Raw genomic sequence first — 72,089 nt, 5'->3', positions numbered from 1 at the left:
AGAGTTAGAAGCATTGATGAGAGAGAAACATCGATCAGCTGCCTCCTGCACACCCCCTAATGGGGATGTGCCCACAACAAGGTACATGTCCTTGACCGGAATCGAACCTGGGACCCTTCAGTCCGCAGGCTGATGCTCTATCCACTGTAAACCAGTTAGGGCTTTATTTATTTATTTTATGATGCTAAAACCATCTTAACAAAGTTTTTAGTGCACAATACAGTATTGTTAATTATAGGCACTAAGTTGTAGAGTAGATCTCTAGAACGTATTGGTTCTTGCATAACTGAAAGTTTATAGCATGAACAAGTCCCTATTTCCCCCTTCCCTCAGCCCCTGGCAACCACCATTCTACTATCTGCTTCTATGAGTTTGATTATTTTAGATACCTCATGCAAGTCGGACCATGCAATATTTCTCCTTCTGTGTCTGGCTCTTTTCAGTTGGCATAATGATTTCCAGGTTCATCCATGTTGTTGCATATGGCAGGATCTTCTTTCTTTTCAATGCTGAGTAATGTTCTATTGTATATGTAACTTTGTTACCCATTTTCTTTACCCATTTATTCTGTGATGGTTGTTTCCATACTTGGCTATTGAGAATAGTGCTGCAATGAACATAGGGGTGCAGATATCTCTTTAAGACCCTGATTTCAATTTATTCTTTAGTTTGTACCATCTAGCATTCCTCTTGAAATTCTTCCTGTTGTGTGCTGTGTACACTCAGGTAAGCTTGCACCTGTTTTCAGCTTAGTTCTTAAGTACCCATGTCTCCTTTATTATAAATTTCTTTTCTTACAAAAATAGTAATAGCATGTCACTCTATTTTGTACTATATGTACTAAAACATTGGGGAATGGGACAAACAAATTTGGAACATAGGCCCAGAAAAATAATATATACGAAGTTATTTTCTTTTATAACTTTAAAAATATATACTTTTCATGAAATCTGTGATGTCTGGCCATATCTGCGTGAAGTTGAGCCACTTATATTAGCCACTAGCAGTCACAAGAATTTCACAAACAGCAGAAGACAGTGTTTTCAGGATATTCTCTGCCTCCATAGGATGTAAGTACTAAGAATTTGTTGTCGTACTGGAAAATAAAATGTGCTGGATTCTCAGGTGTGTTTACATATCTTGAGGATATCTGTCTCCACCTTTTATGTTTTCCTGTTGCAGCACCTTTTTTAACTTTGCAAGTCAATGGAAAAAAAAGTTTCAAGTTTATTGAAAACAAAACAAAATGTTACAACTTTATAGAAAGGTGCTTTTGTGTAACCATGGAAAAAGATTAACCAGGAAGTTTGGGATTCCAATTTTGACCTAATGGTGACAACATTTGAGGGTGCCATATATCTTATTTTATAATATTGTCATGGTGTTTATGTTTTATCTTTTTTGTTGTTGTTGTTTCAGGAGTTTGTCTATTTTTTTTTTAAATCCTTACCCGAAGAGAATTTTTCCATTGATTTTTAGAGAGAGTGGAAGAGAGGAAAGACAGAGAGAAATACCATTGTGAGAGAAACACATTGATTGGTTGCCTCCTACACATGTCCTGGCCAGAGCTCGGGCCAGGGAGGAATCTGCAACTGAGGTTCTTGCTTTTGACCAGGATCAAACCTGGGACCCTTTGGTCTGCAGGCCAATGCTCTATCCACTGAGCCAAACCGGCTGGGGCAAGCATGTCAAACTCATGGCCCGTGGGCTGCATACCTCGTTTATTTGGCCCGTGTTAGTCTTTGAGTTTGACATGCTTGGGTAGGGGGAGTTAGTCTGTTTTTTAAAGGCAGCTTTTTGGTTTAAGTTGAACTCAAAGATTTCCATTTCAATTGTATTTTCTTTCCACCTTCTTTCTCTTTTTTTCCTATTGTTCTTTTTGAAAATGTTTAGTTGATTGCTTACTTCACTCATCTTTGTTTTATCTCATTTGTAATGAAAGTGTTTAAAGCTGTGAATTTTTCTCTGAACACATACTTGACTATGTGCTTTATTTTCTATGTTCTATTCTCATTTTTGTTATATTTATAGCTTATGATTTTGATTTTACTTTAAACCAATGGTTATATAGAATGTTATACTTTTAAAGTGTTTCCAAAAGTTGTTTAACCTCTTACTTTCAAATGTAATACTAAAATATCTTCTTTACCTTGACTCCACCAGGAAGTAAAATATTGCAAAAGTTTTACTCCCCCCCCCCCCCGCCTCTGCCTTCAGTAATATATTCTGAGACTTTCAAAGCAAATTATTGTCATTAAATTATTATTTTTGGTCTTGCATATGTTTTCTTCTGCACTGCCAGTAGCCTACTTAAATTCATCCACCACATAATTACCTTATTTTCCACCCAATTAATGTGGCTTATAACTTGCCCTAGTGTGTATTTTAATTTAGCTCACTTAAAAAATGTATGTAATTTCCATTCATTTCATCCAGCATCTTTTTTCATGGAAGCCTTTCTCTTTGCACTTCTCTCCACTGTTTCTCAGGGGTGACATCTGGAGCTTCTTCTTTGCTTTGCCCCCCTCACTCCATTTCCTCAACTATGCTTCCGGTGCTGTCATAAATATTTGACTGAGGTAGGCCTCCTTGCTGCGTCTTCAAGATGCTGTTCCACTGCTCATTCTGAAGGGCTTTCTCATGCCCTGTTTAGGTGTGAGGGTCTTTCCTTCCTTTCTTCATCCTCAGGTGCAGTCATGGAGACCATGGTTTCCCTAAGTTTCAGTCTCTGGACTCCACATGCCCTTATTCGCCATCCCCTTGAATGCACTCACACAGCTTTTTAAATATTTAGAAGGAGGTTTCATTGACCTTCACAATTTCAATATCCAGCATCTATGCCAATCGTGCCCCCACCCTCCTTAGACTCCTTAGTTCATTCTGGGGACTATGAAAGGTCATCCAAACTTTCCTTTGGCCTGAATTTGTCTCAGTTGAGTTCTCTCTACCTTGGAGTTGGTGCAGACATTGTCCACATGCTGGAATCAGAAATGTAACTCTGTCAGACCTTGTTCTAGGTGGATTTTTTATTCGTATTCCCCTGTATCTTCAAAGTTGTTTTATTGAGAAGGGAAGTGGGGCTTTCTCAGTGCTATGCTGAGATGGCCACAGAAACAATAAAACAATAATAATATTACTACTGGTCCCAGTCACTCAACAATGGTGGCAGTAATTTTGTGACGAGCTTTCTGGCTACTAAGTGCTAGGCATGAATACTGACTTGCTTTATATTTAATGCACTCTGTGTGACAGATACTATCAGTCCCTCCTATTTAAGATGAGAAGGTGACGTGCCCCCCTAGGTCAGCCACACAGCAGGTAAACAGTGGGTTGGGATTTCACCCAGGCAGTTTAACTCTAGAATTAACTCTACTAACCAGGCACTGGAACTGGAAAGGATTTTACATATTTCCAAGTCTACTTCTGGAACATAAAAATAAAACTCTGAACAGTGTCATAGAATTAATAAAAATCCTTTAATTGTGAACTAGTGAAATAAAATGATGGAAAATTAAAATTCAGTGACTACTAGAGAAAGGTACTAAAAAGAGAGGCAAATTTTTGGAGTACTACCATGGGATATTAATGATGAAAATTAACCAAACTAATCAATATATGAGAAAGAGATAAGGATTTTTTTATTTTTATTTTTATTTTATTTTTTTACCAATTTTCAAGTTAACTTTCACAAACCATCCTCTTCAATGTTTTTGTTATAACTGACACAACTGTCTAGGAAAACATCATGACTTATAACTGAAATTAAAATGAGATAATAAAAAATCTTAAAATTAAGATTAGATAATAGAAAGCCATTAGAGAGAAATTGGCCCTTTAACCTTTTCCTTTCATAGATTTATGGGTGACAAAAGAAGATAATATACTCTAACACAAAATGACACCCATTAAAATGTTGGAAGCCAAAATTAGAAAAACAGTTTTATAAGTAGGGTAACACAATCCCATTTTCCTGTTCTTTTACCTTTATTTTGGAAGAAAGTGTTATTTTCAAGACCCTGGTTTGAAAAAAAAAAGACCTTAGTTTTGTGGCACTTAAGCTAAAGACATAAAGTCACTTTGGATTCATCTCTCGTTTGATTTGTCACTACTGAAATTTCCTTTGATCTCATCTTAATTTCTTCCATATTTTTGTGAATTAAAATCTTGTTTGGTTTTGTTTGTTCCAATGGTTACAATTCATCATCTGTGTTCTTGTTGTCAACAGCTGCAAACATCTTAGAGTCTGTACTTAAAAGGGTCAATTTTGCGATTCATTTATGTCTTAATTTTGGCAAAGGGAATCTAATTAGTTATAAATCTTTCCGTATGAATTACTAAGAAGCAGTTTCCCTTCTTCAGTAACTCCAGACCTGGAATAGCTTTGTTAAATTGAATGCCTCTCGGGGAAAGAAAAAAGCTAGTAATTTCTTTGGAGATAGACTCTGGTTGATTTTTGGAGGTGAGGGTTATTGAGTTGTAATAGCCAGTTTAATTCTATTGAAACATATTACATTCTAAATTGCTGTTGAGCATGGCAACAACTGACTGTATTATTTAAACTGCTATGTAACAGCCAATACTTTACACAAACAAATCTCCAAATGGACCCAAGCAACGGTTAGCTGCCTGGTGTGATAAAGCATTAAAAAAAGAAAAAGGCTATGTATCTGGTTTACTCAGCTGGGGAACAGAAAACATCATGACAGAGATCATGCTATAATCAGGCAAGGATATAAATAAGAGAAAATTTAAGAAATTTATTTGCCTCTTTATTGTTGCCTCTCTATTAAAAAAAGATTTGAGGAAGGATTTTAAAATGCCTATAAGGAACCAAGTGTTCTAAATCATTATTGTACAATCTGTCCACCTGTATTTCTATGTATATATGTTGAGTTTTCCTTTGGTGAGTTAAAGGCAGACAGCCATCTCTGCTTCACCATCAACTTTGTGAGAGTTTTGCTCATGTCCAGGGCTCCATCCACTGATAAGGAGCAGACTCACAAAGCTCTTCTTGTGGGAATAGTTGTGTGGGGTGTGCACAGAGGGAGGAGAACAGTGTGAGGATGTGGGGGAGGGAATGGCTCTGACTCAACAAGCCCAGACAGACAAGAGAAGTGCATCCTCTAATACTGGTCTGACGTGACTTCAGTGAAGGTCATCTTCCTTGGTAAAGACATATTTAAGTAACAAGGGAGAAAATCAGGGTAAAGGAAGAAAAAGATGGAGTCAGGATGAGGCTTGTAGTCAAAGAGGCGAACCGTAACCCAGCTCCATCTCATATGGAGAGAACATACTTTGTTATGTAATTCTTGGCATCTGTACAATATCAACACTTACTCCAGGGAGGCACAGCTCTTTGAGGTATGCAGACTTGAGAGCAGGTCTTCTCATAGTTTCATGAAGATGGTGCCCAGGATGTCATGAGCGATGGTATCCATGGTAGTTCAATGGCATTTAAATGGTATCCATTTAAATACATACATACATACACACACACACACACACACACACACACACATATATTTACATATATATATATATATATATATATATATAATAACAAACTATTTTTTAACATTTGGGAAAATTTATCTTATTCTTTTTACTCCTTGGGCTCTTCTCCCATAGATTTTTATCATAACAAAATAAATTTTTAAGGCTTGAGAGTCTTTTATTGGTTACTCTACACACTTCTCTAGAACAAAGAAAATATACATATAAGTTAGCATTTAAAAAATGTATCCACAAGGTTCGAAATGTTAAACATTTATTCTAGGTGAGTTATAATTTCACATTATAATAAGTAATTGATATATACATTATGCAAATTTTTGTTATTCAACAAAATATTACTACAAATCCATCTCTTAATAAGATGAATGAAGGTCTTTTTATTCTCACATATCCTTTGATACAATAATCATCTTGCTTACTGCAAGAATGAGCTAGGAGTCAGCATCAGTTTCATTCTTATTTAATGTCAAACATTGAAAAACTATGTTCTCATAAATAATAGATGGTAATAAAATGAATTTTGTTAAAACTTCTTCACTCAATTCACTGAAATTTATATGATCAAAATCATATAGTAATATTCCATCAAAAATTATTTTGAATAACCTTAAAATATGATCAGGACCTTCTAAACATCATTGAAAGCAAAAAATTAGGATATATCTAACTGGTAAAAGAATTTGTTATCCTGTTATCAAAAGCTTTTTTGTATTTTCTGAAATATATATTCAAAAATAATATTTACCAAGATTTGTCAAGTGAATTTTCCCCAAAAGTACCTTGTTTAATTTGATATATTCATAAACATTTGGGAAAATCAAATTTTGTGAATTGTAGTGTAACAATTTTTAAATAAAATGTCCAGGTCTATGAGTACAACTGCACAGGTTGTGTCCTGCACAACTTAACAGGATACTATTTGCATAGACTCTAATACAAATGGCAGCCCTTGGATGTACACAATGTGCCAGCCCCAAAATGCTTCGTCTTATTTGTACTTTAAATACATTTTCATTAAAATTACAAACATGACTCAGTTTGTGGAAAATAGCCTTCATCTTATCTAATTAACCAAATGAGTCATTGTCAACCTAATCAAGTCAGCCTCATTTCTGTCAGGGGAAAAAAAAGTCTGACTTCATTTTCAATTAAGCATCCAGGCGGTGTGACTCAAAGGTTGAGTATCAACTTATGAGCCAGGAGGTCAAGGTTTGATTCCCAGTGGGCTCAATCCCCAGTGTGGGGTGTGCGACAGGCAGTTAGCTGATCAATGATTCTCTCTCATCATTAATGTTTCTATCTCCCCCTCTCCCTTCCTCTCTGAAATCAATAAAAATATATATGTTTAAGTGATATGCATTCCTTGACCAACCATCTTACTCCTGAATTCCAACCTGGACGCCGAGAGATAATTGGGGCAGAGGTGCCTGCTGCAGGCTGCCTAGTGCATGAAATAAACTGCCTTCAGTTCCAGTACCTTTGCCTCCATTGTCCTATGCTCTTTCTCCTGAGCAGTAGGAAAGAGTGCACCATGGGCCGGATCTCCCATCTGGTGGCCAAGTCTCTGGGAACTGCCTGGGGATGACATCCTTACTGCTGGATCAACATTTTCTTTTCCTTTCTCAAGAATAATTGCTGTTGTTGTTTTTAAGTTAGATTTTCACAGTGGCAATAGCTTTGGCTTGTTGGGATTCCAACATTCAATATAGTTGTCTGTTTTTCAGGTGCTGATAAATCTAGGGGTTGAAGATATTAAAAACAGATTCATTCAATTGCAGTTCAAAGTGGCATTCTGTCTAAAGAGTTTACCTTCATTAGTAAACAATATTTAATTCTCAATGCAGGACAATGCACTATGTGTTTCTTAAGAATAATTTATGGACATAATCAGGCTTCCTCGTTGGCACTGTCGTGCGGATCACGCTGGGCTGTCATTTTGTCACCAGCCATCAGCTCTGGCTGGGCAGTTGGCACAGGCACTAGACAAAGTCCTGAGGGATCTGTTGCTGATGTGTAATAACTTCTCCAATCTGACTAGACTTTGACACAAGTTACGGTCTCAGCTTCAGTTGTTCACAATTATAAGACTGCTCTCCGGTGTTTTCCTCAGCAGGAAGTAAATATTTACCAAGTTATTTTATCCCAGCTTTGTCTATGAATTTTATCTTGTGCTTCAGATAGCCTTGGTGCTGGTCCCAATGCCCTTTGCTCTCCAAGCTCATACCTGCAACAGCCTCATTGCCATCTGCTGTGAATTCACCCTCCATTCAGTAAGTGGGCCTGGGCAGGTATGAGTTGTAGAGTCTGTTCTGAACTGGAGTCCAGATCGCAATGGAGGAGGGTGGCAGGGGTGTCTCACCAATACCTCACATTCACTCAGTCCAAACCTGAACTTATTCTGGTCTTTGCCCAGAACTGCTTCCTCCTCAGGTCTCTATTTCAGTTTTGGCACCACCTCTCTTCTATTCTTCTATTCTTATAACAACCATTGGAAAATGTGCAACCTAGAGACACATGATCTCACTCATATGAACCAAATAAACTGATGATAAAAAATAGACCCAGAGACATAGAAGCATGAACAGATTATAGAACCTCAGAGGGAAGGCAGGGGAGGGTGAGTGGGAAAAGATCAACCAATGAACTTGTATGCATATATGCATAACCCGTGGACACAGACAATGGGGTGATGAGGGCTTTGGGGGGTGGGGAGGACAGGAATGGGATGGAAGAGGTTAATGGGGAAAAAGGAGGACCTATGTAACACTTCCAACAATAAAGATTTTAAAAAAAGAAAAGAAAATGTGCAACTTATTTTTATTCTATTACTTAGTGTTAGGGTTTTACCAGTATATTTACACTATAAATATGACAGGATTCAAATATAAAGTATAATTTCATTGAGCAAAATCTATTTCTAAGCATCAGTGCCAAGTAAGGAATAGTTCTTACTGTCCCCTCAATCATCTGATAAGTTGCTGGGTACTATTCCATTGACGAAATCTCTTATCCCTTCCAGATATCATGAATGTAAACAAAGGTATTTTGTTAGACATTAAGAAAGTTTGGATAGCTGTGGTTGGTGGGGGAAATGTGGCATGTTAGGGCAGGTGCAAGCTTTGTAGATATCTTCATATTATACATCAGAGTCAGCTATAGATGGCATCTATTGATATGTCAGATATAATGTCATAGTTACAGCCAGGGCCTTTCAATCAGAGATTGTTTTGCCTATTTCTTAATTACATTGTGATTTTGCTTCATCAACACAGCTGCTTTAATAAGTAGAACTCTCTTCAAATCCTTTTAAAAACAAAAGCTTTAAAAAAATACATCTTTTTACAATTATTTACCCACCTAGTAATTTGTCTGGAAACAAGCAACATCAAGAGGAAAAAAAAAAGGAAAAAGAAATGTGGTACTTGCATCCTCCCACAACCACATCAAAATTACAACTGAACTATAGAACAGTGGTTCCCAAACTTATTTGGCCTACCGCCCCCTTTCCAGAAAAAATATTACTCAGCCCCTGGAAATTAATTTTTTTAAAATTTTAATAGCAGTTACTCATCGCCCCCAAATGCACCTGTGGCCTTCACTGCCCCCCTGGATCGCTGCAGCGCCCACCGGGGGGCGGTAGCGCCCACTTTGGGAATCACTGCTATAGAACAACCATCATTCAGAACTGCCTGAAATCTAGCCAAATGGAAGTCCTACACTAAGTACATAAAGAAGAAGCCACCTCAAGACTGGTAGGAGGAGTAAAGAGGCGGAACACGCTGGTCCCACACCCATGTGTGGAGGATAAAGATAGGGATATCTCATCTGTGGAGGCCCCCCTTGAGGAGTGAGGGGTCCCAGACCCACATCAGGCCTCCTAGCCCAGGGTTTCAGTGCCAGGAAGAGAAGTCCCTATAACTTCTGGCTGTAAATCCAGTGGGGATTGAGGCTGAGTGAGAAGGAGAGCTGCTGGAGTCCCAGGTGTTCCTCTTAAAGGACCTACATGCAGACTTACTCAGACACACTTCTGAGTTCCATCACTGGGGAAGTGGCTCAAAAAGGCTCAAGGGAAATACAGGAGGAACTGAACTGTCTGGCATCAGAGTGAGAGAGGGAGGGGCAGCTTTATCCCACACACAAGTGCTGGCAGAAACTATTGTTCCTTACTAAGCCATTTACCCATAGAGACAGCAGACAGGAGCTATATCTGATCTCCATCAACCTGGCTATCACTTTTCGTCCTGCCCTGGTGATTCTCTGAGACCCCAGCCTACTCAACTTTCAGGTCCACCCAAGTTTGTTTCCCGTGATTTTTTTCCATACAAATAGCCTGTCTTGGCTCAGGCTTCAGACTTTCCTAAAATCTCTTAAACAAGCAGTATCTGACCTTGGCATTCCCTGTACCTCTTGCTAAGTGGTCCCAGGCCTGGCCCTAGTGGCAGCTGGCCTTGCTTTGCAATTTGACCTCTCTTGTGCATCTCAACTGCTGTTTTTTCCCACTCACCTTATATTTGCTTATTTTTATTCATTTAAGATCATTTCAACAATGCTTACTTGATTATCAACTAATGTTCTTAGCCCTTTCTAAGTATTAAGTCATTTAATCATCATAATAATCCATGATATTGATATGACACCCATTCTACAGATAAGGGGACTGAGGATTTTGACTCCAGGCAGGGTTGCTCAGAATCTGTGGTCTTGGATGTTGCCATCCATCATCTCACCAGCATCTTCAGATTTCACTGTTTGTACTTCTACAGTCTAGGTTTAGATTAAGGTGAGTTTTAGGGAGGAAGCAGGACATAGGTCAAATACTAAAACAGATTTGGGTTTAACAGCCCTGGCCTGTCCCTTACTAATTGTGAAAACTATGGGTAGACAGAATGTTGGTCCTAGGAATATTCCACACCCTAATTCTCAGGACTGTGAAAATGATGAGACATCAACACTTGTGAGTGCATTACCTTACATGGCAAAAGGGACTTTGAGATGTAATTAGGGTTACCAATCATTTGACCTTAAAATAGGGAGATGATTCTGGATTATCCAGGAGGACCCAATATTGACAGCAGCCCTGGAAAGTAGAAGCAGGAGAGGAAGCCAAAGAGACTCAAAGCATGAGATGTATACCATTGCTGGCTGAGATGGAGGATGCCAGGTGTCAAGGAAATGGGGAACTCAGTCCTACAACAGTAAAAGACTGAATTCTGCCATCAACAAAACGGAATTTGGAGGCAGGTTCTTCCAGAAAGGAGCACTGCCAAGTCAACACTTCGATTTTCACTTCGTAAGCCGTCATGCTGTCTTCGACTCCTCACCAAAGAACTGAGAGATAATAAATTGGTGTTTGAGCTGCTAAATTTTTGGAACTTTGTTACACCCAGCGGCATGCTAATACAATGACCTTGGACAAGTTCCTGAACCCTGCTGCCTTTGTCCCATCTGTACAGAGGAGCTAATGGTATGTTCCCTGAAGATTAAATTAAGTCGTTATATGGTAGTCTAGTAGGGTGCCCAGAACCTAGTAAAAGTTCAATAAATGTGGTCACATTTTACAGGTATAAAAATAATTCATTGTAAGAGTGAAGAATGAAACAGAGAAACTCTGAATGAGTGAAGTGTCACTTTAACTGAATTTCAAGGATTAGACTGAGTTTTTATAGACAATTTAAATTAAAATTAAACCAGTAAAGAATTGTGAGGAGAAAACTCCACGGTTTACCCAAATCCATCATGCATTGCATGCAAGTATGAATTTGCATTTTAATAGGCAGAAGAAAATTAACTGATCTCAGACTGTGGCATCTTCCAGAGGCAACGTTCTGCCCTGGAAAATAAAACAGGAGGGGAAAATGGAACTCGGTATAGAATCTATACAGTGTTTTATAGTCCGTATGTTCATATAGCTGACTGGCATGGGCCGGGCTGTTATTTCAACTCTTTACCATGTGCTCTGTATTAGCAACTGAGAGTTTCACTGTTGCTGTGTAATGCACATGACTGCACCTAAAGGCAAGCACGGGCTCACATTCCCATTTGTGATTGACACCTGATGTATGGGATATAATAATAGCCTCTGTTCTTCTACAGAACTCAAAGGAAGCCATGAACTGAAACCAGATTTTAAAGTGTTCATTCAGAGACTACGGTTCTGCTGGCTTGTTGGGAAAGTCTAATGAAGAGGGAGGAGGAAAGGCAATCCTGAGTGACAGGGGTGGGACTGTATTAGTTTCCTAGGATTGCAACAACAAATCATCCCAAATCGAGTGGCTTCAGACAGCATAAATTTAATCTCTCACAGTTCTGGGCGTGAGACGTCTGAAATCAAGGTGTTGGCAGGGTTGGCTCCTCTGGGGGCTCTGAGGGAGAATCTGTCCCAGGCCTCTCTCTGGGCTTCCCGTGACTGCTAGCAATCCTGGGGTGCCTGGGCTTGTAGACCCATCACGCCAATCTCTACCTCTGCCTTCACATGGCCTTCTCCTCTACATTTCTCACTTTTATCAGGAGACGAGTCATTGGATTTAGGGCCAAGCTGGTAATCCAGAATGATCTCATCTCAAAATCCTTAACTTTATTATGTTTACAAGACTCTATCCAAATAAGGTTACCTTTGCAGAACCCTGGGAGGTTAGACCTGGAAATACCTTTGTTAAGTGTCATTGTACAATGTATTACAGGGACTATTACCTAAAACCTATTGAGAAATAGTATATACCTTTATAAATGTGGAATTGTAAGAGAAAATAAGAAAATAGACCCAGTGTGACTAATTTCTATGGGTAACATTTTAAGTTTTATAAATTCTCTAACTTGGATTTTAGGTAAATAATATAATCTTCTACATGAACAGAAAAGCTTATTTTTAAAAGAAAGAAAGTTAAATCTCTGAACAAAGTTGAACCATGATAGGTAATTGGAATTTATAAACCTCTTTCTTCTCCTTACAATATTACAACATGAAAAATAAGAAAATATTAAGAAGAAACAATACAATTTAAAAATATAAGCTATTTTCTATCTTCATTTCAATTTTTTAAAACGTTTTGCCCTTTATTGGGTCCAAAAATTCCAACTTGTGGTCACAGTGATTCTATATTATTATTTGTCTCCCTACCCCTGTTTTTTTAGCACATATGTTTTCAAATCATCTAGCAGAGTTTGCATGAGAATAAGCTAATTTCCAATTGTCTTAATAACTTTGTTTTGAGGTAATATATGTAACAGTGCTTTATAATGTAGACTAGTATGTAAATATAAAGTAAATTTCACTGGCCAAAGCAGATCACGTGACATTTGATTTTAAGTAGGTGGGGGAGTAACCAGGGCTCAGGAGGAGAAAGAGCCAGAGTACTTGTGAACAGCGCAAGCTACCACAGCTTGGAATCTAAAGCTGATGTCAAAAGAAATGGTAATGTACTAACTACAAAATGTCCATAGATTTCTTGATGCAGGATGTGGATAAATCCTTCCATGTCTAATGAAAGGTAATTGAGTATTGACAAGCAAATTGTGTTTGCATCATTATCTCTGGAACTAACAAGAAAGAAGTAGTCTTCCTATCAGAATTTTTTAAGGAAGTGACAAAACTCCTACCGATTGTTGTTCTTCTTTCTTAACTGATATATAATTAGAGAATAAGTTTCCAGAGCACTGGTAGTGTTCTGGGTAGTTCCAATTATTTGTGGTGTCAAACTAATAGATCGATGGTGTGTGTGTGTGTGTGTGTGTGTGTGTGTGTGTGTGTGTGTGTGTTGTGCTATGGGTTGCATATGTTTGAGTTCCCCTCTCTCTGGGCACATGATAAGATTTCACCTCCCACTCCCCTGAAGTCGGGTGTGGCCATATGACTGACTTTGGACAGTGAACTGGTTGGAAGTGCTGGATAGAGGCACTGAATTGCCTGCAAGACACTTACTTCATTGATATCTTTCCCTCCATTGTGATAACCAAGCAGGCATGCTCTGCACGGAGGCAGAAATCCACCATCCTGCATTTCTGACTGAGAAATAATGTGGAACACAACCCCTAGCAGACCATGGTGGGCAAGCAGCAGGAGTAAAAATAAACCTGAGATTCGGGGGTGATGACAGATTATGAAAAAAGCCATAAATTCCTCCATCACTTTTGCAGTAGGACTTGTTGCTCTTCTCATCAAGGGGGAGACTTTCTCTCTCCATGCCTGAAACTGGGCCCAACTTGTGACTTGCTTTGATCAAGAGACTGAGGGGGAACTGAGACGTTCCCAGCAAAGGTCTCCAGGGGCCTCGCATCTCTGCTCAACACTCCTGCTGCTTTGAGTCCACCTTGTGGAGCCAGGGACCATAGGGAGAGGCCACGTGCAGAGGGAGGCCTGACTGATGGCCAGCAGTCACCTCCAGGCATGAGAACAGGCTGCCTTGGATTATTCAGCCCAGGTCGGGCCACTATAAGACTGTCCTGCGTGAGTGACTCCAAGCAAAACTCACAGAAGAACTGCCAGCTGATCCCAGTCCAAAACTGCTGACCCACAGAACTGTGAGTGAATGAAGTTTAGTTGTTTTGAGCCACTGAGTTTGTGTGGTTTGTATGTGGCAATGGCTAATACATGCAGCATAAACTTGCTTATCCTGGTGAATACATATATGTGTGTGTGCGTGTGGTTGCATGTATGTGTTTGATATAAATCTGTGTATGTTATATATTATACATCCCCATGTGTATCAATGTGTTCATGTATAGTTATGAGTGTGTAATATTTACCTGTGTACATATTTTATTCCTGTTTAACAACAGGAATATGTTCTGAGAATTGCATTGTGACACAATTTTGTTGTTGTGTGGACATCATAGAGTGCACATGCACAAACCTGCATGGTATATCCTGCTACACACCTAGGCTATATAGTATACCACCATCATATATGCAGTCTGTCATTGACCAAAGTGTCATTATAGCGCACGTGACTGTATACACACACACACACACACACACACACTGATATGTGTACATATCAAATTAATTTTCATCAGCAGACTGGGTCAAGAATGTGATCCAGTTTTTATTTTATAAACAAAGAAATTCAGATGTTCACTGAAATTTTCCTCATTTCTATCAGCATAATTTTGGCAGATGGCGAGATTAAAGCAGTCTTAAAAAATGGACTTGAGGAAATCATTCTCTAATAGCTGATTCTTCTGTAGACAAACGATATTGAAACCAGATTGTGAATTTAGAAGATCGGTATCTTTGTTTTCCCCTCTTTGTCCTGATGCATTCCAGAATGCACTACGTAGCCCTTGCCGGACGCGACTGAGACCACCTTCAGGGTCAGGAAAGATAGCAACCATTCCCTTTTGGACTTTAGGATCACGTCACTCCTAACTGACACTGCTGTGATTAGTCAAGCTGAATCATCTGAGCTACAGTGCAGCGTAGAAATTCCCTGAGGCTTTGAATATAGAAAGTTTAGTATAAAAAGTTATAAAGACCTTTCTAAATTATTTCATCTGAGGAAGAGGGCTGCCTTACAAGCAGAAACCAGAGTGCAGGCTGATTAGTCTGTGCTAGGATGAATAGGGTTGGATAAAATGGAAAGGTTTTAATAAAAAGGGCAACTTGCATGAAAACTGTGTATTAGTTTTCTATTGCTACCATAACACATTACCACAAATTAAGTGGATTAAAATTGTACACATTTATTATCTTCTTCTTATTTTGAAGGCCAAAAGTCCAGTGTGGATCTCACTGGGCTACCATTCAGGTGTCAGCAGGTTCCTTTCTGGTGGCCCTTGGGGAGAACCATTCCCTTCCTCACTCGGGCTTGGTATAATTCAGTTCCTAGAGGGTGTAGGACTGAGGTCCCCATCTCCTTGCTGGCTGTCAGCTGGGAGCTGCCCTTACCTCCTAGAGGCCTCTCTCAGATCCTTGCACACTGTCCATACCTCCCGATCCTTTTCTTGCTGCCATCTCTCTCACTCTCTCTCTTGCCTTCCTCTTCCACTTTTAAGAATTTATGTAATTAGTTTGGGCCCAGTCAAATAATTAGGGTAATTTTCTCCTCTCAAAGTCTATAAACCTACTTACTTCTGTAAAGTCTCTTTTGCCTTGTAAGGTGACATATTCACAGGTCCCAGGGGTCAGGATATGGACATCTCAAGGAGCCATGATTCAGCCCCCTCCCCCAGCCCACAGAGAGCCTTAGGGTGACCACTGGTGGGGTCTCACTTCCCAGGCTGAACAGTTTGGAGTGTGAGCTCAGGGAAGGAATAGATGAGGAAATCCTCATATGGCAGGGATTGCCAGGGCATGTTCTGGGTAAGGAAGAATAAAGTTCATAGTTAGGCCTTTTTTTTTGTTCATTTGTTTAAAATCAGACTGTTTAGTGACAGACTTTTCCATAATACCTTTTTTTATTTATTCTTAGAAAGTATTTTAACTACCTCCTCCTGTTTAGGGACTCCTTCAGAGAAGAATGCTCAGTGTTGTTCATTTCCCCACCTTGAGAGCCTCGCTGGGGAATTTGGGATTCAGGGGATGGAATCTGAGTCTTGAAGTCTGAGTCTCTTCGGTGGGGAGTGAGACAGCCTGAGGATTTCCCATCACCTCCTGTCCTGACTTGTTGTGGGGAATGATCCCAACTGGTTCTCCTCGTTCACACTAAGTGTAGGTGATTGGAGAGTGCTACCAGCCAAGGAACTCACTGGGCTATTGTTTGGATCTCCTTTAGAGAAAGGGAGATATAAAAGGGAGGCCAGTAACAAAAGTGAAGGTTTTCTATTGGGTCTGACCCCTTATGACCTAACAAAAATGGTTATGTCATCTGTTTTCCCTTCTAATAGCTTTGGATGGTTATACTGTGGGATCTTCACTAGATATGTCCCTAATCCCCAATTTTTCATATGTCAGATAGACCTGACTGGGGAGCCAACTGATGTCATGTGCGCATGTGCACTGGCCACCAGCCTGGTGGTTCTCCTGGGTGTCTTCCAGAAGGATGGCCTCAGGGTGAAAGTGCTCCGAGCTACTGTGCTGATTGTTCTAAGTGGAGGAAGTTAGCCTGGGATTTATTATTAAATGTGGTACTGCCATCCTTCCCAGGGGACAGCTGGTCTAGGTCTTGAGTGTTAGTCATAATTACGAGGTAGCCTTGAGGAACCCAGGCTCCCTTACTGCAGTGGCAATGTCTTTAACAAGAAGGATGCTCCCCATTCCCTGGGCAGAAGTTCCCTGTGCTCCCCTGCAGTCACCATGGGTCTGGATTCATTTGTCTACTCTGAGAGCCCAGGGACTGGCTTTATCAGTTTTCATAGAGGTTATCAGACTATGGGGGTTTGAGCCTTGCAGGAAAATTAATAACAGACAGATTTATTAAATCTGAATGCCGATTTGCTAATTTGCCACAGGGGATAGACTTTGCAGGCAGAAGGATACTAGTATCCAAGGCAACCTCTGCTGGAAAAGCAGATGTAGACTGAGAGCAAGGGGAGTGCGGGGGTTTTGTGGGAGGCTGTATTCATATTGTGTCTTCTGCGACTTCTGCAAATGAGGCTCTAGTGATTAGAAGACCATGTTGTGCTGTTGTGATGGTTTTGCAGTAAGTGATACTCCTCTGTTTCCCGTTGCTGTAGACTCCCAGCAGATTTGCCATGAGAATGCATTGCCTCGTACTTGCTGCAATATAGCTGAATAAGTAACAGTTTTTCAATGGGATTATCATCCAACTATGCTACCAATTACTTCGATATCAAAGGAAGTCATTTGGGGTCAATTCATTTGATCCACAGGAAACTCATCCATTATTGATTGTTTACTAGATTTAATTCCAGAAAGTAACTGGTTCACGTTATTGCAACACTTACTGTGTCTGCAGTGCTACTTACCACGTGGGTCTCAGACCAGCAGCTCTGGCTTGATGGACACCCATGGTCATGGTCTATTGAATCAGGCTCTCTGAGGACCTGGTCCAGGAAATGGTTTTAACAAATCTCTCAGGTGATTCTCCTATGTATGAAACTGTGAGAACCATGGCTAAAATGGTTAAGAGCATGGATCTTAAGGCCAAGATGCCTGGGTTTGTATTTTGGCTCTTCCACTGAAGGCTGGATATCCTTGGGATAATACTTAACCTGTTTGAGACTTAGGTTTCTCATCTGTAAAATGGGCAGAATAGTGATTCTTACCGTCCAGAGTTGTTATGAGGGTTAATGGAATCAACACATGTAAAATGTGTTCTGAACAGTACCTGGCAAACAGGAAGCACATTCTAAGTGTTTGCCGTTATTACTGCTTTTATCCCAGGGAGATAGAGTGAGAATATAGAAGTGTCTGCTTTAGTTGCTCTGATTATCTGAAAGCTTGTGTCTGAATGGTAGTAGATGGAGGGGCCCAGGATATGGCATCTTTCCCACTCATCTGTTCCAAGGTCTTGATCTGTCCCTGGTTTCTTCGAGGCCACAGGCCTGCTGGTTTTTAAGATCACTTTTGTGTTTGATACTCCAATCCTAAACATCTTCCCCGTCTCTTGTCCTGCTAGGGCCACATCAGGAGGAGTGTAGGCCAGTGTGCAGACCACTCAGAGTAGGGATATTTGTAATGGAAGCAAATGGAATCTTCAAGGCAAGAGTGGATCTCAGCCAACTGTTTTGGATTTCAATCCTCAGTAGACTGGAACTTCAAGGTGAAGCCCACATATATAGAGATGACAGAGCTTCCATGTTTAGTATTTTTGGTTCTTTAAAATTACACCAATATGGCATGTTAATTGAAATAAAAGTTAGAAAATGCCAGATGAGTGAAAGGAAAAAGTTACCCATACTTCTGTTGTGGAGAAAACAGTAATTAATTTTTATATGTATGTTTCTATAGGGTTTTCTGCATATATAACATTAACTGGCTATTAAAATTTATATTGTGAATTATTTTATCAATAATCACCATCAAAATTAATAATTGTAGGTTATTGTGCATTACTGTTCATTATTGAATGGTATTTCATTGTTAACTCATGACTTAACTAATTACTCCTTTAGGTATTTTTAAAACATTTTCCAATCTTACAACCAATGAGCAATGAGATCTCGTGGACACTTGTCTGATAATTTCCTTAGAACACATTCTTAAAGGCTGAATAGCTAGGTCAAGAAAGTAAAGCATTTGAATGGTTTCTATTAAATGTTGCCAAATTACCTTCCAGAAAAGTTATAGCTATTTATGTTTTTCTACCACTAGTGGGTAAAAGTACCACAATTTAAAATCTTGCAAACACTGGATATTTTTCTTCATTTTAATCTTTCCCAATGTAAAACATGCTTTCTCACTCAACAAAACATTGAAGAACTGTTTACTGAGCAAAACATGTCCTAGACCCTATGCTGGGCACACAGGCTCCAGCATCGTCCTTACAGAACTTGTTAGTTACCATGGTGATGGCATTGAGTGCAGTAGGGTGAGTGTTGTGCTGGGACACAGCATGCAGAGCAGGGGGTCCCAGTCCAAACTGGGAGTCGGGAGAACCTACCAAAGAAGTGGTATCTGATCCGAAATCCTAAGGATTATAGGAGGTTCCCAAACATGGAGCTGGGAAATGGTGGTCCTCAAGAAAGAATACCAACCCCAGCCGCAGGAGAAAGCAGGGCGAGGTCAGGACGGGGCATGTAGTTGTTTTAATTTGTATTTCTTTGATTTCTAGACAGGTTGAATACTTTAAATGCTTATTGGATATATATAGATTAGATATAGATATAGATATGGATATAGATATATACTTTTTTCTTATGAATTATGTATTTATATTCCTTGCGTATGTATCTATCCAAGTTTTCAGTGTATTTTGCTTTTCTATTTCTAAAAACGCTTTTATATGAGAGATATATTAACCTTTGGTCAATCACACATTTAAAACAGTGCTTGGCGCCTATGTACTTCTTTAATAAATTGCCTAATTTTTAATCTTTGTTCATTTTCCATTTGAGGTGTTCAGTGGGATTTTTTTATTTTCAGTTTTGAGAGTTCTTTCTAAAATAAGGATATTAGCTCAGTCTATATAATTATTTCTTTCTGGTTGTTACTCATTTTTTTAAATATTGTTTATGTTCTTTTAGAGCCTACAGAAATTTAAATTAAGTCGTTATATTTGTCAGCCTTTCCTTTAAATATCAAACCCTTCTCTACTTAATCTTTTTGTTAAGATATAATTGTCATAAGATACATAGTTTGATGAATTTTTACAAATCTATGCACTGTGTAACCACCACTGCAATCTAGATGTAGAAAATTTATCTCATCTCAGAATGTGCCCTCATGTCCTCTTCTAGTCAATTCTCTCCACACACCATGTCCTGATCACCCCCCCCCACTACTCTCATTGCTATCACCATAGACTTATTTTGCTTATTCTAGAACTTGATAAAAATGCAGTCATACAGTAGGTACTCTTTGTGTCTAGTTCTTTCTCCCCCCCCTTTTTAAAAATATTTTCATTGATTTGAGAGAGGAAGGGAGATGGAGAAACATCGAGCCCACAACCTAGGCATGGGCCCTGGACAGGAATTGAACCAGCAACTTCTTGGTGCATGGGATGACACTCAACCACCTGAGCCATACTGGCCACGGCGTGTCTTTCCACTCAACATAATATTTTGAGATTCATCCATGTTGTTTTATGTAGCAGTAGTTGTCCTTTTAATTCTGAACAGTGACCTATTGTATGACTGTGTTTCGATATAGTTATCCATTTATCCAAATGTCTCTTGGTGGGTTTCTTTCACGTTTTTAGCTATTATGAATCAAGCTGCTAAGAATGTTTTTTAATGGGTCTTTCTGTGGACATATTCTTTATTTCTCTTGGGTAAATAAATATGAGTGGATTACCTGGATCATAGATTATGCATATGTTTAACTTTGTAATAAGATGACAGACTATTTTCCAGAGTAGCCTCATCCTTTTCATTTCCACCAGTGACAGATGAGAGTTCCAGTTGTTCCACATTTTCACCAATGGTTGTTTAATCTTTAATTAATTTCTTTGTAAATTTGGAAACAATGGGAATCCAGCTTTATCTTTCCCTGGGGGGTTAGCTACTTATCTCAAAAATATTCTTCAAATAGTCCATCTCTGCATTATTTTAAATATCAAAGGGATTTTATATACACTTTTAATTTTCTGGACTATCCATTTATTCCCTGAAGTTTTGTGTTTTGTTTTTTTGTGTATGTTTTGTGGTCAGTATAACTCTATTTTAGTTATTATTGCTTTATAATGTATTTCAATATCTGATAGTAGAAACCATTTTTACTCTTGTTGTTCCAAAATATTTCTGGCTATTCTTATACATTTAATCTTGCTTGAAGTTCAGGATTATTTTTCTAAAAATTTGATTTTTATAAATCAAGGAATGATACAGGTATAGAGAATAAAACTGAGATTATTTTGGCCTTCTGTAAAATTTTGCCCAAAAGAACAACAATCCATAATCTTATTTAAAAACAACAACAACAAAAACCTCATAGCTACTATACTTACATAGCAAATGAAAAAATGGTGGGTTGTGGGGGGTTTTAAATTCTATACCTACCTGGAGTTCTGGAGTCCTTTTAATTAGAGCTTCAGGCATCATGGAAATTCTATGGAAAGTAATTTTCTAAGTTGTCAGTTTCCTGGAGTCTACTTTTAGAGGGGGATTTACATTCTTATTAATCTGCTCCAGATATGGGTTTGATGCTCACAAGACTTGCCATAGAAATGACCTAGCTGAGATGTCAGACTCAGACCTCGGCTCTGCATCACAAAAGCACCCACCCATGGAGGGAGTATATTACCAGGAGGTCATTTACTAACCACAAAGCCAGCCACAACCTTACTTTCATGCTCAGAAATCACCATGTGACCACAAAGCTGGGTATTAGAAGAAAGGGTGGTTGTGGTTCACATCAAGGAAAAAACAATGGACTTTGAATATTTGGGAATCTTTCTTAGTTTAGGACTAATATTCAGAAATATTGGTTAAAATTTAAGAGTAAATTATGCAATGTCATGTGATTTCTTGCCTTATTCTGGAGATTAAGATGTTAGGATATTCAAACAGAAAGTAATGAGAGCTGGTGAGGCCGTGGAGAAATTACAGGAGTCAAATTCATAGACAGAATATAGAATGGTCGTTGCCTGAGGCTGGGGGAGTGGGATGGAGAGTTAGTGTTTCATGGGAATAGAGTTTCAGTGTTGCAAGATGAAAAAAGGTCAGGAGATAGATGGTGATGATGGTTATACCACAATGTGAAGGTACTGAATGTCACTGTACACTTAAAAATGGTTAAAATGGCAACCTTTATTTTGTGTATATTTTAGCACAATTAAAGTACACTTTTTAAAAAAGTAAATGAAACAAAAAAATTCTTAGAAAATTCAGAATCTGAAAGACCATTAAGGGTCATTACATTAGTCAAGGTACATTAACTGGGAAACAAACAATCTCAAAACTTGGATGGCTCAATGCGATAAAAGTTTATTTCTCACTCATTTCAGTACATAGTGGGTTTGGTGAGTGTGGGATGGGGGTGGGAGGATATCTGCTCCATTGTTCAGGTCACCACATCCTTCCATCTTGTGGCCCACCCTCTTCTAAATCCTTGGAATGCTCTCTGTTCCTCCAGAGGAAGAGGAAGAGAGTGAGAATAGTGTTTGAATAATTTTTATGGGCACCACCTCAGAAAGAAACATGTAAATCCTGGTCATATTCTACTGGCCAGAACTCTGTCACTGGGACACAACTAATGCAAGGGACACTGGGAAACATAGATCAGCTATGTGTCCAGAAGGAAGTGAAGGTCTCAGATATTTGTGAGAACTGCAGATCTCTGCTACAGTTGAGTCCCACTAGAAGGGTATCTATAATAATAAAAACATAATATGCTAATTAGACCAGACAGCTGAATGACCTTCCAGACGTCCTTCCGGATGACCTTCCAGATGAAGCCGGGGCTGCGAGGGCTGAGACAAGCCACCACGGCTTCGAGGGCCAAGCCCCTTGCGTGAATTTTGTGCATCGGGCCTCTAGTATTTGATAAGTGTCTTGCTGGGAATAAGATCAGCACTATTACCAGCAGTTGGAATCCTGTGGAAAAGTTATTTCTTATGGGGAGCAGAGAGATATGTCTACATCATGTAGACACATATATATATAGTCCTGGGAATATACATATGATTATGTCAATTAACTCACATTTTTATGTGAAGGTAGATTGCTTCAGCAACAGACCTCTGAGTTTTCTCCTGACATTCAAGTGAAGAGTGACTGTCATGGAGATAGTCATTATGATCCTATCAAGTTCATGGACAGGGTAGTGTAGAAAGTCGATTAGCACCAGTGATACAGATAGGAGTATGGCAACTCAGCAGCGGGCCTCATTGCCGGGTCCCAGATGACTTTCGAATCCTAGATAGCCTGCACTAAAGTGGAGTGGGAGTGGATGGAGAGGCCTGGGAGGGCTGGGAGCCCCCGCCGTGGCTTCGGTGAGCCCTAAGTTGCCTTCTGACCTCTGGAGTGTTCCTTATTCTCAAACCCTCACCAGAAAGACCTGTATCTACACAAAGCTGGAATGCACTCAAATGGAAAAAGCTATTAGTTTATCTGTATTGATATTAAGCATATATTCATAAGACTTTGGGTATGGGTTATAATCTTTTAAAAATGAAGCCTTTAAAATGTATAACATATTTCTCCATTAAATATGACTACATTAACATGAAAAATCTTCGTGGATGGGAATCACTTCCCATCTGTATCTTTTTTTTTTTTCAGATCTGGATTTAGCATATTGGGTGATTTTAAGTAACAAGCTATTGAATTATTTCACATTTTTCTGCCGGAAATTCTTTCATTTTCACCTATTTCTGGTTTGGCTATCCTCCTTCAATACAAGTTTTTTATCTCCCTCTATACCAGTACCTATTTGAATAATAACTGACCCCATTATTTAAAGCAGAAGTCTCTGTACAGGTTTATGTTCATTATATTTCATAGCTACCTCAAGGACTAATTCAGTGACATATATTTGAATCTGGTAAAGCCGATCATTTTGAGAGGATCCGTCTGATAGGGTCTGATGATGGAGTCTGGTCAGTTTTTCCGTTTGGGACTCAGCACAGCACAGCACAGCTTTGATACTTTTTGTGTGCTGAATCTGTCAGAAACACATAAAAGTTGTCTTGATATTTCAAATTGTTCAAAAACAATAGCCATTATAGGAATTATTTCCCCGCCATTCTGCAGGCTACACTTTCTAGTAGACCTTCCCACACAATGTCATTGATGAACAGATGTATTTTTATTTTAAACATTTAATTACGTGATCACTCAATATTTTTGAGCACCTACTATATATTAAGCACCATCTAGTTACTGGTGACACATCAATGAGCCAAAATTGTTTCCACTGTAATGGAATTTTAGATTCCAGGAAGAACAGATAATAAGAAGTAATATATCCAATGGTAATAAATGTTAGGGAAAAAAATGAGGAGAATGAAGTAGGGGAAGAGAAGGGGTACAAAGTGATGGTGGTGTGGGATGAGTAATTAGATAAGGCCTTTTTGATGAGGTGCCATTTGATCTGCATAGGGGAGGGCATGAGACTATGGAAGAGTGTTCCAAGCATGAGAAGCCTTAGGCCCCACAGATGGTGACCCATGTACATCATAGGGTGCGCTGTACCCAACAAAACCCAATGCAAAACCATAGGCGTGAAGTTGCACCATCAGCAATGTAACAGCTCTGGAGCTAAGATCTAGGCAATGCTGTGGAAATGCTAGTGTGGATCCATCCGCCCTGCATGACCAGCAGTGCATAGAAAATGCACTGCACACGTACAATTTTTATTTTGCTTTCCCCCACCATTTCTTGTTTGGTGTTTTCAGGGGAAAACAGACACTGATTTGAAAGTTTCCTTTGATAAAGATATAAAGGAGTCCAGCATATATATATATATATATATATATATATGTATATATATATATATATATCATTATAATTCTTAAGCTATGTTAGGGCAGATTTTTTTCTGTCATCTTACGTAGAAAATTTTCCTACAGCTGTACTCTTTATTTATATGTCTTGGGTAAGAATTGGCTGTGTCTAAAACTCTTTCTTAGAAATCACTGTTTTTCATTCCTATACAGCTAACTAATTTCAATTTTCATATAAAAGTTTCCAGGACCAATTGCAGACTGTATGACTATCTCCATTTGGGCTGTAAACTGCTTATAACTAAGTTTGCTCTGTACCTGCATACTTATGAGCAGGCCATTATACCTGGGCTAAAACAGACAGGCACATTAACATTTGCTAAGTATTCTTAGTTTTAGATAAGAAATAAACGGCTATTATCTTTAAAATACAGCCTTTTCCCCCAAATAAGGGATGCTAGCTGTGCTGTTGGTTCTGCATCTAACTTTAATAAAATTTTCTTTTGCTGGAAGGCATAGACAGCAGTGGATGCAGTTTGCATATTTTGACCTCTTGACAAATGCAAAGCAAATGTGAAAGCGGCTCCACTTTCAATACCCTTTGCATAGTGCGGAACAACTCGCTGGAACACGCATGTGCATATTTGTGTTTCATTAACAATCCATTTGAGATAGAGGTTCCCCTAGGAAAACTGACTTTTGATTGCATTATAGGAAATTGGGAAAATAGACACCGATAACGTTACATTCCAGAGAGGCGATAGAGAAGCCACTCCCCAGGAGTGTTTTGGGAAAATAAGACATAGCCAGAGCCTCCCTGAGACACCACACCAAGGTCATAAAATTGGTGTCAGAAAACTTCTGCACAAATATTTGCAAATACTTCCAGCTCTTGCGATTATACTTCTCTACATAACCTTATCTGAAAAATAAACTAGTGGCAGATAACTTATTTCAAATGCAATTGTCAACAGTTCTTTCAGTAGCCGTATTAACATTCTTAATCCGTCTACTGCTTCCACGGGGCGTAGCATAGTGGGTGCCCAGTAAACATTTGTTCAACGGGCAGATAGACAAGTGCAGTGCCAAAGACCCAGGTGCGCCCAGATCCTTGGCACATCTGCTCAGCGAAGTAGCGGGCCTTTACGATTAGCTTTTCATTGTAACATGTTCCCACACGGCTTCCCTCAGGTCCCCTTTGAATGAGGACCCTCGGAATTAAGCAAGTGTTTCTGCCTCTCTGTCAACAAGAGGGAATTATGGACCTCACCTCAACCTCACTATCAGAACCACAAGATAAAGGAGTTTTAAATCAGAGTCAGGAGTGAGCGGACTGAAGAGAGGGCTTTCCAGATAGAAAGGCTGGAGAAGAGATCCTTCAAGGCTGCCTGGTGTGGGTGATGCTCCCTCCCTCTCTGTGAGTTATGGCCTGGCTGGGGCTACATTTGGCCGAGATCCAAATGTTTGTTGGACGTCACTGGACATATATTGTTAGTACAGATTCTTCCTAAATGATGATACAAGTCTCTAGCCAGAAAGGGCAGTGGCACCACAGGAAACGGAGGTTTTCATTTCGGCAGGACCCCGCCGTGTGAAGAATGGGTCATTCCTCACTCCTGTGTCCCTGGCATTAGCGAGTGTGGAAACCTAGCTGAGGTGTGTAGCCTCTTCTGCTTGAGGTGACCATCTCTTGTCCCGCAAGGCTTTGTCTAATTCTTACAGAGGACCTGGTCATGGCCCCTACCAGACAGGTCGCAGGAGCAACACAATTCAACTGCATTGAAAATCTGACAGATTATTTGAAAACAATAAAAGGCATGAAAATAGGTTTCATAAATCAGTTTTAAAAGTGGTTGCAAAGTAAACTGAGGCCTAAATGTCTGCTCTCGGCAATCTGGGTCAGCACAAGAGCTCTGAGCTGCATTAAATATCAGTCTATAGAACTTAGATCATACTTTTGCTCTCACAGACTGGACTGCTCTCACCTCATCCTCCACCCAATACCACTGTGTTTCCACAGTCATATTTACTTTCTCTGTTTAAGATAAAAGCGTGATGTACTTTGAATATATCTGACAACAATTACTTTGGGAATATATTTGATCTCATCCTGTTTTTATAGCCTAAATTGCTTATTTCATGATTGTGTAAATTCTTAGGAGGAAGTAACTTTTGTAAATTACTGCGCTAAGTCATATCTACAGGGGAGGGGCTGGGAGAGAAAGTGTCGACTAAACCTAGGAAACCCTATTCCTGATTGCTTAATTGTTAACATTACCCAAATCTCCTCTGCCACAGTAGAATCTCTGATCATCTAAATTATGTTTTGTCCCAGGCAGAAAGAATAGATGTTTTAAATTGATATGATCTATTTAACTATAACAAGACAATGTGCAGATTGGTGGATAATTGAGGAAGGATAATATTTCAGAAAATGAAACTCCTATATTATCATTTAATATCTGTGTAGGAAGCCTTAAGTATACAATGATAGTGACTACAGAAAATTAGAATTAAAGGTTTCCTTTATGTTTTCCTTTCTAATGTATTACTGTTGTAATTTAAAATATGTGGGACCAATTTCACTCTACAAATGGCGGGAGGGCCTTGGGTGCCATTGCTGGATGTTCTTTCCTTTTCTCACATTTTCAGGAAAGATTGTAGATTCCCATGTCTACACTTTGCACTGAACAGTGGTGGGATACACGTAGGTGTATGTGGGTTTGCACAGCTCTCCCTCCAAGCATGGTGATTAGATGTGCCTTGGGAGGACCATAGCCGTCACTGTGCCATCCATCAGCTGATATCATCGTGGTCCCATGGAGGCTGCTCGAGGTGAAATAAACCCACAGTATTCCCTGTCCTAGAATACATAGTATCTGAGTATTCCCTGGAACAAAGTACATGGGCATTAGGCACCTTTTCTGAAATTGTTTTCTCTTTCTTCAAGCAATGAGGAGTTGGCACAAGTAATCACTAATGTTCTTTGCAGATCTGATGCGATGTGGTGCTGTATCAAGTTTACTGTATTGAATTTAAAAAGCCACATTGATGTTCTTTTTACTCCCGCGGAATCATTGAGATTCACTCTGTTATCTGATCACCGATCTTTCATCCCACTCATTTGTCCAACACAAAATGTGTATGCTGGATGATGGTGGGTAGGGGGAATAGTAAAATTACAACTTTTATGTAATACTAAAGTTTGGCTAGCAACATTTTTCTAAAGATGAGAAGCTTTATTCTCCTTTCTCATTCATCTCATTCAGCAGATGTTTATAGAGCATCCCCATGTATAGCCACACATATATGCAGGGAATGGAGCCAGTATTCCCAAAGCATGTGAAATGAGAAATCATGAAGCCTGGTGCCAGCTGCTGGGGAAACAAAGCAAGAAAAATAATCCGGGTCTTCTAGGGGTTGACAAAATTAAGTCTGGGGAAGGCAGTCTGAAGGGGGAGAGGGAGAAACAAAGTTCCAGCAGCCTTTATGGGTTATGGTTTTCAATATCACCTATTGCAACAAACGTATATGTAGATGCCTATTGAAATGTCATTGAAATAAAAGGTTAACTGTCACACCTGGGTTATGTACCTATTCCTGGTTTTGAGATGGAGACAGTATCAAATAGACACATAAATAAGCATGAAAACCTGGAATGCTTAATCTTATGTCATGGTAATTCCTAAGTAATAATTCCACCTTTGAGGGGCAGAAAAAAAGGAGGTATGGTTCCAAGGATCAAAGAGAACCATTTGAGATTGGATCTGGGCAGAAGTGGCACTATGGGTTTCAAGATCACATATTGCCACCAACTTATATGGAGATGCACATTGAAATGTATTGAACTTTGCATCCTCTGGATGAAGTACAGCCTGTTGGAGCACAATGCCAGGGGTAGTCTGTGTAGTTTGGAATGAATAAAACTTCTGATGCCCATATGGTAACCTTATGCTTTGGAAACTCTTCTTAAAGCACAATAAAACTTTGAGCTGTCAGAGTGAGTATGTGATGGGAAGGGAGCAATTAAATGTATAAGGGAGACCCCCAGAAAATGAATTTGCATTTTCTCTAAAAATTTCTTCTACAAATATGTTTGGAAAACTGAGTTTAGGGAATAGAGCACTCAACCCTGGGTACATCGCTAAATGACTGACTTCAGGCCATTGCTTCTCGGGCTCCAGTTCCTAAATGTGAAAGTGGAAAGCAGGTATCTGCCTCTCTGTGTAGCCCACAGCTATTATGTTATAGTACAGCCAATGTGACAAAAACCCACCTCACGCTCCCTTCAGCAGCAACTAGGAATGTGAGGTTCCTTCAAATGTCAAGTGAGGGCTGGCTCTGGGGCTGAGGTGTTTTGAGCACTGGTCTGCTCCCTCTTCTCTGGGCACTGCTGTCTTCTGCGAAGAATCCATTCTTAGAAAGGTCCAAGTCCCTCCTCATGGTGGCAAGGTGACTCCAGCAGCTCCAGACAAACATCTTATCTTTGACAGAGAGGGACATTTTGCCCAGTCTGTTTAAACAAAAGTTCTCAGATTAGTTCTGACTTGATAGATTTGGGCCTCGTGCTCATTCCTAAATGGATCTCCTCTGGTTACGTGAGTTATGGGTTTCAATATCACCTATTGCAACAAATGTATATGTAGATGCATATCTATATATATAAAAGGCTAATATGCAAAGTGTCCCCTCGGGAGTTCGACCAGGAGACCTGGAGTTTGATCACTCACTATGACATGTGCTGACCACCAGGGGGAGGCACGGAATGAAGGAAGGTCCTGGCCGGCAGCCAGCAACTGGGAGAGGGAGGCCCCAGCCGGCAGCTGGAAGGCCCCTATTGGCCCTGATTGCTGGCCAGGCCTAGGGACCCTACCCATGCATGAATTTTGTGCACTGGGCCTCTAGTTGAAATATATTGTGATGTATCATTAAAATGAAAGCTTAACTGTCACTCCTAGGTCATGTGCCTATTCCTGGTTTTGAGATGGAGACAGTCCCAAATAAGACACAAAAATAAAAAATAGAGGAGAGGTGGTTTCTCCAAAGAAAGTCAGGGTAAAGAGTAGGGAATGAATGCACATCAGGCAAAAAAAAAAAAATAGCAGTTGTCCAACCTTCATATGTAATTCATTGGAAGGAATCTTCACTATCATTGTGAGTCATAATGTGAAAGGCCCTGATGTGGAATGGTTAAGGACTCCCATAGGACTTAAAGTCACATTGTGACCCACATCTTGGAAATGCTACTTTTTAATCTGTGTGAATGGGAGCAATCCCAACCTCTGTGCACCTCAACTAAATAATCTCTAAAGTGGAGATAATATTGATTTCATAGAATTGTCAAGAGGACAAATTGAAACTATGTCTGTCAATTGTGTAGCATTTTAAGCACTAAATCAATGGTAAGTATTCTGCCCCTTCCAAAAAGCCTGTGGCCTCAGATTTTTTCACTGTGAATTCTTCCCATTCTTTCAAGAAACAGATCATTTCCATGCCATTTAAATTGTTCTGGTGCATAGAAAATAAGAAAAGCTTAACAATTGTTTGGTAAATCCAGCATAACATGGGTAATCAAATTTATCAAATATAACACCAGAAATACTACAAACCAATCATCCTTATGAATAAAGGAGCGACATCTTTAAATGAAACAGCAAATAGAATCAGCCATATATAAAGAGATTAGGCTACCATGACTAGTAGGGTTGACTTCAGGGATGCACGTCCTGGGCTCTCATTGCGCGTCCTGTGACAAAGATATGGCATCAGATGGGACAGTCTGTGTGATGTGAATGCACAGAATAGTCTGTTTCTTATTTAGAATGCTCATACACTCCAGCTGGCAATCTCTTTCCTACATAATCTTATCCAGTCCTGTGGCTTTAAATATCATCTCTATGCCAGTAAATTTCAAATGCGTATTTGCAGCTCCCCAAACTCCAAATTGATCACCCACTGCTTAATAACATCTCCACCTGGAGTAGGTTCTCAGACTGAACATGTCCACAGCAGGGCTCTGGAGTTGAACCTTCCTCCAGGCTTCCCCTTCTTGAAAAATGGCACCGACTCACAGTAGATAATGCTGGCGACCCAAAAGTAATACTTGGCTTCTCTCTTTCCATCACCGCCCCCCCCCCCCGTGTCAAAGTCATTCTGAAATACTCATTGGTTCTACCTTCAAAATAGATACCGAATCCAGACAATTCTTTCTACTCTTTACCACCAACCTGTTTTAAGCCAACAACTTCCGCTGCCTAGTCTCCTGCACAGCCTTCAAATTGGTCCTTCTGCTTCTACTCATGCCCTTTTCTGACCCCCCAGTTCTGTTCCCCAGAATAAATCCCCCAACCCCAATCTGACCACACCACACCTGCCCCTCTATTTTCCTCTCCTCGGGTACTTCCCCTTGCTCATGCTGCTCTGGCATTGCAATACTTGGCCCTTGGCTATTCTGGAACACTTCAAGCTCTTTTTATGATTCACGGGGGGCATTGCTCTCTCCTGCCCTCCACTTGGGGTGCTCATCCCCTAGACCTCCAGAGATAGTTCCTTGTCATCCTTTTCTCTTTTTAATGATCACCTTCTCTCTGAGGATTCTGTCTACCCGGCCACACTCTCTAAAATAGCACCTTGCTCTAGGTTACCTGGAGGTATTTATTTCTTTACTTGTTTAATTCTCATCTTCCTCACTAAAATATAATTTCCAAGATGAGAGAGGCTTTGTCTTGTTCATTCCTATATGCTCCATGCTTAGAATAGTGTCTAGTCCATAGTCCATAATACACACAATAAATATGTGCTAAAGTATGGAGGGAAGGAGGAAGGGAGAAGGAAAGTAAGGAGAAAGGAAGGAAAAATGAGGGGAGAGAAGGAAGAATCTGGAAGGGAAGAAAGGGGGAGGGGGATGGAGGGAAGTGAGAAAGAGAGAGAGGAAGAAAAGAAGGATATGCAATCCCACCACTCAGTTTGGAGCTGAAGACAAAATCGGGACTGGATATTATTCAAGTGAGCCAAGGGCACCGTCCCTGGTTCCCCTCCCTCATTGTAATTAACATGGATGCTTGTTCACAAAGTACTTCGAGTTCTTTATGTGAAAGACTTAAATTCATGCCCCATTATTCTATTTGCTGTGATGCAAATACATTTCAGAATATTGTGAAGAGTAAAGAAAAGCACAGAAATGTATGACTAAGATAAAAAGAGGAGGTGGAGGGACAAGTAGAGGGGAGTGACCTGAACATTCAAGGCAAAAATTTCAGTACAAAAGATCAACTGCATATTCAAGAGTAGAGAAGCGAATGAATGGATGTGAAGAATGATTAGTCTGAAAGAGTCTGGAGCTTTTTAACCAAAACGTTGTGAATTTTAGATGGAATGAATTCCACAGAGGCTTTAACAAGGGCTGAGCTGTGCTCCAGGGTCGATGCGGCAAGGGTGTCTGTGCTGGCTAGCCCAGGGTGTATATCTTTCTCATTTGAACGACCTATTTATTATACAATAATGTTAATACATGGGCATGTTCCTTAAAGCAGGAATTGTTCCCTTGATAATGAAGTGGGAAGACTCACTTGGAAAAGGTATTAAAACTTGGGAAAGGTATTAAAACTTGGGAAAGGTATTAACACTATCGCTCACTTTCATGGTGCCTCTAACCCCAAAGTAAAGGTCCGTGTGCAGACAGACAATTATTATAACATTCTACCTGGTGAAAAGCTTGCCAATGTCAGTCTAACTGCCTGTGGGGGGAAAAATTGCACTTTCTTTTGAGGGGCTGAATGATCTGAATATAAATAAGCAACTCTTTTTGCCTGTCAGTTACCTCAAGAATATGCAGTATTGTCTGTCTTAATGACTGCTCATTACAGATGAGTGTGAGTAAGCGGATTTAATCAGGGTAATATGGGGTAATCGTCATGTGAATTTCTCCACATTGGGACTTGTTCCATCTGTTCCAAGCCATTTGTCCATGTAAAACTGTCATCATTCTGAGCGGATGACTGACAGATGAGGCCAGACATATACGCTTTGCATCTCAGAGCCAGAAATTCTCTGATGCGTCCTTCTCGCTAAAACCAACTGCTTAAGAGATGCAAAGGGCTTTTCTATTTAGGACCATTTTTCTCCGTTTGGTTTGTTGAAAAATATTTAGCTGGCTCTCGCTCAGCACAGCATGATGGAGGCTCCCGGGTATTTTGATTGATGTGGTAGAATCTAAGGGGCAGGCTGGATAACATGACCCCGAAGGGCTTTGCACCAGCACTGAAATGCAACTGCCCCTGGGGTCTGAACGGGACATTAGTGTAGCAGCCACACAAGTGCTCCGCTGCTACGGCCAGACATCTCTTATCCCGCCACCCTTCAGTGCAGGAAATACAAGTCTCCGGCGAGTTGGTGGCACTTGTCCAGGAATGGTGTGCCTTCGGCAGCCTTTGTGCATGTGCTCACTGAAGGGATTAGTGATGGAAATTATTTAATGAAAAAATTGTAGCTTCAGCCTCATGAATTTTTATTTTTTGCTCCATGGGATTTCTGCGTCAGAAGAGCTGTTCTCCGTGAAACCAAGTTCTCTATGAAGAATTGCCCCTACTCCCCAAGCTAGTGCTAACAAAAGTTACAATAGAATATTTGAGAACCAAATATCCCCTCAAGATGCTTGAATCCAAAAGACAAGCAGCATGTTAATAAATAGAATTGGACATGGTAATTTCCTTTAAGTCTTTGGTGTACTAGGCGTTATCTCTGCTAGTTTGCTGTCAGTACAGAAAGACTATGTTACTATTCTCGACTCAAAATAGAAAATATTTTTTCACTTTTCTGCCTTAGTTTTACCATTATTATTACTATTATTATTATTATTGCTATTGAAATGCCCAGACCATGCTGAAGGACTTGGAATGTAAAAGTCTTGGCAACATTGGGGCAACAGGTAAGAGCTAGAGAGACTGGTCTTGTGATGTGATGTCTCTGGGAACAGAAAGATAGAAAGCAAAAGCTCTATTTCAAAGTGAATTTGTAATATTTAATTCTCTTTTCCTTTGTTTTGAAAACCCTTATTTAATTGAGTTTGGTTCTACCCAACAAATGCCACCATAAGCCAAACACCAAAAGAACGAATGAGTGCCGGGGATGAGAAGAAAGCGTAAGTATGCCTTGATAGGGCTGAGCCTCGCAGGGCACAGGCTGGTCACCAACACTTGCCAGCAAAGGGACAGGCGCTGATAGAGGCTTGATTGCGAAGCCGAGGACATTAGTAGTCACTGCTCTTCTGAGAGTTCTTAACTTCGTTATTTCATAGATGGATGCCCTTCCATTTTTGCTTTTCCAGCCTGCAGAATGTAAATATACTGAAAGATTTTTGGTATTTTTTCTCTCCACTGGAGGGAAAAGAACAAGGTTTATCCTGATTGTCATGCTTGACTCTGGACCTTTTGGGTGGAATCCACTCATGAGCTGCCTCCCTTGGGGCCTGCACACTTGTTCCCTTCATCCCATTGAAGCTGTGACAGGAAGAGCGAAGTGGAGTCCCACGTTGCACCAACATCACGTATTCAGAGAAGAATAACAGAGTAATTCTCCACTCATGTTTTCATACCATTTTCCTTCCAGATTTCTAAAGGTAAGAGTCCTCATAAGTATACTTTATGACACCTCTGGACAAAGTAGTACATATCCATATGCCCCCTTTGGGGATCTGCTGGAAATGTTATGATCTAGTTGTCAAAGCTTCAATTCCCCCAACATTTAATAAATTCTTCCCCACTTTGTGCTCTGGTGGTGAATTGTCCAAATAACTAATTTAGTTTGATGTCACACTATACACTATTCACATGGTTGCTGTACATTTAATCTCTAACTGCCTGGAGGACAGAAACTGTGTTCTATTCACCACTCTCTCCACCCCCCCCCCAGTGTTTAGGACAATGATGCTTAACTGGGGGTGATTTTGCCACTCAGGGAACATTCGGCAATGTCTGGAAACATTTTTGGTTGTCACACCTAGGGAGGGGGTTATACTATGAGCATCTAGCGGGTAGATGTCAGGGATGCTGGTAGATATCCTACATTGCACAGGTCAGCTAACAGAGAATTATCGACCCAAATATCAACAGTGTCGAGGCTGAAAAACCTGGTTTAACATAAGAAGACCTGGCATAGTATACAAGTTAATAAATGCTAATTTAATTCCCCCCAAGATATCCTGTTAGTTATAACAACACATTGCATCATGTATCTTTTATCATTATTTTTCCCCTGGAACAACAAGCTCATGTCATTATAGACTCATAATTTTGAAAAAATAAGCAGGGAAATACTTCAACCCATGTATTATTCTGCAGATGATTGCTAGTATTAATGGTGCTGAGTGATTCTCTTTGCTGCAAATCACCTACCTTTGTGCCTTTGGCCTTTCAAATACACATATTTGTGATGCTTTCGGATGGTCACGTATGTTGTATTATAGAACTGGTTTCAGTTTTAGGTGGTCCTGAATTGCTCCACCATTGCCTATTAGAGAACAACTACTTAGGAGACATACGTTGCTGAGTGTGCTGCATCATGATAACAGAAGTGATAATTAAAAAAAATCCTATTTTTTTCAAAGAATGCTTCACAGACATAAGTAGAATCTGTAGGCACAATTAAATATTTATGGGACCGGTGAAGGATTGAGGAACTTTCGCTGATTATGTAACAGAGGAGCCCTTCTCCCAGCCATGAAGGTGTCTCATTTCCACCATTTGCTTGTGATGATGATGTTGAAAGCTAAGTAGACCTGGAAAATGCAAAAGCTGTCACGAAGAAGCAAATAGTTGCTGGAGTATCTCTTTCTTATTTGACTGCCTTGAGAAAACAGCTATAAACACATGCACGCTGCCTTCCTGCCTCACTGCCTTCCTTGTCAGAGTCATGTCCCCCAAAGGGGTTCTAATCTAGCTGAAGAAAAAGAGAAAACTTCACGGATTCCAACTGTCCCCAAATCTATAACTACATCAGTTTTTAAAGTAACTGATTTTTTTTTTCTTGTCAAAATGTTAGAGTTGTACAGGATTGCCCATCTTATTTTTTCAGTGATTCAGTTTCTTGTTGGGGTTCTAGCCAATGGCTTCATTGTGGTTGTGAACTGCACAGACTTGATCAGGCAGAGAAAGATGGTGCCCTTCGACCTCCTCCTGTGCTGCCTGGCGACTTCCAGGATTGGTCTCCAGATGGTCATCATCTTCATTAATCTGGCTGTTCTTTCCTTGATTGAATTCTCTCCAGTTCCTGGGAATATTATAATTTTCATGTATGTACATGCATCGGAACTTTGGTTGGCCACGTGGCTCAGCGTTTTCTACTGTGCCAAGATCGCCACCATCGCTAACCCGCTCTTCTTTTGGTTGAAGTTGAGGATCTCCAAGTTGGTGCCGTGGCTGATTTGTGGGACCTTGACATATACCTTTCTCACTTCTGTCTTCCACAGAAAACATGCATGGATTATTTCCCAAAAATCCTGGTTGGGCCTTTTCTCCCAAAATGCAACAACTCAAATTGAAGACATATCTGCATTACAATATGCCCTTCTTTTAATTGAGTTCGTATTGCCCTTATTTATTTTCCTTATCTCTGCTTTTCTGTTGATATTTTCCCTGGGGAGGCACACCCAGCAGATGAGGAGCACTGAGATGGGCACCAGGCACCCTGGCATGAGTGTCTACATCAGCGCACTCCTATCCATCCTGTCCTTCCTGATCCTCTACCTCTCCCAGTATATGATGGCTGCATTAGGTTTTACTCAAATTTTCAAGATTAAAAACACCATCACTCTGTTGGGCATCTTGCTGTTTGGTTCATACCCCTCTGTACACTCTGTTATCTTAATTTTAGGAAATCCTAAGCTGAAACAAAATGCAAAGAAGTTCCTCCTCTACAGTAAGTGCTGTCAGTGAGAGAGGACTTTGACCCATTCAAGGAACCCGAGGCTTCATGGGTTAACAGTCAAACAAGTCAGTCATAAATACACAAAACATCATCGGGAGACTGTTAAACCTGAGGCATTTGATGGATTTGCTGCTTTTTCAAAGGGTTAAATTGATTTTCAAAGCATAACACATGTTAATGGATTATGTTAATGTCAATATGATTGTTGATATCATAATAATGTCCTGCAAAATGTTAATTAGGGAAGACTGGGTAGGTGGTACAGGGATCTTTCTGTATTATTTCAACAATTGTCTCAAAATGAAAAGTTTAAAGAAGAAGAAAAACACATTTGAACTTGTGATGTCAAAAGAATGCACAAATGCTGGAGGTCCCCTGTGTGTCTGATGCCTAGTCTTAGATGATTATCCTGAACAAAAAGGCTTACTGCTCATCTCTTGTTTACCTGTACATCGTTTCTGTTGTGTGTTAGTTACAGAGAATGGAACCATTCTTCCACAGCAGATCAGAGATGAAGCGGGGGACAGGCTGGCCTTCTAGGTCTTTATAAGCATGTTCATCTACTCCATGCTGCTGAGAGCCTAGATGCTATGGTGACATGTCCCATCAACCAATAAAAAGACAGACAGATGGAGGAGGAAGAGGAATGCAGGCTGAGTCCTCATTTTCCACTTCCCCCCATTGGGCACACGGAACAGACAATAACTTGCAAAGATTTTCATTTTGCACTTGTGTGCTCAGCTTGGGACCCTTTCAACTGAGGGTGGCCATTTGGAACTCCTGTCATGTTACACGTCTTCCCAATGAAGCAACATCAGTAGGTGGGTGGGCTGGGGGTGTCTCCATCTGCTTGAAGTCACAAATGCATTTTCTATTTGATGATTTTGGATGCTAAGACATATATATTTCCAAAACAGCTTCAGAACCCTTTTGTTTCCAGTAAAGTAAAAAAAAAAATGTTCCTCAGCTTGGCTATAAATCGTAGTTCATGTGAATGATAAAAAGTGTGTTTAGTTTGGATTTGCCGATCACCAGCAATGTGGATTCAAATACCAACCAGTTTACTAGCCCAAGATATGCAGGCCTGTTTGTACTAAGCCTGCAGAGGTCTTTGCCTCTGAAGATGCGGGGAAGTGCTTATCTTCTTGGGTCTGGGAATTAAGCTCTGAAGCTGATCTTCCTGATCCACAGGTCTCATACTTCATTCCTCAAGGGGCAAAATAACAACCTCCATCTTCCTGCTATTTCCTTTTCCCATGGCCCCTGGCGGGAAGGTTTATAGCTAATTGTGTATCCAGGCAGCCATCTCTAGCAAGAGCTGTTGGGTCCTGGAGGTGATTCCTGCTGCTGCTTTGAGAAGGGACAGTGAGGAATCACATTTATTTCTGTACATCTCAGATTCAGATGCCTGCTCCTTGAGTCATGGTATGTCAACCTGCAGGTGGATAGATTGAGAGTGGGAGCAACTTCAAAAACTTCAGGAAGAAACATATACAACTCTCATGTGAGTTTTTTTCTAAGGCACTGAATTCTGGTTCAATTTCACGTAACTCCTGCTTCAATAATGTTGGTTAATGAAATACATATTGAAGTATGACTGTACACTTAAAAGTTACCAAGAGGTATAAAAAAGAGAATTCATGCTTAAAGCAACCTATTTTGGAAACATTTTAATAGTCTCCTTTCTTAGAAATATATTTCTTCCAGAAATCTTGCCTATCTATCGCATTGACGGTTATTGTAAAGATGCTAATTGCTCCCTGGTAGAAGCAAAACAGACTCAGCCCTCGGACTCTCTGGAGCCACCCTTATCTGGACTCCTTAGCCTTGACAGATTGCTTGGTCCTCCTCATCTAGCATGGGGTTAGCCTCTGTAGTGGTGCGGCATCTCCCTTATCCCATCCTGCATTTTTAGAGATGGACTGAGCGCTGTGGTCCCTGGGAGCCTGGCTTTAGGATCACATGCCCATGGGTCAGGCCAGAGGGCTGCTGACTACAGGAGGTGATGCTGTCCATGCGTCCCCCGCTTCCTGTGGCTCCCTGAGGAAATCCATCACCCTGGTCAGTCAGAGGCAAAGGAAGATGGGCTCCAAGGCAGGCTCTTAGTGGGTGAAAGCTTTCAGATAGGGTTCCAGAAGCGGCCCCAAACCAGAGGACTAGTGTTGCCACCTTGTGCCCCACTCTCCATTCTGACTTCTTCTGTGCCCAGGCTCCAGGGATTCTCTATGGTTTCCAGTGACTAACAATGGTGACTGCAACTGAGAAAGCTAATCTATGTGCTCGAAGAAAGAGATTTTTAAAAACATAAATGAGGCAGCAATTTGAGTATTAAAAAAACAGTTTTAAAAGTCTTGTGAATTACAAATACCTTTTAAATTCTCAGTCACTCATTAAAATATAATAAAAGCTTGCTGACAGAATAATCTGTACCTGAAAGTGGTAGGAAAAACATTAGTGTTTCATGTCTACTGGTCTTCTTCAGGCTGATACCACCCATTCTAGATACTTCAGAAAGCTCAATATTATGCCTTTTGTATGCTGAAGTATAGTCAGACTTGTCACACTATGAATATTCTAATGTTGGGCTTGGGAAATATGGTTTCCATAACTTTTGTCCATGTAGACCTACTACATCTCTTTGGGTAAGAAGTGAGATAGGTAGTTAGAAATATCTGAGAGAGAACGAAACTAGGCAGATCATCCAAATTGACTTTGGCGATCAGTGGAATAACAGATGTTGCAGACAGATGGCACCCATATTGGAGAAAAGTCCAAATGATAGGGTCAGGGAGCTCCACATGTTATAAAGAGGGTCTTGTTAAAGAATGAGTTCAGAATTAGATCAGAGATAATATTAACTCAAACTTAGTATCAGTGGTATATTCTTTTTTAAAAAAATTATTCTTTTGCCACCAAAGCATTATAGACTGTCATCTGGGGCCTTTATACCAGGCGAAAGGGTAGATACTGAGAAAATCTGCCTCAGTGAGTTGAAAACATTAAGCTTTTGGGGAGAATCAACATAAAGTCAGCTCGTGGGCATTTGTCTCACTGCATTTTTATAGAAAGCTAGCATCTCTTTCTCCTTGATAACTTAAACCATCTGAGCACCCCATACCTTTGCAGGATTAAATAATGATTGTTTTTAAGATGTGATGTAAACATTTGGCTTTATATCTGTGACATCTGGATCTACTTAATCATTTTGGCTGGGGGTCAGAAGTTGGTGATTTTACCCTATAATTTAAAACATATTCAAATCAATGAAGTGTGGGTTTCCTTTTTTCTTTGGGGTGTTTTGTTTCTATTTTAAACATTTCTCTGCAAGATCATCAACATAATATTAAAATATCAACTCAAATCTCTGAAAACATGTTTGTTTTTAAAATGAATATTGAAGCAACCTATTTCCAGGTATCAGCCTGGAAATTTATTTTGTTTAGACCTCAACATTATTGAGAAAAAGATACATTGTGACTCTGTCCCATTTTTGAAGTTGAAATGCATGTTCTTAAATGAAATCTTCAGCTTCTATTAGCTAAACTCTCTTCCTCCTATAGAGTTGCATAAGTGATTCACTATAAGCATGTGCTGATGCATAGCTGGGCAGAGTTTGAATTTGGGAGTATCTGTGGTCCCCATAGCTGGATTGGACTCAGCACTTAGTAAGCACTCTGAATGACCTATATTCCAGAATGACTAAGGAAACTTCAAATTCTTTTGAAGATGGGCAAGTTGAAAAGAATTTTGAAGACAAGTTAAGTGGCTAACAATGGGATGGGATAGGATTATAGTACTAAATGTGTGGAATGCCTTCTGGCCATAAAACCACTCATTTGGACAGCAGATGCTGTACTTAGGATTATAAATTAATACATTTTACTTCATTTGAAACCATGGTTAGTTGGCTTCCAGAAAACATTGACCAGATATGGTCAGGAAACTCAGTTTCATAATAAATATTCACCATTATTTTTCTGTTACTTTAAATTCTTAAAAGACTGATTGTGACTTTGATCATAGAGGCATAATATTCTTTTTTTTGCCTTTTTTCAATTACAGTATACATTCAATATTATTTTGTATTTGTTTTAGGCATACAGCATAGTGGTTAGACAATCACATACTTCACATAGTGTTCCCCCGATATTTCCAGTACCCATCTGGCACCGCACATAGTTATTAAAATATTATTAACTATATTCCCTATGCTGTACTTTACATCCCTGTGACTATTGTGTAACTACCAATTTGTACTTCTTAATCACTTTACCTTTTTCACCTTGTCCCCTAATCCCCCTCCTCTCTGGCAACCATCAGTCTGTTCTCTGTATCTATGAGCCTATTTCTGTTTTGTCTGTGCATTTATATTGTTCTTTAGATTCTGCATATAAGTAAAATCATATGGCATTTGTCTTTCTCTGACTGACTTATTTCCGATAGCATAATACCCTCTAGTTCCATCCATGCTGTCACAAATGGTAAGATTCATCCTTTTTTATGGCCAAGTAATTTTCCATTGTGTGTGTGTGTGTGTGTGTGTGTGTGTATCAGCACTTTTTTATCCACTTGTGTATTGATGGGCTAGCTGCCTAAAACAAAGTTGATTGTGTAGGACCTGCCCACCAGGTTAGTGGTGGTCCCTGCCTCTTCATAAACTCTTTCCTTCATCACTCAGGTCATTCTATGTAGAGGTCAATATTTTCCTTCTTGAATTAAACTGGGAGAAAATTTAAAATGTAACATGGAGGAGACCGTTTCTCAGCTTCAACACTATTGCCATTCGGTGCTGGGTAACCCGTCAGAGGTGACAGTGGTCATCCCGTGCCTTGCAGGATACGTAGCAGCACCTCTGGCCTCCACTATTAGATGCCAGAAGCACCCCCACTCCCCAGACATTGCCAATGTCCCTGGGGGCAAAAATCTCCCTTGGGTGGGAACAACTCTGCCAGAGGAAGGCATATTTATTTATTTAGTACTGATAAATATATAGATTAACATTTTATAATTTAAAACTAAACTGTGGCTGTTGTATCAACTATACAATTAAATAATAGAGCATAGAGTTTCCGTATTACCTTCCAGATAAAACTATGGTGTCATTGGAACCAGATTCAAACTCAGTCCATTTTGGTCTTTCAGAAAGTTTTCCCAGGACACATCCTCCCTTGCTTCCTTTCAAACTACTGTTTATTTTATGTAAGAAACAGCTGCTGTACCCCAAAGTGAGGGCATAGAATCGTACTGTCACTTTACCTGTGCTCTGGGAGTGTTGTAGGGTTAATGAATTTATGGGTACAAAATTCAGTGCATCGGAGGAGAAATCACAAGAGAAGAGCAAAGTGTTATGTGGACTAAGAGGTCCACATAGCTTAGCAGGCTCTTCCTTTTATTGTGGTTCTGCTTAAGGAGGAGGCTGTTCATAAAGTGCAGACAATACCATCGATGCTCTGAGTGGGTCTTAGGGGGCAGAGGAGGAAGGCAAGACAGGAAGCTCCTCTACCACACTGTCTATGTCTATGTTGGGGTTCCCTGGGGGTGCAGCCGATCTTCTGTGAGGGTGTCTCCAGCACCAGTGTCCATCATTTCTTTAGGCACATGGGGACAGAGGTCAAGCCAAGCAGCTAGGGCTGTGCCCATAGCAGTGTCATTTTCCTTCATCTCATTTCTGAGATGCCATGTATGGCCACTGTCAGAGCTGGGGACCCCCTGCAGAGGGCTCCCCACACTGAAGCTTAGGAACTGTGCCTTCTCTGATGGAGCCTGTGGAGACCTCCCTGTAAACAGGGCCATGGGGTAATTTCTGCGACCCAGTAGGAGGAGAGTATAAAGAGGAGTGTTAGTGTAATGAGCAGCGCGTGTACAATGAGGAGTGCTGGTGTTGTTTTTAACTCTTTTCTCACCAGACTGCTGGTGGGACTAAGACAGCCAGCTGCTTAAAATGTAAATATACCAACAGAAAGATAAATGGGATAGAATTTGGGGTGAGGGAGGTCTTTCTGAGCAGAACACTACAGTAAAAAATTCACAGGTCTGATGACATCAACATTTAAAATATCCCTACAGGGAAAATCTCAATGATGATCACCAGAATATTGAGGAACTGTCACAATATATGTAACAGAATTAATATGAACATAGTAAGAATTCTCAAAAGCAACGAGAAAAAGACAAGCCTGGTCAATAGAGCAGGCCAAAGATATGAAGGAGGCAATTCAATAAAGGCCAGAAAATACATGGAATTTTAGTAACCCGAATGTAAACTGGGACCACAGTGGGGTAGTGCCATAGTTTAGCTGGCAGGTAAACAAAAATGGAAAAGAATGCAGTTGTCAGTCTGGCCATTGTGGAGTGTTTCGGGGGTGGAGGGGGCGTTGTTATCAATACAGCATTAGAGAGAATTGTTGGCCAATAGACCCAGAGATTTGAAAGTCTGAATACTTTGATCTAGCAATTCCACATCTAAGTACATAGTATCCTATATAATAAAAGGGTAATATGCAAATTGTCCCCACGGGCAGGAGTTTGCCCAACCGGGAGTTAGATGTGCATTGACCACCAGGGGGTGGCATGGAACATGGTGGGCGTCTGTAATGCAACTCTGGCAGCGGGCAGCAGTGGAGGTGCTGCCGGCCCCGATGGGCCCCAACAAGAGTGGAATGGTGCTAGGCAGCTGCAAGGGACCTAACCCATGTATGAATTTCGTGCACTAGTCAAGAAATAATGAGATAAGGAATTTAGTCAATAATATTGCAATAAGTTTATATGGTGACAGATGATTACTAGAATTAGTGGGGTGATCACATTATAAGGTATAAAAAGGTCAAATCGCTATATTGTATACCTGAAACTAATATAACCAATACAAGAATGTATACCAACTATACTTAAAAAAGTAAATTGAAAATAAATAATTAAAATTTTTTAAAAAATAAGAAAAAGTGAGGCAAGTGCCCCAAATGAAATTGAGAAAGCTTCCTTACATGTTTTTTTTTATAAAGGCAAATATGTGAAAAACCCTAAGTGACTAGGAGAGTGTTTACATAAAAACCATATGTGAACCATATAATGGAATGAACTCCTGCATGTATCAAAAATATTTATGTTGACCTATGTCTATGGACTTGAGGATGTTTATAAAATAATAAATGGAAAAAGAGATTGTAAGGTAATATATTATTTTATTTATATAAAAATGCATGCATATATTAATACATAAATGTATAGAAAATTTGGAACTATATATACCAAAATATTGACAGTCACTATCTCTAGATTTTCAAATTAGAATGATTTCATTTCCTCTTTTGTTATCTGTATCTTCTAATATTCTTATAAGCAACATGAATTATGTGTGTAGCAAACTAATAATAAAAGCAAAAACATACAAATAAAAAGAGACCCTCTGACTCTGGCCTGGCCTTGTTGCAACCTGTTCCAGTTCTCGGAACCTGTTCTGCCTCCTCCCTTCTGCCTGACCTTCAAAGCTGGGTGTTGGTCTGAATCCTCCAGACGCTCATGCAACTCTCTTCCTCTCTCGCTTTCATCAGGGCGCACGCACCTCTACATTCACTTCTGTTCCCCGAGGGATCCAGATCCTTCAGCCTGTTAGTGCCTCCCCAGGAACAAGTTCCCAGAAGCAGCACTGAAAGCACAGGAGGCCTATGGTACACCTGTGGCTATTGTAAAGTATGTAACATGTCTCCTGCACAAAATCCTCCAGTGTTTTGCTTTCATATTCAGAATAAAGGCCATACTCTCCCTGCAATTTATGAGATACCATGGAATCTGAACCCGCTCCAAATTCCTTCTCTTTCCCTTTCTTTCCCTTTCTTGGTCTACATAGAACACAATGTCCTCCGTGCTGTTCCTAGTTCACATACCAAGTTCTCTTCCACCCCAGGGCCTTTGCACAGATAATGCACAGTCTAGGTCTCTCCCTTATTTATTAAGTCTCTGCTCAAATGTCACCTCCATGAAGAAGCCTTTCCCGATATCCCACCCAAAACAGAACCTTCGCCCATCATTCCATATCCCCTACTCCACCTTTACTTTTCCTCATAGCACCTCAATCATCTCCTGGCAATTAATGATGCATTTAGCTGTTCATTTGTTTATGACCTGTCCCCAACTAGAACAAAAGCTCAACCCAGGCATCACGGGGTTTGAAGCTTCGCAGACTAGATAATGACAAGAAAAAAATCACACAAATGTTCATACTAAAAAGCTGACAAATATGGCAAACATCATAAAATCCAGAAAAATAACAGGAAATCTTTAGCAGTGGCAGCAAGTGACTGCCTGATATACTTCTGTAATACTCATTTCTCTGGCTCCCCCCACCCATACTCTTACATTGCCTTTTCCTATGACAATAATTTGTAATATCGTTTTCTGTAGAGAGAATAGAAAGCTAATTCCATCTTTCCTTGCAAGGTTGACAGAATTTGTTTCCTATTATGAATGGTTTAGAAAAGCTGCTTTCAGTGCCACCTCTGGGAATTGGTAGAGCCACAACGGTGACTTTCTGTGGAGTGTCTTGCTCAGCGGGTCCTCCTAGCAGGACTGGAGAGGGGTGCAGGGTCAAGGGAAGCCCTCCGAGGCCTTGGGTCTTTCCTGGGGATGGCGGTGCAGGTCGGGTCAAGCCCTCAGAGGCTTGAAAGCCTTCCTCCCTCTCTCTCTCTGGACATGGCCTCCCTAGCCCTGCCTCAGTGGCAGGTTATTTCCTTCCCCCACGTCTGTTCCCATGGTCTTCTTCAGCTCTTTGAACATACTGAATAGCTTATTCAAAGTCTCTGTCCAGTAAGTTCAATGTCAGGTTATTCCATAATTTTTTTAAAAATCAGACCTTGAAAGTAATATAATGTGGTAACTCTGAAAATTAGATTTTCCTCCAACCCCGCCCCCATTCCCTAGTTTGTTTTCCTTGTTGCTTGTTGTTGTAGTTGCTGTTGTTTGTTTGTTTGTTTGTTTGTGTTGTGACTGCTGAAATAACCTACCAAGCTGGTATTTTTTTCATGTGTGGCCAGTAAAGTCTCTACTCATTTAGGTTAGTGGTCAGCCAATGAGCGACCCAAAGTAGGACCAAACTTCCAGCCTCAAGGACTGCCCCTTCTCTGCACCTCTTCTTCAGCAGGAATTCACCTCTTTCCCTCCAAGAGCCCCTTTTCCAACTGAGAAAAGAAAAGGAAATAAGTTTTTCCTTTTATAAACACAGGAAAATGATGTTCTCACTTGTGTTATCCTGCACATCTGTATTATTTACACTCCGAGGGATCCATGGTTAGACATATTTATCGCTCGGTAAACTGCAGGTAGTTTTCATCCTAATTTGCAGCCAATTCTTTCATTGCCTTAAAAAGTTGCACGTTGAAGAACCCTACAGAAAGCACTGCTGATAAGCACCAAATGGAGTGCCAGGTAATTGAAAACTAGAGTCCAGATTCTAAGGGCTGGAGCTAGGAGGCCGGTGACCAGCTTTCCTGGCATAAGGGCCCAATAACAAGGTTGATTCCTGTCTGGGGGCACCACGCTGCTGCGCTTGACCTTTCCTGGCCCTCTGCTCCTCTGCAGTTCCTCTGTTTGGTGTTAAGATTCCCCACAGTCGCTGGCCCAGCAACGATTGCATTTGGAGATGTGAACAAAGCAGAGCTGAATAGGCTTATACTGAGGAGGAAAAGAGAGTGTCCTGGTCGGAGCCACCTGCCCTTCCTAAGCATCAAAACAAAACAAAAACAAGCTCTTGGGTCTTAGTGAGTGTGCATCCATTCTTTGTCTTCCTGGTTCATGCTAAGCTGATTTCTAATCTTTAGCATTGGGACAAATGTGTCCAGTTGCTGTGTATTGGGCTTTAATTATAATAAAGAATGTTTAATGGGTTTATCTTGAACAATATGGTGCATTTAATGGCAATTTTAAGAATATTTTTATGCAACAAAACTTTCTATTTGAAATATAAATGTATGGCCTCAAAAGGAAATTTTTTTGTAAAGGTTATAGAAATGGCAGAGTATGCTAATTTCTTTCTTTTTTGTTCTCCAGCCATTCACCGCTTCCCCTCCCCACTCACACTTATTGAAGACGAGGCCTTGCCTGCTGGCATGCTGGTCTACCTCCCCAGGCAAGGGCTTAGGAACCACCAGGAGCCAACAAAGGCACCAGGAAGTCACAGGTATGCTTGTCATTAAGTCATATTTCTTGAGCATCCAGAATGGGAAAAGCTCTGAGCCAAGGCAGATAGAAGCTAAATGAATGGAAAACCTGCAGAGACACACAGTGGAGGCAAATTAATCTGCTGGCCAAGAACACAAGCTAATAATTGCTTCTTCTCCACGTTTTCTACAATTTTTCCAGAAGAAACAGTACAAATATGATGGTAGCAGAAAAAGATTTTTCTCACATTATAGATGAGAATCTGTTTCAATTAACTTATCTGAAGAATTTGAAAACTCCGATGTTTGAAAGTAGGAACGATAGACTAGCTAATATTCTTTTCCAGTCCTCCAGGATTATGTAATATTTCTTTGAATCAGAACAGGACAGTGTTAGAGAGTCAGTCAGACATTGCTGATTAACTATTGTCAGGTATTTCTTTAAATTAAGGAGATTGATATTTGATGAGAACAAATAAGCATTGACTGTCCTACAGAAAACACCAGAAATAAGTCTTGAACTTATTTTTATTCACTTAAGAAATAAAGCATAGATTTGTCTTTATTCAGTAATTGAGAGAAATTGCATTCTGATAGATGCACTGGTCCTCCATTTAATATATGCTGTACCAACAATAACTGAGCAGAAAACCAGAATTGGAAAGCAGACACTGGACAACAGTATTCATTCCTCACAATGCATCTACCTGGTCCCTAACTAAGGTAAAACACCACCTGAGAAGCCTGGCTGGTGTGGTTCGGTGGTTGAGCATTGACCTGTGAACCAGGAGGTCACAGTTCAATTCCCTGTCAGGGCACATGCCCGGGTTGCAGGCAAGATCCCCAGTAGCGGGTGTGCAGAAGGCAGCCGATCAATGATTCTCTCTCATCATTGATGTTTCTAACTCTTTCTAAAATAGGATGACTAGCCCTGACCTGTTTGGCTCAGTGGATAGAGCGTCGGCCTTCGGACCGAAGGGTCCGAGGTTCGATTCCCGTCAAGGGCATGTACCTTGGTTGTGGGCACAAACCCAGTGAGGAGTGTGCAGGAGGCAGCTGAATCGATGTTTCTCTCTCATCGATGTTTCTACCTCTCTATCCCTCTCTTTCTCCCTTCCTCTCTGTAAAAAATCAATAAAATATATTTTAAAAAAATAAAATAGGATGACTTGTTCCATCCTGTGGGAACTGGCCAACTTTCTGGAATGCTGCTGCTCAAGTGAGAGAGGACCCCCTGGTGACTCAGGCGGCAGAGACAGCAGGAGGGCCTGGGAGTGGCTGCCCAAAAGCAAAGGCCTGTGTCCCTGTGGAGACTTTTTTCTCCACACAACAAAGAAAAAAAGTTTGTTCTTTGTTGCAGTGCAAATACCTATAGGATTTTAATGCTCCTTGAGAAACATTAAGAATTGGGAGAATAAATTTGAATACCAATTTAAAGTACAGCTCAGTTCTGTGTATTTGCTAAATAAGGGAGAAGGTGGACAGGGGAGAAGAACCAAAATGGAAAATGAGAGCGAGAGGGAAGAGGAAGCTCAAAGGGGAAAAGCGGGAATTTAATGGAAGGAGAATAGAAAAAGGCATGTCTTCACTCGTTCAGGCTGCTGTAACAAAAATACCACCAACTGGGTGGCTACAACAGCAAACATTGATTTCTCACAGTTCGAAGTCTGGAAGTCCAAGATCAAGGTGCTGGCAGATTCACTGTCTGGTGTAGTTTCATGGCTCATAAAAGGCCAACTTCTCTCTGTGTCCTCACATGGTGAAAAGGTGGAGGGAGCTTTCTGGGGTCTCTTTTTCAGGGCACTAATCCCATTCATGAGGGCTCCACCCTTAGAACACAATCACCTCCCAAAGGCTCCACCTTCTAATATCATCACTTTAGGGATTAAGTATCAATATATGAATTTGAGGGGCACAAAAAGTCTAGAGCAAGGCACAGAGGCAACAGTGAAGAGGAGGAAAGGAGAGGAAAGACTAAATGCAGAGATGCCGGCGGCAGCAAGGGGAGCAGGGTCACGAAAAAGGGGGGCAGCATAAGATAAATCATAGAGAGAGGTTAGTGAAAACTGTAGTCTCAGGTCTCCATTGTCTTTGGAGTAGGTTATGGCATGTGGTCATTAAGCACACTAATGGTGAGTTATTCATCCTGCAGGCAGGTCTGAGGTGCCCATTCTTTGTCAGGTGAAGTTCCGGGTGCTGAGATATAGCTGTGAGGCCCATGTCCTGTGGGGTCAGAGACTTAGAAACAATGCTTTTGCCACTGGGAGCCATGATTTGTGTTCATTATAAAATTCTGGTGCTTACATTTTAAATAAGGATTCTTTCACCACCGATTTCTTGTCTTTGCATTCTTAGGAATGATTAAGGGTTTAAGGTGGTAATTTGGGACATTAGAGAAGTCTAAATTTTTGGTAAAGATTAAAAGGCTGCTTTTATATTTGAAAGCAGCTAGATAGGTTTGTGATTTGATAAGGGGTTTGCACAGAGGGGTGGGGTGGGGGCGGCGAGGAGAAGAATGGAATTATTTCATGAACCTAAAGGTTACATTTTGAAACGGCATTGTCTTGGTCCTTTTCTTTTTTCTCTAAAAGTGATAGCCGGATTTCTTCTTGGTCCAGTTTAGTCTCAGAAAGCAGAGTTCTTGGCACTATTATCCAGGGAATGAAGAGAACCTTCAGGTTAAATAAAGAAGGAAAACTCAGTTCTTGCTTTCACAACTGCTCTTGTCATATTTGTGATGGATGAGAAGGCTAGTAAGTTCAGCAAGATAAGGAGAGGATGAAGGCAGGTTGTTTCTTTAGATCAAACTGTGCCTTGTGGTCCGGTGCTCTGGGCATGTCCTCTTGGCCTGGGGTAGGACCTGGGTGACGGGTCCAGGAGGAGTGGGATTGCATCTTCTCAGAGGTGCCCCAGGTGGAGCATGGGGCAGGACCTGGGCAATGAGTGGGATTCCCGAAGGAAACTCCCTATGATTTCCTGTCCTTATGCTTGAGAAATTATGTCGATAAAAAACACTGTTTAATAAAGGCATTTGGGAACAGATATTCATCTTCCACACAAAGTGAGATTTCTTTGAACTCTTAGGCATGTCCAATTTTCCAGAAAAATTCTGGAACTAGATGATTGCACAACAATGTGAATATACTTAATGCCACTAAATTGAACACTTAAAAAGGGTCACACCCTAGCTGGTTTGGCTCAATGGATAGCACATCGGCCTGCAGACTGAAGGATCCCGGTTCCATTCTGGTCAAGGGCACATGCCCAGGTTGCAGGCTCCATCCCTAGTCAGGGGCATGCAGGAGGCAGCCGATCAATGACTCTCTCTCATTGATGTTTCTGTCTCTCTCTCCCTCCCCCTTCCTCTCTGAAAGCAATAAAATTTTAATAAATAAAAAGGGTCACAATGGCTTGGCCAGTGTGGTTCAGTGGTTGAGAGTTGATCTATGAACCAGGAGGTCACAGTTTGATTCCCTCTCAGGGCACATGCCCAGGTTGTGGGCTCGATCCCCAGTACGGGGTGTGCAACAGGCAGCTGATCAATTATTCTCTTTCATCATTGATGTTTTTGTCCCTTACTCTTCCTCTCTCTGAAATAATAAAAACATTTTTTTAAAAGGGTCCAAATGGTCAGTTCTGTGTTATCTATATTTTACCAGAAGTATTTTTTAGGTGGTCAATTTTATTATGAAACAAGTTGCAGCAATAATTAGGCATCAGAGGTGGGCAAAGAGGGGGGAAATAGGAGACATTTGTGATAATGTCAACAATTAAAAATAAATAATTAGGCATCAATATAATAATACCTTTGTTTTTAAATCCATGGAGAAATTTCACCAAATAGGCTCATATTTTAGTATGATTCGCTAATGAGGAACATTCAAAATGGGAACAAATGTCTTAGCAGAACCATAGCTTCTGAGTTTTTCTGATGCAAGAGTAAAATTGGGAGGAAAAAAAAGAAACAAAAATTAGCAAGAAAAATCCAGAGCTCACCATTATATCAGGGACTAAGAAACAAGGAACTGGGTTCCTAGGAGATAAAGTGCACCATTTGGCTTATAATCACTTTGTTTGGGAAACACTACATTCAGAGGGAATGGTATCTGGTAGGAAAAACATCCTTTTAATCTTATCAGAACCAGCTCTGCACCTGGAGTTTGGAGCCAGCTCCCTCTTCTTTCATTAGAGGCTCAGTTTCAAAGCCTGAGAGGACTGTTTGAGGAGAAGCAAAGCTACATACAATGATTCCTCTCCCTTTGCAGACGGAGCTGTGTGAGTCTGGAGAGGCAGCTCTCAGATCCCCAGGCAAAATGAGGGTTTCTAGAAAATGCAGAAACTTACTCTTTTTTTAAATTTATCTTTATTGTTGAAAGTATTACAGATGTCCACTACCCCCCACCCCCATTGACCCTATCTACTCCGCTCCCACTCCTTCCTCAGGCCTTCGCCGCACCATTGTCTTTCTCATAATGGTAAAATAATTCATCTGGTAAAATTAACTTATATTGATCCCCTACCATCTGAAGCATAAAATAAATTTTTCTCTTCTTTTAAGCTTTATAAACAGCAGAGACCAAGCATGTGTTCAGTAGGCTTCTCCTGTAAAGAAGAGATTGACATTATTATGTAACTAGAGGTCCGGTGCACATATTCATGCACCAGTGGGGTCCCTTGACCTGGTCTGCAGGGATCGGGCCAAAACTGCCTCTCCGACATCCCCCAAGGGTCCTGGATTGTGAGAGCGTGGTTCTTGGGTGACACACCCTGGAATCGGGCTTTCTCCTCTCTGGTTCTGGGTGTGTCACCCGAGAACCACAGCTGCCAAGTCACCACAGCTTAGTAGCTCCTGTGTTGAGCATCTGCCCCCTGGTGGTCAGTTCACATCATAGCTATGGGTCAGAGCATCTGCCCCCTGGTGGTCATTGCACATCATAGCTACTGGTCAGACGGTCAAACGGTCAGACAGTCGCTTAGGCTTTTTTAGATATAGATAAGCAAAGCCTCAGTAAATGTTTCCAAATTATACTACAATGTACCAGGATCTTAACCTCTTACAAGTTCCTTAGGCCATGAAATGCAATGTCAACTTTTTCTAATGTTTAACCTAAGATGGCTCTGCTATTAAAGAAATAATTTCTTTATCATAATGTCTCATTTCTTTAAATAATGTCTCTTATCTAGAAAGAATGAGGGAAAATGATTTACATATTATCAACTCATCTACTTCATGGCTGTTGACTGTTTCCTCCTTTTTCTTATCTTTAGGCTAATAAATACAGAAACCCTCATATTTACACTAAGAAATGATTCCCAAATTTTGATCATGCTGTAATTTTTCTTTAGATGTTCTTTAAGGTATTCCATTAGACAAACAGAACACACTAAGTTATTACTGATCACTCAGGAGCCCCTCTGAACTTGCAGAGTGAATACATATATTGTTGTCTGGATGGCATGTTATTCAGTATGACTACAGTTACCCATCGATGACCAGGGTTGATTCCCCCACCTGACTGATGGGTGGTGTGTCCTCCCCCTCATTACTGAAAGAGCTCCTCTCTCAAAAGTACACCCGGGAAAGAAAATATAAGTGACTGTTGTCTGCATCTAGTGTTGCTGATTCCCTCTAATGTTCCCTCTGGGGACTGCACCCGCACCCACTCTTACTCAGTGCCGTTCTGTAGAGGACAGTACATCCTTCAGGAGAACCATGTTACTTGCCTTTGCCAGTGAGATCGTGTTCTGGATGGAAGCTTTAACAGACAGCACCTGCTCTACTTTCCCTTATCTGTGATGATGGAAGCAGTGAGCCCCTGGATGTCCGAGCCCATGAGGAATTAAGATGATCAGTGCGTGCAACAGACTATATAAGCAAGAATCCAATTTCATCACGTAGCCACTGAGATTTTTAGGTTGTTTCTACAGCAGTACCCAATCTATCTTGCCTGATACCTCACCAATCACAACTAGAAATATTGATGACTTTGTCTCTGGATTCCATACAACAATAATGACCATAAGTGACTTTCAATCAATAACTATTCCTGACCTACTGATTCAATTGAAAGAGGAGCTGGAGTATCTGGGGTTAGCTCAGCTGGCAATCTTCCATAGATCAGTCAGTCAGGTTCAGACATGAAAATGGAGAGTGGATATTGAGGGAACCAGTGGTGACCAGGTTTAGTAGGTCTCTTGTTAGATGAGATAATAAATAAATGGCAGATGTAAAATAGAGTGGGGCAGAGGGCATTCAAAATGAAATTTTATGTGGAGTGGTGGTAAGAATGTCTGTAAGAAGCTTTAGGGCAGGATTGTTATTCTAGAACTCATGACAACTTAATGTGGGACTATATTAGTCAGGGTTCTCCAGAGAAATATTTATATGTAATATATATTTATTGTAAGGAATGAGCTCATGTGATTATGGAGCCTGAAAGGTCCACTGATGTGCTCTCTGCAGCCTGGAGACTCATGAAAACTGGTGGTGCAGTTCGAGTCTAGGTCTTAAGATCTGAGAACCAGGAGTGCTGATGGTGTGAGTCCCAGTCTGAGGGCAAGAGAAGACCCACATCTCAGCTCAAGCTGTCAGGCAGAGAGAATTCAGTCTTCTTCTACCTTTGGTTCTATTCAAGCCCTGATGGATTAGATCAGGGGTCCTCAAACTACGGCCCGTGGGCCACATGCAAATACAAATATTGTATTTGTTCCCGTTTTGTTTTTTTACTTCAAAATAAGATATGTGCAGTGTGCATAGGAATTTGTTCATAGTTTTTTTTTAAACTATAGTCCGGCCCTCCAATGGTCTGAGGAACAGTGAACTGGCCCCCTGTTTAAAAAGTTTGAGGACACCTGGATTAGATGATGCCTGTCCACATCAGGGAGGGCTTTACTATGTCTACTGACTCAAATGCTAAGTTCTTCCAGAAATACTCTCACAACACAGAGAAAATAAAGTTTAACTATCTGGACACCCTGTGACCCAGTCAAGTTGACATATACATTAACCATTACGGAGTCATTTGGACTATTTCCCCACTCTGGTGTCAATGAGTGTGTGTGTGTGTGTGTGTGTGTGTGTGTGTGTGTGTGTGTGTGTTCATACATATTGCAATTATCGAGGCACAACATACTCCCAGAAATGCAGACAAATCATAAGGATGCAGCTCAGTGAATTTTCACAAAGTGAGCACACCGCACACCATGTGACCAGTACTCAGAGGAAATGATAATACCAGGCCTGAGACTCCCTGTCATGTCTCCTTCCTCCTACTTAAGACTAATTATTTTCCTGACTTGCAAGATAAATAACATTTGCCTGCTGTGTCTGGTTTCTTTTTCTCAAGGTTGTGTTTGTGATATTCACCCGTGTGTAGTTGGAGTTCATTCAATATCATAGCTGCATAGCATTCCATGGGTGGGTATATACTGTACTTTATACATTCTACTGTTGATGGGCATTTGAGTAGTTTCCAATTTGGGGCTACTACAAAATGCTCCAATTAATATGTTGATACTTTCTTTTGATGAACATATGTGTACAATTCTATTAGATACATGCCTTGCAGTGGAATTGCTGGATCACAGGTATGTTCCATTTCAATATTACACCCCAGTCATGTTCCAAAGAAGTTATACTCCCACCAGCACAGTAAAGGAAGGTCTCACTCGATCCATATCCTTCCTAATCTTTGGTGCTTCTTGTACTTTTCACTTTAGTCATTCTAGTAGATGTGTGGTGATAGCCTATGGTGTTTTCTGTGTTTTTAAAAAATAATATGTTTTTGTTGATTTTCAGAGACAGAGATAAAAAACATCAATGATGAGAGAGAATCATTGATTGGCTGCCTCCTGCATGCCCCCTATTGAGGATCTAGCCCGCAACCTGGGCATGTGCCCTGTTGGGGAATTGAACCATGACCTCCTAGCTCATGGGTTGATGCTCAACCACTAAACCACACTGGCCAGGCTCCTATGGTAGTTTTAATTCACATTTCCCTGTTGCCTATAGAAAATCTTTTTATGTTTATTTTCCATTTGGAGTATTCTTTTTAAATACCTGCTTAAATCTTTGGCCCTTTGGTCTATTAGTAGCCTGCCTTTTTTCTTGATGGTTTATAGATGTTCTTTATATATTCTGGATGCAAGTTCTTTTTCAGCGATGTGTTTTGCAGAACTTTCTCTCCATGAGTTTCCCTTCCAGTCTGTTTATGGTGTCTTGATGTACAAATTTTTAATTTAATCTGGTTCCAACTTAATCATTTTTTATGATTGTCATTTTGTAGGTCTTGTTTTGAAATCTGTGCCTATTCCATAATCATGAGTATGTTTTCCTATATTTTTCTACTGAAAGATTTATGATTTTACTACTTGCAATGAGATCTGCTCTCCATCTGTAATTGATTTTTGTGTTTAGTGTGATATAGGGCTTAAGAATCATTTTTTCCACATGGATATCCAATTGGTCCAGCCCGATCAGTCAAAAAGGCAATCTTTCCCTCCTGCCTAGTAGTGTCACTTTGGTGAGTGCATAAGCGTGGGTCTAGTGTCCAGACTTTCTATTCTGAATTATTCAGCTAACCATGCACTGCATTAATTGTCAGTTTTATAATCATGAAATATATTGCATTCTAAAATTATTTTCTTAATACAAATTCACAGAAAAACAAGCAATGGTTCAAATAATAGAGATCACATTTGGGGAGCTCTTAACATAGATGATCAAATGCCCTCATAAGACTACACATTCCCACCCAGCTGGTGTTGCTCAGTGGTTGAGCACTGGCCTACGAACCAGGAGGTCAAGGTTTGATTCCCAGTCAGGGCACATGCCCAGGTTGCGGGCTTGATCTCCAGTATGGGGCCTTCAGGAGGCAGCCGATCAATGATTTTCTCTCATCATTAATGTTTCTATTTCTCTCTGGAAAAAACAAAAAGGCTACACATTCCCTAACAGTGTATAGCATTATTATTTTACTTGTTTGCTCTGAATTTTGTCAACTTTTGGTTCTAGCATTTTTTTTAAAGTGTACCACATCACCAGTGATATTAACAACCACCACTTATTCCATTATATACCAGGCATTGTGTTGGCGGTTCTCTCAGTATATCTGCATACTTGGGTTTATGCTCCTCATTTCCATTCATTGAAATCTTTCCAGGAAGTGTCAGAGATGCACTTTCATTCTTTCTGTCTACCTCTCTCAAGAGCTCTTCGTTTCCCCTCTGTACTATTGTATTCATGTGCAATTCTTTCATCACAGGGTAGGTGAGGCTGCTTTCTTATTGTGGGCCTCGGTGTCCCAGTCCCTGCTGTTCTGTCTGATTCTTGTGCCCTTCTCAGGAGGGATGACAATTCACGAGGCTTCTTACTGCCTGGGGAGCCCTGGGTATTTTATCCTCCCACCCACCTCCAGCCAGGAAAGAATGATGGCAAAGATGCCCTTTGCACCGATACCTATTCGTCAGGGACCAGTGGTCTAAGAGAACTAGTTAAGCATGATTTAGAAAATTTATTGGTGACTGTACTGCCATTCGTCATGTGTAGGTGAAGAGAAAGATGTGTAGGTAGCCAGTTTTCAGGGGAAATTGAAAACATGGTGAGAGTTAGCTGTTTGATGAGCATGGGAGATGCCAAGGCTTTCGGGAGGACTGGGCTCAAGGCCAATGTCGGTGACCCTGGTAGGAATTCTCAGGGACAGCATTCAAGGGAGGTGGGGAGGGGAGTGCAGCAGGCCAACTTGGAGGTTGAGGGTGTGTTGCCCAACTTAGAAACAGGCTCCAAAGGAGGCCAAGGAGCAGAGTCTCTAATATGCACATTCTTTTTCACACCCAGGCACCCACAGGTCTCGCCCTGCCGCTCCCCTCCACACCAAGGGCAGAATATTGAGAGCTTTGCCAATATTCTAAAAGGAATTTTGGCAAAAGAGGCTCCAGCTCCTCCCATGGCCATGACATATGTGCCCTGTTCTGAGCTGAGCAGGCAGAGGTGGGAAGAGGAGGGAGACTGAGCAGAGGCGTAGTGCCCTCTTGCACCAGCTGCTTTGTTATGCAATTACCATGCATTTTGTATGTTTTCCCAGCAAAGTTAAAGTCATTGGTGGGAGAGGACTGTGGTGTACAGCTGAAAGTGTGGAAAGCAAGGAGTCTGGACTTGGGAATAACTGTATTTGGAAATAATCCCCTGTTGTTGGGGCAGACTTCGAGGGGTTCTTCTACCCCATTTAAATGGAGGATAATGTCCTCCTGAGAACCAGGTCAGTTGGTACTGAAATCCTGGAGCTCCTCCAGGGACAGGAAAGGAAGCGAAGGCTCTGAAGGGGCTCTTATTGTCCCTAGATTAGCTCAGCTTCCGAGTTCTGTACACCTTACACTCACATCCGTGGACGAAAAGGGACGAGAGCAGCAGACTGCTCAGAGGGGAGGGAACCCAGCAGCCTTCTGAGTCCCACAGGCCCTTCTGGAGCTCTGAGCATGGAGGGAGCCTTTCCACTGTTACATCAAGGTGGCAGGAGTAAGCCCAGCACATCCAGAACCTTACCTCTCTCCCTTAGTCTGTCCCTAGCACCAGAATGTGGCTACCTTCACAGTTTCCTTAAATGTCCATGAGATAAGATGTTCCTCCAAAGAAGCAGAAAGAAAAAACAAGGAGTGAGACAGTGGCCCAGGTCGGGCTGAATGCGGTTCGCGTTGATCATGGAACTCCAGCTTTATTACTTAGTGTGTTTCACCAAAATTGGAAGGAGGGCGTCGATGTTGTTAGAGCAAGAGCACACAATCCTGCCACCCGCCTAGGGCGTGCCTCCTGCTTCCATGGAGACAACTTGTAAACACAAAGGAAATAACCTTTTGCAGAATTTACAATGTTTAAGCCTAATTGCATTCTGACCCCTTAAGTTCTCCAACCCTCCCAACTCTAGGAGGCAGACATTATTTCCATTTTACAGATGGGGAAACTGAGGCTCGGAAAGATGAAGCCATTTGCTGAAGATTGCCTCAGTAGTAAAATCTGAAGAGAAGAGTTAGTCCAGATCTGTTTGGCTCTAAAGCAGATGCCCGAAAGTGAAGTCAGTTTTGGTCTCAGATACCATAACAGTCCTCAGGACTTAACATTTTTATTATTAGTCCTGTGCACCGTCTGTGGTTTGCTTCATGAGCAGCAGTAAGGTTCTATGGATGGTTGTTATCACCTTGGCCCTTCACATAGTCCCATTCTTCTCAAATATTTTAAAAGGTTGGTTTTCCAGGCATGGAAACGTAGGCAGTCTCACAGCTTCTAAGTGAACCAACACATTCTTAGCACACTGGGTAATTTTGACATGAGTTGTTTTATCTCTGAACTTTATGGTAATAGAGCAATTGACAATCTCACCGAATGTTCAAATGTGTCAGGAGATCCGTTCAGAATGGAAAGGGAAAATGCAGTCGGCACATGTGTGTGGCAGATGAAAACGCCTGCTCTGTGCCAGCAGTGGACAACCCCAGGTGTTCTTCATTCGCAGCTCAACCCAGATCTGAGACTTGGAATCGAACTTGCCAGAGCTTTGGTTGAACTCTCTTGCTTTTGTGTAATTCCACACAGAGTGTCCAGAGAAACCTGCTTCCCCAGGCCTTGGCTGCAAATGGGTTATAAATGGGTTTCTTATAATTTAAATGCATCTGAATCCAAACAATTCCTTGAAGTTTTGAAGGTGCCGCGTCTGCAGTTTCTCAGATGTCTGGCGCGAGGAGGGATGCCAAGCAAAGGACACACCAATGTCCTGGCTGCGTGGACCACACTTGACTGTGGGGTGGGGAGGAGTCACCTACACTGGGAAATTAGGGTGGACAGCTCTCAAAATGTGAGGACCTCAAGGGTTGTCCCAGCAAATTTCCCAATTAATCCTTTCCATTACGAGGCGTACATATCCAGTGGAAGTAGCTGAGCTTTGTAGAAAGTGGATATAAAACCAAAGGCTTGAAGTAACTAGTCCATAGCCACACAAATCAATGCTAGAAGCTGAGAATAGAAACCAGTCTTCTGACCTCTAGCCTGAGACTCTATCCATCATCCCTGTCTCCCTGGGACTAAAATACACCCTTTTCTTTAAAAAAACGAATGGAACCAGCATGAAATTGAGTGTCATTACTGTAGTTGCCATAGCAACTAGATTTAGAATTCAAAATACAAACTGATTTTGTGTGTATTTTTTGGGGGGGCGGATTAGGGAGATAGTGGTAGCCCCCTCTCCAAATAAATAAACTTTGCTTTTTCTGTGACTTTGAATCCTCATACAAAACGTTTTAGTGATTTGAGTTTTAGAAGTTCCAGACAGATCAACAGAATTTCCTCTCACGGATTTTTTGCTGTTTTTCTTTCTTTCTTTTTTAAAACAAAATGAATATCCTATTTTAATTCTATGGTTATCTTTACTTTAGAAACTTGATTATCCATTATGTAATTAGTACATTGTATAGGATTTTAAATAATTTCTAGCCAGGATGTAATTCTATGTATCATCACAATGGATAGGCAAAGGTTCTTCATTTATTTTGTTTCTAGGGTCATACAATTATCACTTTGAAAATGAAAATTTTTCCCCAAAAGTTGTCCCTGGTGAAAGGACTTTACATGGAAAGAGGTTATAATGATATGTAGTATAAATTCATAGTTGCCACTCAATGTCCACTTCCCCTTTTTCCTTAGTAATAAGAACCTCAATTTTTTGTTCTAATCTCTTTGCCCTCAAGCCCATGTCCACCAAAGCCAAATGTGCCCGTGCATTTTGGCCAAGAAAATGTAAGTGGGAGTGCTTTGTGCAACTCCTAGGAAGTATCTCTAAAGGAAGGAGGGTCACAGGCTTCCTCCCCAGATCCTGGCTGTGAGGGCTGGGGGCTCTGGCATCCATCTGGGACTCTGAGGTCATGGGACACATTTGGGGGCGGGGGGGTGGGTAGCAGAGGTATTGGCTGGACAAATCCTGTGTCTTGAAGATTTAGGGGAGCAGGACCATGCGTGCCCTCACGGCCTGCCTCTGGGCAGCTTTTCTGTTTTGTGTAAACCACTGCCAACCTGGGCTTTCTGTACATGGCAGCCGAAGCTCCTCTTAAGGGATACACGTAAAACAGTATTATCATGATCCGTTGGATTATTCTATTAAAAAAATGTAAACTTTCAGGCCTAAAGGAAAGAAATAATCCATCTGGTCTTTTACACAGCTCACTCCACCCATCCACACCCCAAGCAGGTTCCTGCTGGGATGGGTCAGAGGAGTTTGGAGCCATGTCTGCAGAAACCAAACAGCCTTTGACAGCAAAGATGTATACCTAATCAACTGGCTGTCCAGGAAGTGCGGGCCGGCCGGCTACTTCATCAAGGTGCCATTTCCAGCCAGTGAAGCAATCTCGTCCTTCGTCCCCCCGCACCTTGATACAATTAATTTGTGATCATTACTGACCTTGGGTATAGAACAACCACAGAATGGGCTGCCTAATGCAAGTGGGCAAACACAGGCCTAATGCACTTCTTGTCTGCTCATCCCTGTCATTTAGTCCCAGCCCACATCCCCGGAGCAGTGCAGGGGAGGCCCAGCGCCAGCTAACTACTTATGTTAACTGGTTATGGCCCCTTGACTTTAGGAGCCGATCACGTGGAAAAATGCGGAAGCTGCCTTTATTAGATTAGATAACAAGTTACAAAAGGCCTGCATTGGTGGAGTAACTTTGTCAGGGAGGCTGTGTCTCACACCCCTTTCATTTCCTGGAGCAGGTGGGAGACACAGAGGGCCTGGCTGTGGCCTGACCTCGGGACAGAGGTGGATGCGATTGTCCAGAGGTGGACAGTTATTATTAACTCTCCCAGACCCTTGCGTCAAGTTCTCAAGGAGCAATTGGCTGCTCTGGTGCGGACACATCACTATCCACCATGCACAAAACTCAGATCCGCAGCAAATCACAGGAGGGTTTTCACCGTCAACACAATTTACCTTTATGATGGGAAAATCTAAGGGCAAATAGCCCTTCAGGTGTCTTTTGGTGCAGTGAAAGTGAGCTGCAAATAGGCCAATATTTGCATTGCTTTTGAAATTGAAGAAGTCTTATTTCAGAAAAGTCTTTCAGGATAACAAATATTTTATCAATAATACTACCTAAATATATGCCCTCTGCATGAACCTAAATATGCTCTGGAGGTTAACCACTTAAAAGTAGCAAAATGTGCATTTATATACGAAGCTATGTTACAAATATTAATACAAAACCATAAACTTAAAAGCTCAGCCTCTAACAATTTAAAAAACAAAGATTGTTATTGCAATTCAATGATCAAGCTGTCTGATTTTTAGATCTGAGACACTCTTCCTAATCATTCAACTTCATCATAATTGTGATTTAACAGTTTTATGGGAGAGAGATTAGTATTTCTTTTCCTTGAAATCCCCAGGTGATGGTTTAATTGAATCTTTTCTCTCTTCCGCCTTGTTTTACATGATTTAGCAAGTGGAATGTAGGTTTCCCTTCAAAAAGTGTTTGCTCCCAAAATAAGGAGGCCAATTATTTGTGGCCGGCCCAAAATCTACTGACTTTGGAAACGTTGAGCATTGTCCAGTCTCTCAGTGTACTATATCGTAACCCCAGGGCGTTGCACATTGGTGACACTTGCTTAGATGCACCTCTAGGGAGTCCACTTGCAGGTCATTTCAATGGTTTGTGGTTGTTTTTGCTGATTTGTAAATGTTGAGAAGAAAAATAATCTGGCTTCTGTAGAAGCAAGGTTATAACATGGAAAGCTCATCAGGAGGGAAGGTTTCTGAGTCAGTTAGTCCAGAGGTGGACAGTTATTATTAACCTTCCCAGGTTGAAGCATCCTGGTGACACAAATACAAGAACAGCAGAATTAAACAGGACCGAGAAAGGCCGTAGAGTTGGAATGGACGGGGCATTGGAAGCAATAGGAGCAGTGAGGTCTATGGCATCCCAGAGGGAAGAATAAGAAAAAGTATAAAGAGAAGAAATATTTTAGTCAAGCTTATATTTGATAAGCATTATTTGGGCATACTTTGATTGTTATTAAAGCTTATATATCTTATACTTTGTGCTCTCTGTGGACTGTGCTGTTTTTAATAAGAACACCTACTTTAATGACTGCATGTTTTATATTCTTAATAAAGGGGATTGTGAGCTCCTTGACAATTGAGCTGGGGAAATCACACTCCTAGTTTATTCATTCAATGATTCAACAAAATTGAGCAATGTGTATTTTTATATCTGTATATTTGACTTCAGAGTGATTTCCATGGATAGTCATCTTTTTACATTACCTTGACTAACCAATACATTTTTTGGTGCTTTATAAAGATTCATGAAATGTATTCAATTTTGTAGTGGGAAAAAAGCATAGGTTCATATATAACCTCCTCTCACTTGAGAAAAGCCTGCTGTTGGTTTAGACAGCTCAGGTGATGGTTATCTAAAATATTAAAATGCATTTGTAGTGCTACAAAGCTCACCTGCCTGGGTTCAAATCCAGGCATTGGAATTTATTAGTTGTGTGACTTTGGTCTTAATCTCTCTGGGCCTCAATTTCTTCATCTACAAGAGGGGGGTCATTGTAGATGTGTATCATAAGGTAAAGATGAGACATTGGCACACTGAGAATGGCAAGTTTCTACCTTGTAGATGTGTTTGGGTGTGAAGCTCAAGGCTTGTCCTGCCAGTAGGATAAGGAAGAAGAACATTTCCTTGCCTTGGGGAGCTTATGACCTAATGTGGCAATAAGAAAAGATACAGGCCTAGCTAGTTTGGCTTAGTGGATAGAGCGTCCGCTGATGGACTGAAGGGTCTCCAGTTCGATTCTGGTCAAGGACATGTACTTGGTTGCAGACTCAGGCTAGTCCAGAGCTGGGGTATGTGTGGGAGGCAACCAATTGATGTGTCTCTCCCCCTCACTTTCTCTAAAAATCAATGGAAACATATCCTGAGGTGAGGATTAACAAAAACAAAAAAAGATACAAAAATTATGAAAAAGGTGGTTCTGAATGTATACTAATGGCTATGAGGTGACAGGGAACCTGTGATAGGTGTTATTTGTGATAGCTTTCTGGAGAATAGAGGATTTCAGCCAGGTTTTAAACTGTAGGTCAGATTTAAACTCATAAAGTGTGTTGTACAGATCCACAATCCTCAAATTCAAATGCTCTAAAAACCATCCTATCTAATAAAGAGGGGATATGCTAATTGACCCTCACGCTGTCACAAAGATGGCGGCTCCCACAACCAATGAGGAGGGCATATGCTAATTGACCGTCCCACCCTCAAAGATGGTGGCGCCCACAGCCACAAGATGGCAGCACCCAGTCCCCTCAGCCCTGCCGGGGAGGCAGACGTGCAGCAAGGCGGGCCTGGCCACTCTGCGTGCCTGCCTCTGGAGACCCCCAGTCTCCTCAGCCCCCCAGCTTCCCAGGTGCAGGCAAGCCTCGGATGGTGCTGACCAGCTGCCCAGGGCCGGCCGAGGCTCAGGTAGCCAGGGCTGGCCGAGGCTTGTGCTGCTGGCAGTGGCAGCATCAGAGGTGTGATGGGGGCATCACCTTCCCCTGATTGCCAGGTCGTCTCCCACCCCTGAGGGCTCCCAGAATGTGAAAGGGGGCAGGCCAAGATGAGGGACCCCCCCCTCCAGTGCATGAATTTTCATGCACCGGGCCTCTAGTTCTATTTATAATTCATGTGATTACAAAAATGACCTCACACTTTTTAGTAAAAACTTGACATGAACTGATGTGAGGCTATATATCTTCTTTATTATTCCATGTTGTGACTTTCTAATTTTTCTGCAGAAGTATTAATGTGTTTGACTCCAGGGTGCTGTCCTCCATTGGTGGTGTATACTAGTTATCTTATTGCTGTACAATGAATGACCCCCAAACTTATGGCTTAAAACAGTAGTAACCATTTATTACCTCTCATGATTCCATGGGTTGATGGGCTCAGCCAGGTTGTTCTTCTACACCACAAGATGGCGGCGCCCAGTCCCCTCAGCCCTGCTGGGGAGGCAGGCGTGCAGCAAGGCGGGCCTGGCCACTCTGTGTGCCTGCCTCTGGAGATCCCCACTCCCCTGAGCCCCCCAGCTGCCCAGGGCTGGCCCGAGGTGCAGGCAAGCCTCGGATGGCGCTGCCCCGCCGACACCTGTGGGCTGTTGTCCTCTGGAAGTTCACCTGGGCTGGACCTTTTGACATGGCTCACTCATGGTGGGGGCTGAGTTGGAACGGAGCTGGGCCTTGGGATGAGATGTCTCAAGTCTCCTCCACAACCTTCTCCATGTGACTCCATATGGGCTTCTTCATCATTGCAGTTGGATTTTGAGAGGGTGAACTGCAAGGAGATGGAAGAAAAGCTACAGATTTCCTCAGGCACTGGCTCAGTTTACAGTATCACTTACACTGCCTTCTAGTGGCCCAAACTAGTCACATGCCTGCCCAGATTCAAGGACAAGGGAAACGAACAACCTCTCAATGAGAGAAATAGAAAAGAATTTATGGCCAGTGTTAGCCCAAGACAGGATGTTCTGTACTCTGTGGTGTAGGGACCACATCATCTTTATAAGGTGTGATACGTCTCCAGCTCAGGAGCTTTGGGTAAGAGATAGATGATCTGTCTGTCATCCCATTGTGTACTTTTAGTCCAATCTGGTGCGTGATAATGTGGAAATACACCAACACCATGATTGATATTTTCAAAACTTTTCCAAAAAGAATGTTGTGTGACTGTTTCCCTTCATACATGTATAGGTTAATGCCCAAAATCTCTTAAATAAATTTAAATAATTGCAAGACTGTACTTTCAAATGTCCTGTTAAACATTGACAACTTACAGTAAAGCCTTAATATTTTCTCTTTTAAATATCTCCAATGTATCTAAATTGTACTAAAACTTAATTAAATTAAGTTTTTACTTGACATGAACTGATATCCATCATCAACTGTTTTTAAACTACATGAACAAACTTGTTTTTTTGCAAGAGAAGTTTTACATCATTTCTTTTGCTCATGAAATTTACATTTCCATTATACTTTTCTACAATATAAACATGGGAATCCATTTAAAGCTAATCTTCTAAAATACCACATGATATTTTAAATACCCTGCTCCACATTTTGAATAATTACTTCTGGATTTAGTTATCATTACAATAATTACCATTACATAATGGAATAAAAATAAAAATGTCTCACAAATTTTGATAATTATATGAAATAACATAACATTTTATTGAAAAAAATCATCCTTAGTTAGATGGGTAATTTTTTCCTTCTTATTTATTTTTTCTTTTAGTTTATATGTCTTTGCCTGAATATTACTTATTACTAAAATGAAGAAAAGGATTCAACATTTATTTGATTTATATTTTTCAGTTTTATACTAGTAACTCCTAGTACTTAGAGAATTCAACCACATAAATAGATGGAAATAGAAGAAATTCATTATAACAATGTCACACAATTCTTTGAACTCTTCCAAGCTACACTCCAGAAATTATATTATAGTTTATCATTAAAAATTACTTTTAATGTTCTATCAGAAGGCAATTCACTTAAGTTCTCCCTCAATTTGGTTGAAAACAACACCAAATTTTAAAAAACTTGGAAACCAATCTGATTTATTATACAGTCATAAGTATAGACTTCTTTCCCATTTTGTGGAAAGATCAAGGAATGGTGACAGGTATGCTTCTGTCCAATAAAATGGCTTCATCCCTTTCCCCCAAAAGGACTACAGGAGTGATGGATCCCTGGGGTGAGTGCAAGTCACAAGAAGGAGTTGGGGGCTCTGCTGTTGTGGCTCAGTGGTTGAGGGTCAACCTATGAAACAGGAGGTCATGGTCAGGGCACATGCCCAGCTTTCAGGCTCAATCCCCAGTAGGGAGTGTGCAGGAGGCAGCTGATCAGTGGTTCTCTCTCATCATTGATGTTCCTATCCCTCTCTCTGTCTCCCATCCTCTCTGAAATCAATAAAAGTATATTTTAAAATATAAGAAGAGAAGAACTTAAAAAAAAAGAAGTTGGGGGAAGGGTGGTGAAGACTGTGGTCTCTGGGTCTGTGAGTCACTGCTCCACACCAGGAAAACCAGCTAAATGTTCACACTTTAATACAGGGGTCCTCAAACTACGGCCCGCGGGCCACATGCAAATACAAATATTGTATTTGTTCCCGTTTTGTTTTTTTACTTCAAAATAAGATATGTGCAGTGTGCATAGGAATTTGTTCATAGTTTTTTTTTAAACTATAGTCCGGCCCTCCAACGGTCTGAGGGACAGTGAACTGGCCCCCTGTTTAAAAAGTTTGAGGACCCCTGCTTTAATACATAGAGCACTGCTGAGAGAATGGCTCCCTGGGTGACCAATAAGCCACAGCCTTTTGATGAAATAAATAACTGGGTTGACATGTTGGAGTGAGAATTAGTTAGTACAATTTGTTTCCCTTTGGAAAATCCTTAACAAGTTGATATTTTAAATGGTTATAGGTAGTTAAGTTACATATTTTGCACTGGCAGAAATATAAAATGAAACTTTGTGTCTGGCACCTGATAGGAAAATAATGAATATTTCTGAATGAATTGATGAATGAGATTATTAGAAATTATCCAGATTCTTCTCTGGGGAATAGGTTTATGAGATGATTAGATTTAATATTATTATGGTGTCTGAGAGAAGTGTGTTATTTGGGTGACACTATGTTTGTCCTCGACCTCAAAATTTCAGTATAGACTGAAACTCTGCAAGTGGACCCAGCAATATTAGATGAATTTTCATTTGCAAGTGTTACACAACCATGTTTTAAAAACTAGAGTATCAGTTGTTTGCATAGAAAGATGGAGTCAGCCTGACCAGGTTGGCTCAGTGGTTGAACATCGACCCATGAACCAAGAGGTTACCAGTCAGGGCACATGCCCAGCACGAGGCATCCAGTTGATATTTCTTACTCTCTATTTCTCTCCCTCCCCCTCTCTCTAAAATCAATAAAAACATTTTTAAAAAGTTGAAAGATGCAATAAAAATATTTTTCAAAAAATTGAAAGATGGAGTCAGATGGTTAATAACTCAATGCTGTACATAGAAGCTACCCCTTGAATTCTGAAATAGAAGTAAACATAACAATGACATAAAACGAGGCCAGTGTTTATTTTAAATATATGGGAAACAACGTTTAAAACGTATTACCCCACAAAGTGATTGTGGCAGAGGAGGCTATCTATGACCACAGAATAGTGTTCCTTCTTCCACAATTTAGAGATGTTTTTGGTGGTGGCTGTCCAATTTAGGACATCTTCCCGCTCAGCTTTCTATCTGGGTCTGGCCATGAACCTGTTCTCTCCAATGAGATGTGAATGGAAATGATGGATGTTGCATTTTAGCCAGGCTACTTAATAGGCAGGTAAGCCTTCCCCCTGTCTTCTTGCCTTTTTGTTGGCTAGAAACAGCATAGATAGTCTGGGGGGTCAATCACAGCACCAGGGATATTGATGCCACCGCATGAAAGGTGTTACGGTCTTTGAATCACAAGTTAGAGGAAAACTCCCTAGTGACCAGGAATTTTTCATCAGACTGTTACATGAACAAGGGGGGAAAAAAGCCATTATATTAAACAACCAAATGTTGGGTTTATTTCCTATAGTTGCTAATGTTGTCTTAATAAAACAGAGGTCAAATATATAGAGATCAACAGTCACTTAGCCCTGACCAGTTTAGCTCAGTGGATAGAGCATCAGCCTGCAGACTGTAAGGTCCCAGGTTCCATTCCGGTCAAGAGCATATACCTTGGTTGCGGGCACATCCCCAGTAGGGTATGTGCAGGAGGCAGATGATCGATGTTTCTAACTCTCTATCCCTCTCCCTTCCTCTCTGTAAAAAATCAATAAAATATATATTTTTTAAAAAGTCACTTAAATAAATTAAGGAATGTTAGGTTTATATTTTATATTTAAGGGAATATAAAGCATTTAAATAAACCTAAAGTATGTGTGTGCTTAAATTTTTCCTGCTGACTTTGAGAGATTTGAATGCCTCTTTATTGTCAGGACTCCACTCAGACATGCTAACTTTCTGAACACCTGCCATTAAAAATGCCTGAAACTGGCACAAGCAAACTATGGATGACTACAAAGGATTCTTTGGAAAATGTTGTCATTCCAACATGTATGAGAGAAAGAGAGAGAGAGAGAAAGAGAAAGAGAGAGAGAGAGAGAGAGAGAGAGAGAGAGAGAGAGAGAGAGAAACAAGAGCAACATGTCATATTATTAAAATGATTAGGAGTTAGCAGCAAAGTCAGAGTGATGGCATTGACTGGGACGAGGAGCCGTTGTTCTGGCCGTGGCATCTGTTAATTGCACTCGGGTAGTGCAGCCCTGGCCAGTGTGTTGGCATCCACGATTGGCAGTGGAACAGCCTGACTGGCCAGGGCTCGCCACCCATCCGTCTTCATTCAGCCTTCCTTCCCAAAGGCCAGGGTTATTGATGCTCTAACAAGCACACTGACAGGCTTTCTCCAACTTCTGTCCAGAACCCACTGCTCACAGGAGGGCAACAGCTTTCCCTGCAATTTATACAAATGACTTTGAATATGTGGGTTTTAATGCTGATTTTTTTTAAAGGAATCTGTTGAAGTCTTCATGTTTTTATTTGGGGTATAAAGAGGAATAGAACACAGACTATCAGTCTGTCATATCCCTTCTAAAACTGACTTATATAAAACAGGAGAGAAACCAAATACCATTTGCATCAGTTATGGGTAGACATCCCACTCTATATTAACAGATACTCAGCTAACACCGCTTTTTAAATTTTGCTTCATCTTTGAAGTAGTCAGTTTTGATTACTCCCAGAGAAAATTACATGCAGCACATATTACGGTTATGTAGAGTGCAAGCACGTTCTAATTACTAGGGTTCTCCTAAATTCAAAAGCATTAAGAATTTTTATAACATGATGATTATAGTCAGACAATAGCAGGGCAGGCAACATCTTCACTTTGGCCCACATTTCAGTCTGTAATCCAGATGTTTTGTTTACATGCGGCCAAGCCTTCATCTTTCAGATTCTTTCAACTTTAATTGACAAAATCTTTTAACCATATTGACCTGATGCTTCATAGGCTCAGCCTTGCTTTACTCTCCTCATGTGAATAATCAACTAAACAGAGAGTCGGTTAATTCCAGAATCTCTCCATCCGTTTTCACTATATTTTGCTGCAGAAACAACCCCCAGATCTCTGGTTTATGTCTCACTCACATTTGATGACATCTGTGGTTGGCTTCATGTATCTTTATTCTAGGACCTAAGTGGGAAGAGCAGCCTCTTTTGTGGACATGCCATGGGCATGGCTGAAGGAAAAGAAGAAGAGAGGTGATGTAAACACACCTCTCCTCAAAGAGGAAAAAACAAAACAAAACACAGCTTAGATGTAGCATATATCCTGTCAGCCCAAGCAAGTCAAAGGTCAAGTGGAGGTGGGGGGAGGATAATCCTTTTACTATAAGAAGGAGCCAGTCGTTGACAATAACAATACAAGCTATTCCAGTGCACTCTCGTGGTTGCAAACATTCACTTACACCAGCGGTTCTCAACCTGTGGGTCGCAAACAATGAAAATACATCCTGCATATCAGATATTTACATTATGATTCATAACAGTAGCAACATTACAGTTATGAAGTAGCAACGAAAATAATTTTATGGTTGGGGGTCACCACAACATGAGGAACTGTATTAAAGGGTCGCGGTATTAGGAAGGTTGAGAACCACTGACTTACACCCATCTGTTGAGATTTTGGTTCCCGGCAATTATCATCAGTTTGGCTCAAATAAACTCATAAAAGTTCTTACAGGTTTGGACATTTCTTACATTGACAGTAGGTAGAACTTACTCTGCTGGATCAGAAAGGGAGGACATATTGTTATCAGTGGAAGTGGAGTTTTTGGGGTGCCGTGAAGTAGAGAATTTCCTGAGCCCCCAAGGGAGGATGGGGTTTCGTGGAAAGCTTTATTGATGGTGTAAAATTAAGGGGGTTAACCTCCAAGGTCCCATTTCTGTTCCTCTTGCCGTGGAAGAAGTCCAATCTTGTCTTCAGCAGGGTCAGAATTAAGGCCACTGCCCAGAATTTCTGCTCCATATTAAAGTCCAGACCAGTCCAGTCCAGCACCTGGATAACTTAGTTTGTGTTCCTAGTTTCAGTCCATTGTGTGTAAGTGTGTGTCCCAAGCAAGAGAGGGCAAGAGAACATATGAGCCAACAAAAGAACTCTTAGTCCGGGGATTTTAACTACGAGCCTCTTCAAACTAACAAGTTAACTTTTCAAGATGTTGCACACTTCTGATGGGGTCCACCCCTAGCCAATCCATTGCTTCCCAGGCTTCATTGCACATGCGCCCATCTTCCCTTTGTTGGATCCCTTCCCCTAGTGATCTGCAGGGAATGGACTGGTTTTTCTTTGGGGAGTTGAAACTGCAGCTTCCTGGTGAAGTTGCTCAGATGACCATGCTTATAATGTCTGGCCTCCCCTTTCCTCTTTTCCCATTATTAACTAGAGGCCCAGTGCACGAATCCATGCACAAGTGGGGTCCCTTGGCCTGGCCTGTGGGATCGGGCCAAAACCAGCTCTCCAACATCCCCTGAGGGGTCCTGGATTGCGAGAGGGCACAGGCCAGGCCGAGGAACCCCACTGGTGCACGATTGGGGCCACGGAGGGATGCGGGAGGTTGGCCAGCTGGGGAGGGACTGCGGGAGGACTCCAGGGCATGTCCGGCCCACCTCGCTCAGTCCAGATTGGCCAGACCCAGCAGCAAACTAACCTATCGGTCAGAGAATCTGCCCCCTGGTGGTCAGTGCACGTCATAGCGAGCGGTTGAGTGGCCTTAGTATATCATTAGCGTATTATGCTTTGATTGTTTGAACAGACGACCGGACACTTAGCATATTAGGCTTTTATTATATAGGATATTAACTAGCTAATTATGATGATAATATCACAAAACATGGCTATCCCAAAAGGAGACCTTCATTCAGCTCATCCCCTATTTCTAAAGCTTAATAAACCTGGACATCAGAAGAAAGAGGAAATGACATGAGACTGATTTTATCCATACACTGAAATGAGATCTAAATTCCATTCCTCCTGAGGAAGGGGACCAAAGTTTTGCCACCCTGAAGCTGCCTTCTGGGATATTGACTTTAAGCTGGTTATTAAGAAGTAAAAGACTCAGAAAGAACCTTTGAATCACCCCTCCCCCCTTTTCTTGCCCAAGAAATTCAGACAGGAATCTTCCTGTTTCAGGAAGGAAATTTTAGAATGTTCACCTTAGCCTGAATAGCCTAATTTGAATTAAGTAGATAGAGAAATTCAGGCAGGGGTCTGTTAGCTAGATACCCTCTGGGTCCCCCTGTTTCTGAGTCCCCTAGCAAGGATTTTCCTGCCATGTGTGGCCCAAGCTTCCTCAACCACCTGTAAATTGCCCAGTCTCACTTCTGAAACCTAAGACAAGCCCCTTCCCCCTTTCTCCTTTGTTCAAAATTCCTTATATACTCAGTGCTGTCTCGCTCTTTGGAGTTGTTGTGCTTATGTGAATTCTCCTTGCCCATGCATTAACACTTTGATTTTCTCCTGTTAATCTCTCTCTGTTCATTTGATTACTAGCCCAGCTAGAACTTAAAGGTGGGAGGAAAAGTATTATTATTGTGTTTAGCTCTCACACTAATCAGACTCCCAGGATCAGGCCTGATGCTCAGGGGTCCTGGGAAAGAGATACAATCTGCTTTCAATGCTTCTCTCCTACCTCTTTCCAGGAGCCCAGGCATTTCTCCTGTAACAGCCTTTCTTTCCATCCCCACCTGCCCCACCCCCATCATTCCACAAGCACAGGGAGGGGGGCATGTGAGGCGTGGGGGAGGGGGAGTCCCTCCAGATAAGCCCTGAATCTTAGGTTCCCTGGTGGAGCCAATCCTCTTGGAGCCAATCACTGTCCACTTTAACAGAGTGAGAGCTACTTGAGGGTCTTGAGTGAAAATGTGTTCACAGCGGGGGCTGATGACTGTGTTGTGAAATCAACTTTTAAATGTTGCCTATTCTTCTGCTCAGTTGCCTGTTCTTCTCCTCTAAGGTTCACTGCTTTAGTTTTTAATATATTTTTATTGATTTCAGAGAGAAAGGGAGAGGGAGAGAGAGATAGAAACATCAATGATGAGAGAATCATTAATTGGCTGCTTCCTGCAGCAACCTGGGCATGTGCACTTGACAGGAATGGAACCCAGAACCCTTCAGTCCGCAGGCCGACGCTCTATCCACTGAGCCAAACCAACTAGGACTCACTGCTTCCCATTTTACACTTCACCAGCGACAGTTCCAAAACTCCTTGCTTTGTGTCTTTCTACAGCCTGGGGCCAGAAGCAGAAAGATGCTGATGCGCCCTTAGTGTTATTAAGTAACGTTGGGCCCTTGCAAAGTTTGCGTTTTAAAGACGTCCAAACGGAAGAAAATCCCTGTCCTTAGGAAGCTTACTTTCTGGTGACAGTGTTATTTTAGTTTTAAAAGTAAAGCGTAT

General features: G+C 41.0%; 1 protein-coding gene across 1 annotated transcript; it reads left to right on the top strand.

Annotated features, from left to right (window-relative positions):
- Positions 1–35,485: 35,485 nt before the first annotated feature.
- Positions 35,486–36,385, top strand: TAS2R1 (taste 2 receptor member 1). Its single transcript, XM_006095389.1, has one exon. The coding sequence runs from the start codon at positions 35,486–35,488 to the stop codon at positions 36,383–36,385; it is 900 nt and encodes a 299-aa protein (XP_006095451.1).
- The last annotated feature ends 35,704 nt before the right edge of the window (positions 36,386–72,089 follow it).

This window comes from Myotis lucifugus, unplaced genomic scaffold (assembly GCF_000147115.1).
Source record: "Myotis lucifugus unplaced genomic scaffold, Myoluc2.0 scaffold_153, whole genome shotgun sequence".
Classification (NCBI taxonomy): domain Eukaryota; kingdom Metazoa; phylum Chordata; class Mammalia; order Chiroptera; family Vespertilionidae; genus Myotis; species Myotis lucifugus.
The sequence above is the reverse complement of the archived record's forward strand: the minus strand, read 5'-3'. Positions and strand labels throughout refer to the sequence as shown.

Excerpts from the sequence above, each read along its gene's own strand:
- TAS2R1 (XM_006095389.1), top strand. The coding sequence starts at position 35,486 with ATGTTAGAGTTGTACAGGATTGCCCATCTTATTTTTTCAGTGATTCAG.